Source organism: Adiantum capillus-veneris, chromosome 12, assembly GCF_014529385.1.
Source record: "Adiantum capillus-veneris isolate H3 chromosome 12, ASM1452938v2, whole genome shotgun sequence".
NCBI classification, from domain to species: domain Eukaryota; kingdom Viridiplantae; phylum Streptophyta; class Polypodiopsida; order Polypodiales; family Pteridaceae; genus Adiantum; species Adiantum capillus-veneris.
In genome coordinates this window covers 20,278,878-20,350,966 of record NC_140942.1, presented here as the reverse complement: position 1 = coordinate 20,350,966, position 72,089 = coordinate 20,278,878, and the positions used below count along the sequence as shown (strand labels likewise).

General features: G+C 41.9%; 1 protein-coding gene across 3 annotated transcripts; it reads left to right on the top strand.

Annotated features, from left to right (window-relative positions):
• Window positions 1-31,636: 31,636 nt before the first annotated feature.
• Window positions 31,637-54,908, top strand: LOC147445423 (uncharacterized). Of its 3 annotated transcripts, none has more exons than XM_086524941.1 (5): window positions 31,637-31,738; window positions 31,830-31,940; window positions 52,529-52,995; window positions 53,140-53,713; window positions 54,330-54,908. In XM_086524941.1, exons 3-5 carry the CDS (start codon window positions 52,693-52,695, stop codon window positions 54,653-54,655), a joined length of 1,203 nt encoding a protein of 400 aa, XP_086381067.1. In that variant the 5' UTR covers window positions 31,637-31,738; window positions 31,830-31,940; window positions 52,529-52,692; the 3' UTR covers window positions 54,656-54,908. The 3 variants fall into 3 exon arrangements, with proteins under 3 accessions (XP_086381067.1, XP_086381068.1, XP_086381069.1); XM_086524943.1 differs by having other exon boundaries at window positions 31,720-31,738; window positions 31,833-31,940; XM_086524942.1 differs by lacking the exon at window positions 31,830-31,940.
• The last annotated feature ends 17,181 nt before the right edge of the window (window positions 54,909-72,089 follow it).

The window sequence follows — 72,089 nt, the reverse complement described above, 5'->3', positions numbered from 1 at the left end:
ACATGCTTTCTTTCAATGATTGGATCAAGATATTGGCTACCTTGGACAAGGACTCCAAAGATGCATATAGTTTCTTTACAATACCAGCAAGAGCTAGCCATGTTCTCTTCTTCTGGAGCTGAACTATCTAACGTTCTCAAAAAATTACGTGGCCTCAATCCATCTTTGAGCAATACCCCTACTACTCCAACTATCCCTCAAACAAGTGGCATCTTTTGCAAAGATAGTGTTGCGCTTGAAGTTGTCAAGGAGTTTCAAAACAATCTTTGCTCTCTTATTGACTCTAATCTTTTGGAAATGGTACCCAAAGTGGCCAAAACTTTTCCTTCTTACCTGTCAGATAATTTGAAATTGAGTTTTTTGGAGTGGATCATCAGCTCTGGGTTTTACCTAACAAGCCTCTCTAATTCTTAGTAAAACCTGGGTATATTTGGCTAATCTACCTGCCTCCACAATTGAGGATTGCAGACTCAAGATTTGCAAGTTTCTTGACCCCAAAGCCTAATGTCAATCTAGCATTATGTGGTTTGACCATGCTATGTGGTATATCCTCAACCATCTTGACCAACTTTTCCCCGAGAAGCCGGTGGACTTTCATTTATCCCTTATCTGCTCTTAGTTAGGAGGCCAAGCCAAACAATTAGTGGTTGCTCAAATTGCTTTTAATATTTTTTGTGCGCTTATGCTAGATATTCTTAAAGAACTCAAATATGATGAACCAAGGATTTATCTAACCACTTATGCCAACTATAAAGGTGTTAATATAATCACCAGTCTACTTAAGCCTTGTATTGAAGATGATGACTCCCCCTTGTTGAAAGACCTAACTCTTTAACCACCCCCAATAATTCATTCACATCTTTTTTGAAACCCGGTTCTTCCTCCAATTTTAACAGAGGAAAGTCTCGTATAGCTATCCTAGGGGAAGAGGAAGAAACACTCCCATCTGGCACCTCCGATTTATGATCATCAATACTGTGTAGGTTGCTTTTGGCCCGTGTGAAAGGATGCATCTTACTAAGAAGACCTCTTCCAAGGAGTTTATCTACGTACATTGTCTTTTCCAAAGTGAACTTCTAGATTGGGTTCACCCAAAAACAATATTCTGTGAGTGCTTTAATTTACTTTTTGGCAATCATGAAATACTTGATAATGTGTTCATTGGTTGGAATTATCAAAAATCCATCAAGAATCTTGTCTACAATAATGATTTTTTACGACACAACACTATTCTAGAGTGTGCTTGTGATAAATATGACTCTTTTTGTAAAGGTTTTGATATTTATGGCAAACATGTATGCACTTGTGATCTTAATTTAGTTAAGAATACCACAATCCAGAAAATTTTAGCAAAAGGAATGAATCACATACCCAATTTTCCAAGAAACCCATGTCTTGCTCTATCAGCTTTACTTAGCTGCTTAACTGACCTTGTCAGTACTCTCCAACTGGAGAAGACAATGCTATTGAACTTAGCTAGATTAGTTGAACAATGTTTTTTTCAAAACATCTCCCTCGTACCATACAAATGGTTGTCTAGTGAGAGTTCCTAGATCACACCACATCTCAAAGTTGAATTTAAGAAACGTTCACAAGATCGAAAAAGCTTCAACTGTCCTACTCTTATGTGCAAAGCTCCAACTGTCCTACTCTTATGTGCAAAAACTTGGCTTGGAAAGCAGCTCTCTCTCAATTATGTGGGAAGGAATTCACACCGCTAAACTTGTCTCCTAGTTTGGTTACTGATAAGATCTCCATGCATCTTTTAAATCTTAGTTATTCTCTTCAGGGTACCAAGTTTCCAATGCTTTTTCCCACGTATAAACATCATAAGAATAATTTCAGATTGATATTAGATGGTTCGAATAGTATTTTTACTGACATTACTAAGGATATCACCCTTTGCCTTGACCTTGTACTCTCAAAATATGAATATGTTTGTGCAACTAAACAAAAAATCTGTTCTAACTTCCTCCAAATACACTATAACCCCTTTTGGCTAGTAAAAAACTATATTGAAGTTACTCTTAGCCTCCCCAAACATATATTCCATTGCTTCACAATAGATATCACTCAATGCTACGAGAATATACCTCTAGATGGAGAAATAGGGCAGAAGAATATTCTACTACAAATGATTGGGTTGGAATAAAACATGCTAGGAAGAAAGTTCTCTTCTACATTTCTCTCTCTAATAAATCAAGAGGGATTTAAAAACCCCACTCTTCTCACCCCTTACACTCCAATGAGGAAAAACTATTTAGTAACATTTCTTGGGTTCTCGATAACTGCACTATTCTCTTTGGAGGCCAGTGCTTTAACCAAAGCCTTGGCATCCCTATGGGAATTTCCTGCTCACCCATTATATGTAATTTATATTTAGCCTTCTTTGAATACAAATGGTTTCTCATCACCATGGGTGATAAAATTGATTGCCATAAAATCTCCTTATTTAAGTACAGTTACAGGTATATGGATGACATATTAAACCTCAACAATAGAACTTTTTTTCGGAGGAAATTAACCTTATTTACCCTAACTGCCTCAAAATTGAACCAGCTTATTGTCAAGGTTTTACTACAACCTATGGCTTCTTTTCTACCTTTGTACAATTCCTTAACTTCACATTTACACTTCATAACCCCTATAATGGTAGCTATGACTACTGTTTCACTTGGAAGAGAGACCTATTGAATAACCAACCTCATAAAGCTTCTCTTAGTACATGCATCAGTCTTCTATACTTGATCTTATATTCTTCCTCTAACTGCCTCTTAGCATGGGAAGACATCAAGTTGCTTATTCACAAGTTTTGCCTTAATGGATTCAAGAGGAGCGACCTAGTGAGCAAAATCACCAAAATTATCTCTTGGAAGCTTACAATTCAGCCATGCCAACCTCATCTCTCTAATTAGGTAGTAGGCCCATACACAATGGGCCTACTACCGACCCATTGTGTATGGATCCTGGATAGGGTGAGTACACACACACACACACACACACACACACACACACACACACACACACACACACACATGTACAAGTACCATTGCATGGTATTGGTCAAGATTCTCCCCAGAGACATTAAAAGGCGAGGAACCTCCCCATCCTTCGTTGGATGCCCTCCCTAAATTGGTAGTTGCCCTTGGGATTTAGGCCTCATAAAAATCTCCTCCTCTAAGGGGGGCGTGAGTCTTTTCCTCCTTTGGAAGAAGGCTGTGCAATAAATCTCTTCCCCCCACTCTCTGCATAGTGCCTACTACTCCTACTTTTATGTGTCGATGCACTCTGCTCTCGCTCACTCCTAACACACAAACAAACTCCTTCCCCCCCCCCCCCCCCCCCCCCCCCCCCCCCCCCCACAATTGGATTAAGGTTGGCGGTTGCCGCTGAATTGTACTCTCCTTGTCATGATAACAGATCATTTATGATTCACCTGAATATGGCTTCTCAAAACATGTACCAAATTGGGTATTTATAACCAGGTGAGGGATAATATTTACCCCTCACTTAGCCTTGGCTCTTGCGTCTTTTGTGTGCGTCCATGAAAAGTGAGCTTTTGAGGGCCTGAACACTCGCTTATTGTGTTGAAATGGAGATGGTGGAACACAAGGAGGCATCTCAACTTGGTTATATATAATTTATTTTTCTGTTTGTAGTACTTTGCACCACTTCAAATCATGCTAAGTTGTTGAGATATCTTGGATTTGATAGCTAATGGTAATTACATTTGTATGTTTTAGATTAACAGTTTTTTGTAATAGAGTATGTGTGCATCGTTTCTCCTCTGGCGTAGGTTGCACTATTGATTATTTACTGGCTCTTGCAGACTTGATTACTATGTTAAATTGTTTCACTAGCAACTTTTGGGTAAAACCGTATTACACATGTTAGTAGCTAGCTAACTCGGATACCATTTTTTGGAGCTCTCAGTGTAAAAACAATTATTGTTTTGATGAATCGGGAATATTGTAACTCTTATTTTCCAGATAAGCTTTGTAATCAATGAGCCAGGGCTACAAACTTCCAGATTGTATCAACCTGTCTTTAGTTAGAGCTCCCAAATTATTAGTTTTGACCACCAAAAACCTTGGCTAAGGTATAAAAGCTAGTTTTTGTAAGTTATTATTAAGTTTTTTGGATAATGAAATACACAGCGTTGTCGAAAAAATTTGCGGTCTTGCCAGGAAAGCACCAGGCTTTTGGCTATGAGAGTTTGTGAGAGAACTCCAAAAACTATATAAAGGAGTTTAACCATAGATGCCATGAAGTCTAGGGTTTGGAAGGAAGTGCAATCAAAGAGGCCCCACTCTTTCTCTCTTGCACTCACACACACCCAAAGAAAGAACACAAAAGAGAATATCAAAACAACACAAAGATGAAAACATCAAGGCTATGGTCATATCGTATCATGGGTAATATGAAAGGGTTAATGGCTAAGTTGATGGCGTTCAATCTTTGCCGACCAAACAGGCTATGAATTGTTCTTTGGAATTGTAGTTTTGTGCTTACCATAATATATATGTTTTGTATAGTGATTGGGATTAATTGTGTGTACAAATCCTCTTGGTTCATAGCAAGATAACTACAATTATGTCAAAAGAAAAGTTATAGTATATAAGGGGTAGTATGATGGGATCCGATGAAAGAAGTATTTCATTGAGCCTTTCTCGGCCAATGAGAAACACTATGTGTTGTAGAAAGTGTATTTTACAGCTAATCCATACATTAATTCTAATAGATCGCACAGAGTGGAAGTGATAGTTATTCATCTAGGATAACTCTAATATGTGAAACATGTAGATATGAGAGAAGGGAAGAGAAGAGAAGAGAAGAGAAATTTTCTCCCAAGCCCTATTCTTGCCTATAGGCAATAAGGATATTGCGGGGAGAGATGTACCTATAGCAAGGAGAACCTAGAATTTGTAAAGAGAATGAATTTCTAAGAGTGCCCCCTTGGAGAGACTCAAGGACACACCCCTATATTTTCAACTTTATGTTGTTCTTGATCAATAGTAGAGAAAACCCCAACTCTCCCTCTTTCACATCCTCCCTCCTAACCCTCCTCTTTGGAGGAAGTGCAACTCTATCCTCCACTCTTTATATTCTACAATCTCTTACTCCATCAACCCAATAAATCATTTGTAGAACCTCAATAACTTGTAAATACATCATGATCTCTCTCATGGTTATGTTAATGATCATTAAATCATCTTCAAAACATTCAAGTGTTGCAATTCGTGATGGTTAGCCAGCGTCTGTCCTCCCCTTAAAAGGTGTGCGAGAAATCAAGTAAGTGTTCTATTCTCAATTTACCATTGGTTTGTTTCTCCACACTTATTTAATTGGTCTAAAGAAATTTCTCACTCCAACTCTCTTTTTCTTCATTACATATGCATGTGGCTACCTCTCATGGTGATTTTATTTGTGTCACGGCATTGCATAGATGGAGATGAGCTCTCTATGCAAAGTGTGTTAGTTCGATGTAGGTGATTCTCTTGTGTGTTTGAGAGGCAAGTCTTGTGCGCATGATTTTTTGATGGGTGCTTGAGAGAAGAGGAGTTTGGATGTATCATGGGTATTCTTATGGGGAAAAGGTGAATGCTATTCCACAAATTGCATATTTCATTTTGATGCACGGCATTGGGTTGCATAATCGTTGATGGTGTCAAGTGTCCAAAGTGTATATAGAGTAAGGGGGTTTTCAAAGTATGTTGCTTGAGTGGGTGAGTGTAAGTGTTATTTTGATTGTTTTCCTTCTCCACTCCCAAAAGAAGGTGGTGCCCCAAGTAGTGTGTGTACCTCTTTACGAACATTTTGTGAGGGTAGGCCCATTGGTTTGGGTTTAGAGGCCCCATTTTCAAAAAGCTCGCTCTCAGTAGTTGCCTCAACTGAAGAGGTGGCATGGTTAGTTGCCAAATCTTCAACTAAGGTTTGCATTCCCCCCTTCCCAAAGTTAGTTCTCAATGGTAGACCTTTCTCTCTTAAGTGGATTTTACCATCCTTAAAAAAGACAACATCTTTTGTCAAAGCATCACTAAAACTATCACAATCCCTTCTTACATGGTGTGTACTATCACATCAAATACATCTATTAACAAACCCTTCTTTGGGTTGTTGTCTTTGCCTAGGAAGTGGCCCTGATGGTTGGCCTTTTTTTTCAAGGTATGCAAGCTTCACCTTCAAGTCACGCATGCCCTTCACAAGCTCATCTAGCATAGACTCATCAAACTTAGGAGCTATAAAATTAGGCTTTACCATTTTGTCAGAAGTTGAGGTGGAAGGACTTGTAGTGTTTACTACCATCTTGTCCCTTCTTCTTTGTCGTTTGGCAAGCAGTGAGACAACACCTTCAACTTCATTCTAGTCAGTCTTTAGTCCTTGCTCAACATCTTTATCTTCAAAAAGAAGTTTTCCAAATTTTCTTGAAACTCTTTACCTGTAGCTTGTAAGAAAAGATCTGTCTTCTCTGCATCTAGTATGTGCGTTGTGCATAGCGCCACTCAAATTCCCTAAGTAGCTCTGTTATTGATAGTCCTTGCTTTGACTTGACTACCCATTCTAAGAATGTCCTTTTGGTCACTCTCTCAGAGTCCTCCATGAAATATTCCTCCTTTAAAGCTACTTTGAGTTCTTCCCAGTTTCTCCCATGTCCATCTTTAATTCCCCTAACATGTTCCCTAATTTTTGGAGCAACAACTAGCTCAAAGCTTTGAATCATCTCACCTTCTGACACGCGATGCAGCTCCATCTCCTTCACATACTTGCGTAAGTAATTGGTTAAATCTTTTCCATTGAACTGATCCATTCTGTTGACAACCGCTTGTATGGCCTTGGTTGCTGAAATCTCCCTTCTTTCAGTGGCATGTTGTTGTTGCATGAACATTGCAAATGCTTGAAACATTTGCATTGTTGCTGGGTCAAAATGCGTACCATGTTGCTCAACATGATCACCCATGGTTATCCAAAAAACTCTCACCTTGGCAGATTCGCGTCGGGTTCACAAAAAATATGTCAAGAAATTTGCGGTCTTGCCAGGGAAAGCACCGGGCTTTTGGCTGTGAGAGTTTGTGAGAGAACTCCAAAAAGTATATGAAGGAGTTAAACTATAGATGCCATGAAGTCTAGGGTTTGGAAGGAAGTGCAATCAAAGAAGCCCCAGTCTTTCTCTCTTGCACTCACACACACACACACAAAGAAAGAACACAAAAGAGAATATCAAAACAACACAAAGATGAAAACATCAAGGCTATGGTCATATCGTATCATGGATAATATGAAAGGGTTAATAAATGAGTTGATGGCGTTCAATATTTGTAGACGAAACAAGCTACAAATTGTTCTTTGAAATTGTAGTTTTGTGCTTACCATAATATATATGTTTTGTCTAGTGATTGGGATTAATTGTGTGCTTGGTTCATAGCAAGATAACTACACTTACGTCAAAAGAAAAGTTATAGTCTATAAGGGGTAGTATGATGGGATCCGGTGAAAGAAGTATTTTATTGGGCCTTTTTGGGTCAAAGAGAAACACTATACGTTAATTCTAATAGATCGCACAGAGTGGAAGCGATAGAAATTCTCATTATGTGGATTATTCATCTAGGATAACTCTTGTATGTGCAAAATGTAGATATGAGAGAAGAGGAGAGAAGAGAATTTCTCTCCCAAGCTCTATCCTTACCCATAGGCAATAAGGATACTGCGGGGAGAGATGTACCTGTAGCAAGGAGAACCTAGAATTTGTAAAGAGAATGAATTTCTAAGAGTGAGAGAAATAAGTTTGGTTAGAGAGAGAGATGAGATTAGAGATATATGTTGGATTAGAGGTGAAAAAGAAAACAACAAGAAATCAACAAAATATCGAAGTAGAACACATCTTACTTGAGAAACCCTTCGGGAGTTATTCACCATTTTTGATGGAGAGAGAAGAAGAGGGAAGACTTCAAGCTTTGATTGATGCACCAAGTTTAAGTCCTATTTTCCAAGGATAACTTACAAGAATGGCTAGTCTTCCTCTAAGAGTAAGTGTAGGCTTAGGCTTATGTTTATGGCTAAGTACAAATAGGCATTACTACTCTCACTCCCTCATGAATTCCTCTCATCAATGACTTGAATGGTTTTCAAGGAAGAAGAGGTCCCCTTTTATAGGTGAAGGGAACCCCCAAGGGTTTACACAAAAAGAGAAGAGCCAGTGTGAACAAAAGCTAGCAAGTTTGAAATGAGTTGTCCCTGTATGATGTGGGTAGACTGGGGTCCTGGGGTCCAGTATTTTGATCATATCTCCTCAACCGTGACTCCAAATAAAAAAGAAAAAATAGGGGCAAAAAATTCACCTCATTAGCTACGATCCCATTTTATATACTTTTCCAATTCGAATTGGAACCTTGTGCAAAAAAATCATCAAAATAGGGTCCATTTCTGGCAGAAATGTCTTCCTGTGGTCCCCTTAGCCTAGACTTTCATTTGATTCCAAAGGACACCTCATGCAATACAAAAGCATGACATTGATCCTTGACAAAGGTTTGTAATCATCCTTGCAATAATGCATTAAAATAGGTGTATCTTTGAAAATCATGACACCTAGTGTCCCACTAGGATATGATCCCTTCCTAATAGCTATTAAAAATAAATATATGAAAACTACATAGAATATATATATATATTGGAAGTTACCCTAGATATAGGATCTAGCTAGACTGTAAGATGATAATGACATACTAGAAAGAAATAACCAATGCTTTTTGCCCCTGTGCGCTCCTTGCCGCACTGTCGAAGCAAGGGACTTGCCAATACACCGTATGCGAGCCACAAACGGCTCCAAGCACACAACAAGCCTAAACTAGCAAGCTCAAGAAAACAAAGGGTGTGTCACTCACCGCTCTACGCTCGCCTTCGTGGTGGATTCCTCGCCGCGATGAAGAAGAAGCTGCAGTCGTGCCGCGCTCAACCGCTTCGCCGCCGTCGTGCCTTCGTAATGCTCGATCGCACACACACTCTCCCTCTCTCTCTCTCTCTCACACACACACACACACAAGGAGGTGAAGAAGAAGAAGATGGAGATGGAGCAAGAGCACTCTTCAATTGCACAAATGAGAGAATGAGTAAAAATTAGGTTTAGTTGGCTTTTATAGGAGCTCACCCCATTCACACTTGGGCGCCCATGCTTAACCAACTAATCCCTTGAATGTCCAAGTTAAAGTGCGCCTCTCATCGGCGATCACTCTACCTTTCCCTATTGGTCCGACAAGCCCGGTACCTGACTCTACCAAATACATAATACGCGTCCATCGTAGGTGATGGGTTTCCGTGTGCCGTGAGGGTTAACATGCCCCCCTTCCTGATGTAGATTCCGTCCTCGGAAGCTATTGAGTTGAAGCTGGTTCGTCGAGGTGGAAGAGCATTTGAGATGAATGTCCTTAGCCTTCTTCAGTCACTGCAAAATCAAACAACATTGGCACAGTAATTGCATTCTCTTAAAAAGCATATGCAGTTTTAGATAGAAAAATTGATTGGTAAAAGAATTTCAAACAATTTGTTAGCAATGAACATTAAATTGCAATGTAATCAAATGCATAAACAGATGTAAAGGTAAAAAATTAAACAAGTCTGGGGTCGCTAATTTGACGGTCGAAAAGCACTAGAGATCGAATATTAATACCATGGGTAAGCTTCTTAATTTTCTGTGGTCAATTAAGTTGTTTAATCGCGAGAGCCAAGTATTCATGTTTGAGGGCTGACTAGAGGCTATATCTAGAAAACCTTGTAGTTAAGCTACCATAAAAGGAATTTCTCATGAAATCATCGCCTGACTGATTACTTTTTCTTTGACCCCCCAAGGTCTTTTCACAGTGATTCAATTATGATGTGTGTGCTTATTTTGTATGCCTTGGGTTTTTTGCTTTTCAAGGAAAAGCGCCCACACTGGGAACCTCTAGGGCTCTAGTACCATAGGCAAGACATGTGAGTGAAGTACCAAATCAAGCTGAGATTTCTCTTCCAGCTTAAAATTTTACATTGTGGCACTTTGATTTTTTGCTTGTTCATTTTCATCATTTAAATTTTGTAACTTTGGGGGGTCATATAACACTGTTACACTCCCCAGGCTCATCACATTAGTAAACTCCCTTTATAATACTTAAGCTAAAGGTCGATAGGGTTAAGCCCACTAGAAAGCCCTAGTACATTTCATACAATGCTGCCTAAATCGGATTAAGAACCTAAGTAACCATTGCTTATTAGGAAGGCATTCCCCATGGTATTAAGAGAAGATCTCTAACACCTAGCTTGGTCAAACTAGCTTAGTCGGACTGCTTGATTTTTAAACCTAGACAAGTGATTATGACAAAACATTACATTGAATTAAATGTTTGATACTAAGCCAATGCGCTGAATATTATGCTACCAATCACAATCAAAGCAGACAAACATGGATGCAAAAAAGATAAGGGCAATGCTAATGGACAAGAAACACCTGTTTGTGTTGATGGTCGCGCTTGATTTGAAGGTTCCATGAAGATCCAAACCCTATCAATAGCAACACGTTCCTGTACACACTAGGAAACAAAAGGAATACCTCCAAGAGGCACATTAGTGGGAAAAGAGATCTTTGCTAATCACTCAACTCTAAAACAGAAACACTCCTATCGTACTAATCTTACCTACCCTCCATCACTCAAGTGATGAGGATCAAAGGTGTTTTATGGCATAGGTTTCTGTTTCACTGTACCAAATGTGACATGTGTAGGTCTGAGTCAATGTTTTGACTTTTAATGTGCGTGCTCGTTTGCTAATTGCTCTTGCTCCTTTTTTTTTCTTTTTTTTTTGTGAGTATAAAGCTTTATATGTACATTCCCTAAGATTGGAGATTAAGAGGTCAGGGAAAAAGGTTGAGAGGGAAACAAATGAATGATGACTATCAGCAAACACTCCCCCCTTCCTTGGGTAGATCATACCGTTTGAAATGAGCTTGTCACCCTTTGAAACCAATTGTTCCAGTTGGTAATAGGTGAGGATTTTTGCCAGTAGTTTTCTATTACCCTAGATGCCTTGTCAAGTTGCAAGGTTGGTAAGGTACTCTCCCAGGATCGAAATTGAAGTGGTTCATTAGGTGATTCTTGAACACTGGGAGGTGTGGATTCTTTTGTAGCTTCATGGAGGTCCACTACTATAGATGGAGGTGGTGTAGAAGCTTTTACCTCTATGGATGTATTACATGATGAGCTAGAATCTTCATGGGACTCCCCCCTTCCTGAGCTAGGTGGAACAAATCGTTCTTTCTTTGGTACCCAAACTAGCTCGGGAGCAGGTGTGTAGCATTCTGTGATTTTTTTCTTTCCACGATCATTGATTCGTTTTGGAACTACGGGATTGGGCTCACTTGGGTCAGGTGATAGGTAAGAGCACAATCTACGTTTTGGCACCCAGATTTGATCATTTCCTTGATAGTAGCCTTGGGCTTTCAATAGTCGTTTAGGGATCCATCGCAAAATTTTCTTACTTTTCTTGGAGTGAGTGGTACGGTTCTTACTAGGTTTCTGTTTTTTAGCACTAGTTATGGTAACTAAAGAAGCTTTAGGGACCCACCTGTATGTTTTCTTCGTTACATTAGGATGAGTCTTGTCGGAAGCGATATGCATTGCTTGTAGCATATTTAAGGGTATAGGCATTTCATTCCCCTCAGGTGTTACCCAAGTCGTCCCTCTATTTCCCCAAGTGTCTATGGTTGATGCTAGGTGGACCCAGTCCACATTGTCTGATTCCGTCATACCCGGTAACACATCCATGTAAGGAGAATCTTGGCCAATGTCTGTATCCTTCTTACAAGTGTAACAATATTGTAGTGGGGCCGAGTGAACTGTGGTGTCAGAGCGATGATCAATAATGGTTTTACTCCCTAAGGGGTGTACCTTACCAGTCACCAAATCCACTCTAAGGACAGAGTCTTGGAATTGCAAATAGACATGATTTTTAGACCAATCGTGAACCATTTGTACTTCCCTCATGAATGGTCGTCCTAAAATCATTTCATATGACATAAGGTGTTTAGAGAAATCCATTACAATGAACGTATGTCGTACCTTGTGTCCTAGAACTTTGATCTTAAGATCCTTGAGCATCCCCATAGGTTTGGCTATGGTACCATTTGCCATCTTTACCACAATGTTAGTAACACTGAGGCGGGGTTTTCTCATGGATTCCCAACAATCTTTTGTAACGATGCTAACTCCCGCACCACCATCAAGAATTCCCTTTATAGTTAATCCCTTGGTAGTGATGGGTAGGGTCGCATTAGACTCGTCGCCTTCAAAATACTGCCCTAATTCGTTAATGGGTACCTCGATCACAGACTCGTGTCCATCTAAGTCAAGTGATTGCACATGATTTTCCTCATCAATCATAATCGAGTCAGGCCTATTTGGTTGCGCAAACTGCGGTAATCCCGTTCGTAGCTCTCCGTTAAGGAATGCTCGAAGTGCAAGGAATAACTCAGGATCTCCATACAGCTTTGCTATGATCGTGGTTCGGACCTCAGAAGACATGAAGTCCACTAGTTTGGCAACATTCATTGGCGTTTTGCAGGGTGTAGGTCCTTGACTAGGAACTGGTGAGGATGGAATCTCATATTCCTCAATGGGATCAGGTATTCCTTCGTTAAACATCCTTTCCAACAAGAAGGGTGTATGCTCACTTTCTGATGTCCTGTCCTCACTCCCTTCTTGGATGATACTAGATATGGCTAATGGTCTATGGTTCATGTGGGGTGGATGAACTTGCGTGGGAAACACTGTGTCATGAATTTTTACATGCATGGGTTCTGGTTCTAGTTTCCTTTGAGTCTCCTCCACTAAACCTCTTAGATGTTTCACCTGCTCAATCTCATCTACTGGGTTTGGGTACGTCCCAATCTTCTTTTTACGATTCTTCCCTTTTTGCCCCTGCGGTTTATCTTGGGGGTCTTGGATTGGATTTGGAAACACTTGTGGTGTTTTCAGAGGCTCTTTATGGTTTTCTCTCATTCGGTTTTCATTTGGTTCCATGTTACGGTTTTCTTTGTCGGTCTTTCCCTTTGTGGTATTGGTTCTAGTCTCCATTGTCTCGACTGAATCTGAATCATCCTCGAGGTCATTCATATACACGGGGTCATCTCCTGTTCCTATGTTTGTTTTGGAACTTGGCTTTGAATTTTCCGTATTCTGCGACTTCTTCCTTCGTGTCTTCTTTTTCTTTGCTTGGATAACTGACGCGGTATCTCTCTCTTCGAGGATATGTCCTGGCCCTTGAAGCATGGACCGTGTAATCGCATAAGCAGGTGCGACGGGTGGCATTGGCGATGTCACACTAGCAATTTCGACCAAATTCAGGGGTGTGATTTTAGGCGCATTTGGGTTATAGGGGCATTGGGCAATCAAGTGATCTATGCCACAACGATTACATGTGAGTATTGGCATTGCAGACGTGCTCCCTTGATTCATTTGCATCTGTGCAGCATTCTTTTGCAGCCTAATAGGGCACTCCGCTACTCGATGTGGTCCACCACACTCATAGCATTGAAGAGGTGGCCTCTTAGCCTGGGTGTTGATATTTTGACCTCTGGATGCGAGAGCACCAGCTTGATAAACCGGCTTGACTTGTCCCCAACAATCTTCCATGTAGTATATAGGACACTCTTCCAATGTATCAAGTCCGTAGGCAATACTAGTGTCTATTTCCTCCTCACAACCATCTGCATAAGCATTTGATGGCTCGCAACCCACTTGGTTCATAGGGGCGACTCTTGGATGCGGGGGCTGCGGTCCTAGCACAGGAGGTAGTAACGGTGTAGCTTGTACAACATTTTGAGGTCTAGGGACCATGTGTTGCGGTAGTTGCTCAACAGGTGGAGTAGGCATCAATACAGGAGCTCGAGGTGCATCCGTCCAAGCTACAGGTGGTCTATTTGCCATCATACGTTTGATCATTAAACAATCCTTAGCTTGGTGACCATACCTACCACATGCGTTGCAAGTTCCATTAAATTTTACTCTAAACGTAGGGCACTCACTAGTGCTATGTGGACCTAAGCAAATGGAACACCATTGTTGCTCCCTTCTTGGATACATGTGACTATTTTGAGGGGGTCGATTATCCTTAAGAGACTCTTGGATTGCCTTGGTGAGGTCTGTCAAGAATGTCTCAAATACCTTTGGCTCATTGGCAATGGGCTTTGCAGTCATGGGTTCATACTCAATGGCTTGTGAGCTAGTGGATCTCGTGTCAGTAGACACCCTCATGCCTGCTATCATCAAGTTGTCCTCTAATTGGATTGCATTGGCAGTGACATCTTCCCAGGTTGTGATACCTCTAATCACTAGTCCATTATAGATTCCTTCATTCCTCAACCCTCGAATGAATCGATCAAGCAGTTGGTTATTGTTGAAGCGCTCATTTACAGGGCAGCGAGAGTTTAAGTGCTTTAGACGACTAATGAAGTCCCTTACTGACTCTCCTTCCTTACGTTCGGCCTTCTGTAGCTGAGATGCTACACCCCAAAGCACACCTTCTCGTATGTACTCCTTTAGAAACAACCTTCGAAGGGTAGGGTAGATTGTTTTCTCGTCCACCCTTAGGGTCCTATACCAATCTCCAGCCTTCCCACTTAATGTCAAGCTTAAGGCATTGCACTTATGTAGTTCGTTGCGTTCCCCTAAGGAATCACATACTTGTTCAAACACTTCAATGTGTTTCCTAGCATCTTCGTCCCCATTGAATTTTTGCGTGAGTTTGGCAATTTGTACTGCCTTACTTCTAGGCTCTCTATCAGATGCATGATGCATATTTTCCGCAATAGATCGACCTATGGTTTGAGCAAACGCTGCCAAGTCACCTATGTGAGGAGGCAGGGCCGGTGGAGGTACTCTTGGAATCATATGTGGGAGAGGAACGGGTACCGGTCTTGGCATATGTGTGGATGATGCAGGATATGGAACATAACCGGGCATAGGTCCACTCGGATAAGAGCTAGGGAGCGGCACTCGAGGAGCATAAGCAAGTGGTACAATTGGAGGTGTGGGGGCCATGTGTGCATAAGGGGCTAGAGGCACATATGGTCGAGGCCCCATATTAGGTACTACAACACTAGGTAGTGGCACTGCGCTAACCGTAGATGTCATCGGTACATTCTCTGTCAGGCTTATCCCTGGAGTGAGCACTGTGTTTTCCTTGATAGAGGGTTGAGCCAAGTTAGGGAAGCTAAAGTTTTCGCTCGGAGGCTCAGATTGCATAGAGACCCCAGGTGAAATGACGTAAGATGGGTCCATGGGGCTCATTAGAGGAGTCTCCATTTGTGATAGAGTAGGCTGTTGAGCCTTGCTCGTATCCAGAAATCTCATGGGGCCAGTTGAGAGTATATTTACCCCTCGGTTTTGCCTTTCTGATTGAATAATGCCATGGATAACATTACAGATCATTTTCTGTTGATCTTCGATGCTCGTGGCACTAGAGGTGGATTGTACAATCTCTATCCATCCTACATGGTAGGCGTGGCCAGAGTGTAGATCCGTCAACACCTCAGTGTGGAGGTCGTATGTCCAATGATCATTAATGAACAATCCTTCTAGAGTCGACGTGTTAACGGTTTCTTGTGAGGTAGAAGCAATGTTGCTCCCCGTGGTTTTACTTGTCACCAACGGTACTCTAGAGGGAACTTCTAAAGGAGGCAGCTCAACAGGGCCTTCTTGGTAAGAAGTTGGTAGGATATCCACATGGACACTCTTTGGGGGTGTGGGGTCCACGTGCGATGTGAAAGGAGAGTCCACTTCCCCACCCCCTTCGTGTGCTTCATTTGCATCAGGTTCCGAGCGAGTAGCTCTACCTAATGTTTCCATGAAACGGCTAAACATACTACTACTAGGCTGTGGAGCTTCGGGAGGTGCATGGCCTTCTCTCTCAGTGTTTTGGGTAGGGTATGCTTCCATGATTTCTGAGTCGGAGGAGGAATCACTACCGACTATTTTAGGGTCTTGGGTGGTGCTACCTTGTGTCCCCGCTGAGGGTCTAGAGCTTATCGTGGATGGGTAATGGGTGTCCGTATGAACAGAGGCACCCTCAATATGCTCGTGTTCTAGCACCCGCCCAGAGCGTAAGTGCATGTGCTTTTGATACCCTAAGGTGTCAAAAAAGCTGCTCTAGGAGGCCTTGTGACTAGTTTTTAGCGTGTTTTTTGTTTGTTTTTTTGCTAGATTTTTTAGAGCGTGTCGTGGAATGGGCCGTGTGATAGCTCAAAACGAGCGTATCGGTCAGAGGGTCGTGCCGTGCTTTACAGCCCTCCGTTTGGTCACTCTATGCCCTCGGAATCCCTAAAACTGTCAATTTCCAGTAGGGAACTAGGCCCAAACTAGAAAGTCTAAGGGTGCAAGTGGGAAGAGAAAGGAGGAGAGTGGAGGACTTGTCCCACATGCTCTCATTCTCTCTTGAGGGAGTAGGGTATATATATAAGAGTGAGTTTAGTATATATCATAAGACTGAGGACTAAGGCCTGGGCTTGGGCTTGGGCTTGGGCTTGGGCTATCTTTTATACAAACCAACCCGTACGTTTTAAGAGTCACGTTTTTTTATTTTTGAAAAATATCGCCACCCACTCGCTCGCGTTTTTAATTTCCGAAATTTTTTTCCTTTTAATTTTTTTTTTTTTCAAAATATTTTTTTTTTCTCAAAAAACTTTTTTTTTTTTCAAATTTTTTTTTTTTTTTTTTTCCGGTTGATGCAGAAAAACGCAGAAATTGAAAAAAACGCAGAAAATGCAGAAATTGCAGAAAAAATGCAGAAAATGCAGAAAATGCAGAAAAAACGCAAAAATTGCAGAAAATGCAGAAAAAACGCAGAAATTGCAGAAAATTGACAGAAATGCGGAAAATTGCAGAAATTGAAAACGCCGAACTTGAAAACGCAGAAATTGCAGAAATTGAAAAAACGCAGACAATAGCAGAAATTGAAACTTGACAGCAATTGCAGAAAACGCAAAAAACAGAAACCTTCCACACACTCCTTCCCTGCTTTTCCTATGATACAAATTGCACCACAAGGAAGCGTAAAGTGCTAACCGAGCTTAGTGTAGGGCATATCCCCGGCAGCGGCGCCAAAAATGTGCGCTCCTTGCCGCACTGTCGAAGCAAGGGACTTGCCAATACACCGTATACGAGCCACAAACGGCTCCAAGCACACAACAAGCCTAAACTAGCAAGCTCAAGAAAACAAAGGGTGTGTCACTCACCGCTCTACGCTCGCCTTCGTGGTGGATTCCTCGCCGCGATGAAGAAGAAGCTGCAGTCGTACCGCGCTCAACCGCTTCGCCGCCGTCGTGCCTTCGTAATGCTCGATCGCACACACACTCTCCCTCTCTCTCTCTCTCACACACACACACACAAGGAGGTGAAGAAGAAGAAGATGGAGATGGAGCAAGAGCACTCTTCAATTGCACAAATGAGAGAATGAGTAAAAATTAGGTTTAGTTGGCTTTTATAGGAGCTCACCCCATTCACACTTGGGCGCCCATGCTTAACCAACTAATCCCTTAAATGTCCAAGTTAAAGTGCGCCTCTCATCGGCGATCACTCTACCTTTCCCTATTGGTCCGACAAGCCCGGTACCTGACTCTACCAAATACATAATACGCGTCCATCGTAGGTGATGGGTGTCCGTGTGCCGTGAGGGTTAACAGCCCCAAGTTAAAGAGGCGGAGCTATTGACGATTTTCCCATAGTACTTTTTGACGATAAAGTAAGAATACAAGAGATAAATAATAGGATGAGATAGAAATCTTATTATTATACTTAGATGTGCATCTGTAAATTATAGGAAATATACTTATGTATGTAAAATCACAAGATAGATCTTGTAGCATTCGTCCCCACTATGTACGTGTCACATCACACAATAGCGTGAGCTAAAGGCGCTCACTTCTCTCCTTCTCGGGCTTCCTACTCCCTCCCGGGTTGTCACATTGCAGTGCAGTCTGTTGCGTTGCAACTGCAGGTAAGAGCTCTACGCATTGACGTAAGCATTTCACAGTATTTTGTAGCTTTTGGTGTCATTGATTCGCGGCCTAATATCATCTCATAAGTAGGAATTTACACTTCAAAATAAAAAACTAAGCATAGGTGGGGTATTGGGGCATCATTGCTAAGCATTTAGATGCATTCTGGTTCAAAAATGATTAGGTCAAAAATCCATTGTGTTAATAATCGCGATTTGTGCACTTGACCTAAAGTGGGATTTGAGACCATAAGCATGTATACTTAGGTCTTATAAACATGTCCTAGAAGTTTCGTTACATTTAGATGTCATTCGATGCTGTAACATATGTGATTTGTTTGCTGATGAGAGATTGGCTTTTGGTGATGTCAGACACTTGAGTGTAGCCTGAGTTAGATGCGAGTTGTTTGTTGTTTTCTAAGAGATTGACAACCTCTTGTAGCCTCTATGCACTAGTCGAGTCAACTTCGTCCAATGGATTGGCAATTATATTTGTGGTTCTCTCTATGTCTGCCAATAAGATATGAGTGAGGTTAGACACCCGTCCCACATTTAGCGCTGCTGTCGGGGATCGCAGAGACCTAAACTAGGGAAAAACACAAGCATCTTGTGAAGTTATGCTTTAAGTTCCTCTAGGATCTCCTAGAGTAAAAACTTTCTTTGTAAAACCACATTGCTTGAGATTGTCGTCTTCTGTTGTGTAGAGGTAGCTTGGAAGTAATCGTACTTGCTGAGTACCTTTAGGATTCTAGGATTGTAGAATTAGATTAGGATTTTGAGAATGATTGGTAGATGAGACAAGTCTTAAGATCAATGCTCAAGAAACCATAAAAAACAAGAAAACGAGTGTTTGTGGACACTTTTCACAACCCCATTGTAGTAGAACCTAGGAGTAGGGTAAGTAGAATCCGAGGTGGGGGTTTTAGAATATTGCTCTCTCCGAAAGAATAGATTGTGAGTTGCTACATGAAGTTGCAGAATTTCAAGACTACGGCTACAAATAGTACGAAAGACTGTCAACCACTCAATCCGACTAGAGAGTATGCTTAAAAGTTGTATGAACGAGTGGGTAAGCTCAAGGACACCATGAGGTAAAAATTTCAAGAGTTTGCAAAAACTCAGATTATTTACTTTTTCTTGACATTTTAGGCCAAATTAAGTTTTGACTTGACTCAGAGGCTTAAAATAGCTCATGAAAAGACCGATTATTGAAAAAGTTTGAAGAAGTGTTCATTTTAGGCCTAAAGTAAATAATTACAATTATTTACTTTCAACTCAAAATTGACCAAGGTTGATACCAGAGACTCTGTGCATGTGTACAAACAACTTTTGTAAAGGACCATAGAATTTGGATCACCAAATTGACCAAAAACTGGGTAAAAACTAAAGTCTGTACTGACTTTCGGAAACTTGAGTGTAAATTGAGGAAATTTTTTTTCAGACTCAATGAAACTTGATTCATAGGCTTATATTGATGTGATAGACATGTGTACATAGTCAGTTGATAAAAAAGATACAGAAATTTACAAGAAGTAAATAATCGTGATTATTTACATCTGCTCCAATTTTTACCTTTTTTGACCAAGTCAGCATACCACTTGCTTTAGCATGTTATAATAAGCCCACAAATCAAATTTGGTAAGATTTGGATCATTGGATTGAAAATTGTGGCCAAATTTGCAAAGTCGGTCTGCAGATACAAAACTGATGATCATTTGAACAAAAATTGTCCAAACTTGATGAAACTTGGCTAGGGACCTTAACATGAGATGCTGAACAGACCTGTGTCAAGATTGGGACAAAAACTTGCAAAAAAAAAGCTGGAGTAAATAATCGCGATTATTTATATCTGCTACAAAAAATAATAATCTTGAACATTTGAGTATACCACAAGGTCAAGCACATCAAGTAGACCAGACAAATCAAATTTGGTGAAATTTGGACCACAAAAGTGAGACTTAAGCTAGATTCTTTAAAACTGAGTCTACGGATACGAAACAATTGCTAAACTTGAACAAATTTTGTCCAAACTTAGTGAAAATTATCCAAGGACCTTAACAGGGTGTATATTTGGCAAATCAAGCCAAAAAGTGTAAAATTTTGAGAAAAGTAAATAATTGCGATTATTTACTACTGCTACACAGAGAACCATTTTTGACTTTGAGCTTGTACAACGTTAGACCAACATAATACAAGGCCACCGGGAAAATTTGGGTTCAATCGGATCCAAATTGGTACATGTTCACTCAGTTTTCAGGTTGCGGATTATTCCTTTGACTTTTTACAAAAGTGGAGTCTGAAAGTCTCAACTGCTGACTCACTCAACTCAATTTGAAGAGATACACACAGACCAATCACAATAGTTAGCAAGAATTGTACAGTCTTTGCTAAAGAATAGCTAACTTGATTAAAAATAATACAGGAATCAGGTTGCATACAAGGAATTGACAGCTTGACAGAAGTTGCAATAAAGTCAAGGGGAAGAAATTGACAACAAGTCAATCCGACGGTAAGTACTCTATCTAGGGCTTCACAAGTCTTGTACATAGCGCTTGCTAGCTTCGGTTTTGTGTAACGGTCAAGCACTCAAGTAGGGTATGAAGCTAAGCCTACTAAAATACCAAAGGGTATAGTGTACATGCAACAATGTAGAACACTTCCCAAATGTCCCAATACCATGTTTCATATCAAAGGGAGTGGGAGCTTAGTTGGATCAGTGCTTAGGTGCAAAGTGCGAATGAGAAGGTAGGCTCAAGAATTTAAAAGCGAGTTCAGTAGATCATCTCTCAGAGACTAACATGCTTTAGCAATTGATGGACATGTGGCAATTTGGATTGTTATAAGTTGTTACAATTTCACTATTTAAGGTTATCATGATTCAATGCCACTCTCTCATATCATCATTCACCATCAAAGCATTAGTAAGGGTATGGTCATGATGATGAAGGGTGGGTATTACTTTTAAAGAATGATTTCTTGGTATCAAATTTCATGCTCCAAAGACATTGCTCTCCTACTTCATTTTACTGTGTTGGGACGATGAGATAATGATGAAAGCACTCCACTTTTTTTCTTATGAGTACATTTAGCTCTAAATTTTGTGAAATTTGATTTGGTTTGGTTCCACCCACCAAGTTATAACACTACCTCTCATCACACAAGGTCTACAAGTTTGCACTTTCTTGCCCTTCTTTCTCTCTCTCTCTCTCTCTCTCTCTCTCACACACACACACACACAGACACACACACTCACTCACTCACTCACTCACTCACTTAGAGATGGAGAAAGAGTGTGTGGAGAGTCAATGAGAACGTTGGTTAGTTGAAACCCATTGATACTTGCTTTTCCTCACTCTCAATCTCATGTTCACCTAGCTACATTAGTAGACCTATAGTCTTTTATATGTGGTTAACCCCATGGTTTTTGGGATCCTCAAACATAGAGTTTTGAAAGGGTTTAGATCATTTCATAATAGATCTTGGAAAGAACGAGTGGGCTAGCATAACAATGGGGAGAGTTGTGAGCATTATGTTAGGCTATGTTGATATGTTGATACGGTTAAACAAAGTTTGAGTGTAATAATGACTTGGGGTTGCATTTTGTGTAAGTTCAAGCTATAATTACATAAAAATTATGGAAACACTCTTTTATTTTTGTTAATACAAAGCGATTAAGAGAGAAAGAATGTCTCTTTTCTTTTTCAAACAATGATAGGTAGATAAATAAGGCCAGAGAGCCTATCCATGCATAAACAAAGCCTCCTACGACGCACACACACATGGTGCATCAAATATGTCCCATGACCTAGCACATCACCTAGTTGAACAAAGAGTTAGGTAAGCATGCATCTTCCAAGCTAACTACTTCAAAGTATTGTCAGGGAAAGTTCTCGATGGCACTTTATATAGCTTTGTGTATTCCTTTGCAATGAACAATGTAGTATTTTGAAGATCCCCTTTTGTTGAGAGAGAGAGAGAGAGAGAGAGAGAGAGAGAGAGAGATACACTCATGCATTAGCCTCTTGATAATAGTAAAGGCATTTTCTTGGCTAATTAGATAACAAAATCTTATAAATTATGATTGGAATATTATATGATATATAAATCTACAAATCCTCATAAATTATAGACCATGTATACCAGGTTTATACATCCTATCTATAGATCCTAAAACAATTGGCCATGCTATGAGCAAACAAATGTATCACCTCTAAGTAGTTTGCCAACCAATGAACATCAAAGAATAACCAATCCAATGAAACAATACAACTACTTAAAGTATCCAAAAATTACTTCATGTTTCAAAAAAGTTATAAGGATAAACATGTTGATGTGGGTGGATTTTCATCAGATTGTCTTTTGAGAGGTTTATATGTCATCTCCTCCATTTTTCTATATAGGATGTCACTATTGATAGTTAGTTATATTTGGCTTGTCATAGCTTTGAAGGACGAGCTTATTTAATATATGAAGCATCCAAGAATATATTTAGCAATAACTTTCAATGCATAGAGAATGCTTGCAAATGTTTCCACCTTGAGTGGAAGGTGAGGGAGGAGAATGTCACAAGTTAAGCCTTGCTTCTAATTAGCCGTAACACCGCGCATGTCACATAGTAGCATATCTAATTAAATTCAAAGGGAGAATGTGCCAGGGTTTCACCTAATAAAACAAGTGCCCCACAATTGTTCCACATTGTGAGATTTACTTTACAATCTAGGGTACGATAGCAATGTTAGACTTAAAGGAAATTATAAAGTTGTATTCTGATGAGTCAGGTCAATACACCCATATAATTAACAATACAAAAGATACAACTTTCTCTAATAATGTAAATCTCTCGTTCATTTTGAAGTTTCATGAGAATTGTCTACAAAAGATACAATTTTCTATAATAATGTAAATCTCTCTTTCATTTTGAAGTGTCATGAGTTGATTTGTGAAGCTTTACTATATATTGCGACTATTATATATTATGACTGTGTGGCCTATTCTATGGACAAGCTGAGTGCAAAAGAGAGAGAGAGAGAGAGAGAGCCCTTTTTCTTGGCATCCAATCCACCCGACTCCCCACGCCAAGGTCTCCCTTTCTTTCTTTCTTTACCTTGGCCTTCACTCCTCCTTCCCATCCCTCTCATTATGCCACATGGCAAGAGCTTTCACGGAGCATTAAATATAGTTTAAATATAGTGAAGCTTGAGAAGTCATCAAATTTCATTTCATTGAATAGAATCTACTGAGATTATTTTTCTAGCCACGCAATCTTAAGCAATATCCTCACCAAAATTGTAATGCACTCAAGCAGACTCGAACACGGCACCTCCAAACTAATAAGAAACGTTTTTCCTAAGCTATGTGGGCAAACACAAATGTTATCTACAACTTGCATCCAACATTTAAAAAAAAAATGGAAGCCCCCCCCTCGCCCTCCCCTTCTCCTTCTCTATTGCGCGCTTGGATCCTAGCTTGTTGCTTGTGGTAACCCCTTCTCTTATCAAGTGCTCACGACGAGCAGTGCCAACAATCTCTGCGCCATGCCTTGTCACACCAGCACCTGCCGCATCCCTCGTTTGAAGTCACTCTCTAAAATTTGGACCTGGCATGAACCTTATCATGGCCTATATTCGAACATAGAAAGTTTCGGCCTACTTTCTTAGATTCATGATATAGACGAGTCCGTAGTACTTAGCTCAACGCAAACCATTGCTTGAAGAAAATTACGAGACCAAGCCCTCCCCCTGCTCTTGCCTGCTTCATCAACACACTCCCTTCTTGCCGTGCTGCCTGTTGCCACTAACTCAGCTCGTCCTCTCCCATCCATCCATGCACGCGCCCTACCCTGGTCTGCTCCCACATGCACAGTTCTATGCTTCCCTACTTTCCTTCCCTTTCCAACACAGCACCTTGGTGGGGTATCTCTGGTAGATACCCCTTACCAAAGCACCTCAAAAAACTTTTTCCACACCTATTTTTGGCTCCTTTCTCGTGCTATTACATAGAATCTCGCTAGAATCTATTTTTCTCAAGTCGTTGAGTGGTAGTTTGCCTTGTAAAATGGGAGCAATTGAATGGAGAGGTTGCGCCCACATCATTTGGCATCGAACAACTCGAGAAACGCTAGCCTAGGCCATCCCGGCAAACGCCATCACTACTAGTAAGAGAACCTATTAACAAAAAAAAAAGATCAAGGTAGGATACCCCTTGTGTGCAGATTTACAACCTTCTCTGCACCTATTGTTGATGTGCATCCTTGTTGCTGCTTGCTTCCACGTGCAAATTTCGTGGTCCTGCAAGCTGCCACCTTTTCCCTTTCTTACTCTTCATCGTTTCATTTCCCTCAAGATTCCACTTATTTAGCCAAACTTTTTAAAATTGTGGCGACATCTGGGAAAAGATCTAGAAGTGTACCCTTTTATGCCTTTTTTTTATAAAAAAAAGTACCTCCACTAACTAGTGGAGGTTGGGAATAGATCACCAAAAGAACTTACATAAACATCTCGTGTAGAAACACCACCATGAGAGACAAGTGAACAAAATAGTGAACAAGGTGTCATCTTAAGAGAAGGCCAAAGGAAAGTGTGAAAGTCTTGGGCGTTCCTTCTTTGATGGATCTAGGGCAATGTCATTGGCCCTTGAGATACTCTTCTTCGCTTTTTTTTGCCATGCTCATAAGATGTTACTTCATTTGCAATAAAAGTAATAGGATGACTTGGGGATCAAATTATAAAGTCTTGCTTGAATATGAAATCAAAGTTGAAAATTTTGAACTTGCTAAGAAAGAAGAAAGAAAAACAATCTCACAAGGTAATCTCGTGAGATTTTGGTTAATGAAAGAAAGCACTTGGAGGTGAATGAAATCGTGTTACTTTTATTGCAGATGGAGGAGCATCTACGGCAACTCCCACACGCTAGGGGTAATTGTTATGTGTTAACCCCCTCCCCCTAATAACTTGACCTCAAAAGGCTTAAGGCAAATCTACTAATAGCATAGACAATGGCATTGCACGTGCACACACACATACATGTGCACAAAGAAAGAGAGAGAGAGAGAGAGAGAGAGAGATATATATTGATTTTTGGCTTTCTAAAGAAAGCCTTAAAAAAGAGTTGGGTTAGGTATACTTTCAATATTTTCAATGATGATTGGAACTTATCTTCAATGTTATTTTATTTTTTAAATAGTAAATGGATTTTTTATTTCACCTTTCATTTCACATTCTGACATGTCTTGATTTTTCTCGCATTTTATCGTTTTAAAATGTTAAAGTGAAGCTTCACCGTGCATCATTCTATAGATACTAGTACAACCAACGGCCTTCGACCGTCTCGCCCCCCCCCCCCCCCCCCCCCTCTCTCTCTCTCTCTCTCTCTCCCTCTCTCTCTCTCTCTCTCTCTCTCTCTCTCTCTCTCGTTGCATCGTTGTATAGCCGAAGCTGCATGGCACACATGCCAGATCAAGGAGGTGCATCCACATGTTAAGGGGGCGGAATCTGTCTCCCTTTTATAATAGTATAGATATACATATACACACACATACATATATATATTTATATTTATGTTTACACACACATATATATATTGATGAGTTCCTTTTATTTCACATTCATTCCACAACCTCACATGGCTTGATTTTTCTTGTATTCTATAACTTAATTCTAGTCAATATTTGAAAAAGTCTTTTTTATTAAGCGACCGTTGGCCGAGTTTTCTCTCACAAAGAAGCAAACCTGAAATAGTAGCATAATTTTTTTTTTTAATGGTTTTTTGAACTATTTTCTCACATATTTTACCAATTTTTCTTCCCTTTACCATGGTTTACAACCGGCTAATCTCGATTTTCAATCAGCTCAAGGCTAAGCTGAGGCAATTCTTTCTCAAACACGGTTGCCATTTAAACTCAACCTAATGATTTTATCACTTTCTTATTGTTTTAAAAAGCCATCGTGATCCTTTGACTTGTTTTTCTTTGAAGGGTACCACTTTACTTCTAGCTCGCTCTTCTACAATAACAATTACGAAAGAAATGAATCAAGGCAACAACCTTTCCAAAACAAAAGCAACCCAAAAGAAATGACACTTCTTTTTAAACTATCATTTTACAAAGGTGCATAATGCAACTCCCATGAGGTTTGTACAGTGCCTCAAGGATCTAAATAGTAGATCCTTAAAGAGATGCTCCCTAGAGACCATCTTCTCTATTGCGTAGCATCCAGTCACATATAAAAAGAGCAGAGCCTAAAGCAAAAAAATAGCGAGAGGCCAAAAACAAAGAGGTGAAAGACAAAGTGGAAGAACTCTCAAAAAGAAAGCAAGAAGGTAGAGCTTCTGAGGAGGAGCACAGGATGTGGCTTGAGGCCAAGGTGCATTTGCTGATTTGCAACCTAACAAGATTAGAAAGATCTGGGTGTTGGCGAGAGCGCCTGTCTTAAAACCCAAGACTCTCAATCAAGCTCATTTTTCTAGAGCTCTTAGTGTAAAAGAAGAAGGGAGTCAATTACAACAATCATGGAGGGGAGCGGAAACATGATCTGCGACTCGAATGAGATGGCCAAACTCATGCTTAGCCATCTTATTCAAACTATTGGTCAGCTAGAAGACAACTCACAGTTGGTCAAGGATGCAAGAACACACCTGCTTGGTAATGTGAAGCGCATTGTGGGACTCGTTGAAGCAAAAGCATTGGAGAGGCCCATTTTAGACAATGAAGGTCGGATGGCCTTAAAGGTAATGGGGAAGGAGACATCCCCTTGGGTGCGATGGAATGACAATTGAATTCTTCAAAGAATTTTGGGAGGATCTTAAAACCCCGCTCACATAGTTAGAAAATAGGGCTCTACTAGAGGGGGAAATGGATGCCAACTTAAAAAAAGGACTAATCAAACCTATTCCCAAACTTGTTTGATCCTCCGGTCTCTTAAAACCTTGGCGACCTATTTCTATGATGACGATAGCTTACAAGGTCATTGCTAAGGTTATAGCAGTAAGGCTTGCTCCAATTTTGGACAAAGCGATCACCCCCCATCAACATGGATTCATCAAAGGACAATCTATTTATGACAACATTCTAGTAGTGTTGGTTGGCATTGAGTATGCTAATTTCACCAAGCAAGAATGTATCCTCCTTCAACTAGACCTGGACAAGGCTTATGATAGAATCTCATAGTCGTACATTGCTGATGTCATGAAGGCGTTATGCTATGGACCCAAAATGTGCACGATAGTTCACATGGGGGAGAGTAGTTGCTTTGGGCTCCTTTTCAACAATAAGATTGTGGGAATGCTTGAAGTCAAAAGATCTATCAAGCAAGGTTGCCCCACTACTCTTTGAAATTGGCTCACACCCATTGGTAACCTCGCTTGAGGACAGCGCGACTGAAGCGGAAATTCAAGGTCTCTCACTATTAGGGGGAAAACAATTGCTTTCAAAACTATTTGCACATGACTCACTACTCTTTATAAAAGCCAACTTTCAAATGCTAAGAAGAGCTCTCAAAATCGTCCAATTATTTTCTACTGCTTCCATCTCAAAGTGCAATATTGAAAAAAAGAGATTGATTTCACTCTCTGAAGGTGACTCATTTGACCCCACCAAATGGTCAGGGAAAGTTATTGGAATGGGCATTGTATTCACTTGGGCGCTTCACTTGGGGTGGATATTTTGAATAAGCAAAGATTTGATTGGGTCTTGAGCAAGATCAATAGTAAAATGAGAAGATGGGAGCATGTGCTCCTCCCATTCCACAATAGAGTCATTGTGATTAACACCTTCATCATCCCTTACATCTCATTCGTGTCTCTAATGCTCAAAATGGGCAAATGCAATTGGAAAGAATTTTTGAAACCTATCAAAGGTTCTTGTGTAAGAGCAACACAAAAGACATGACCCCTTGGCAATCTGCACTATTATAATAGGGGAGGGATTCCGGCCCCCTTCCCCAATCACATGGCGGCAGCTCCTTGCTTCGACAGTGTAGCTTGCAACCCATGGCAATCAACGCGCTCAGAGAGGAAGAAACAGAATGCACAAGAGAGAGGAAGCTGAAGGCCGCTGACAGTACTATGGGAAAAATGGGGCTGGGTGGAGAGACCCAAGAACAAAAGGGGCAATGTTGGGATCCTTGACCCTATGCGCTACTAGTAAAAGCCATGTTCGTTGACTTGTCAAAGGCAATAGTGGTTGGTCATGGCATGGGACATGATCAAGAAAACAAATCTTTTCTCTCAAGGAGGCACATGGAAGGAGGCTAAAGTACAAAATAAAATTTTGGCACTGTTCTTCTGGACTTTCCATGAGATTGGGGTATGCATAGGGGAAATAGAAAGAAAGTGCAACAAAGCAACATCAACTCTGGAATGGAGGGAGACTTTTAGATACTTTAGGTGCTCCATTTTGCAATGTTCCCCCCGGCTTTCCAAACTTGGACGGGAACCTTGAATCCTTTTCAGAGGGAAGTTACACAAAAGGTGAGTAACAAAGGGATCTCCAAAATTTCACATTTTTGGGATGACAAAAACCTCTGTTGGAAGGAAGTGGAGCAATTAGTTAGTCAACACAATTTGAGTTTCTTTGAGAGGCTTTTGTTTAGTAGAGTCTTGGAAGTTTTGTCCTATTGTGCTACACACTTGACTGAGTCAGAGATAGATTGGAAAGCCCGGCACTAGTCAAAAGATAGAGTGTTTGCTCTCCCCAAGACCCAAGCTACCTATAACAACCATGTATACAAAGCAGACTCGTTCACTCCACTCGTCAAGATATGGAAGGTAAATTGGTCAGAAGAGTGATGGTGAAAGAGCATTAATGCCATCTCGTAGATCAAATGGCCGAACTTTATGAAGATGTTGACATGGAAGGTGCTATGGGGAGCCATTCCAATTGGGAACAAGATTTTCACTAAAGGGACTTCAGACAATCCACGACATCGGTTCAAAAAATGCCCTCCCACATAGGGTCTGGCCGCAAAAATCCGCAAATGGTTGTGGAAGACTTGCAAGATTATCTTCTATACAAACGACTTGATCCCAAGAGGAAGTAAATTGCAAAACCACGCCATTCTAGTTTGCACCCAAATCACCAGATATCATTATTCAAAACATATTTGGAAAGCAAGGAACCTTTGTGTCTTTGGGGGAAAATTATGTTGCGGCTCAATTCAATGCTATTATGAGTGAGAGCACTGAGCTTAGTTGGTGATGCCAAAGAATGGAAACATGCACTTAGTTGCATCGACTACTCAGGTGCTAAAGCAACTTTGGGTTTGTATCTTGCTACGCATTTGTACAAGTCTCCTTTTGAAAAGTTTGCCCTCTCAAGGCATACGTAGTGCTTGAGGTTGATAGCATATTCTTTTTAGGCTTAATATGACATTTCCACTCACAATTGGTAGTATGGCAACAAAAAAAGGGCAACTCCCATGAGGGCTACCAGGATTGTTGTTAGGGGGACTTCCAAAATGAAAGGGTGGCCCATATGCCCTTTTGAAAGATAGTTGTGGTTTGTGGAGGTGCCTTATCCACTTGTCAAAGATTTTCTTGGAGGTGTTTTGGGTCTTACTTCAAGCACCCCCCAAAGTGATGGTATTGCTTGGTGACCAGCAATAGTCGGCACAAAAAGAAGGGAATTATACTTTAAAGGGTTGGTGGGAGGGTTGCAAGCTATGTGTGCATCCTACACCTGCTCTTGAGGGTTCCCCTACTTGACCTCCTACTTGTTGGTGGTCACTAGGCAACATATGTGTGCATCCATCTTCTTAGAGGATCCCCCTTACTACTTGGCCTCCTACTGCTCGTCACCATGCAACCTATGTGTGCATTCACCTTCTTAGAGGATCCCCCTCCTACTTGGCCTCCTATTGCTCGTCACTAGGCAACTTATGTGTGCATCCATACCTTCTTAGATGATTCTTTAAAAAATAGAGTTGTTTTAAGCAAATTTGGATGGAGGCGGGGTTCTCCAAGACCAAATCAATGGTTGGGAAGGCAATGCTAATGAGCGTTTCTCTGTGGCAATTCAAATTGCACTAGAAAATGCAGGAAGCTTTAAAGAGGTCTCCCATTCACACAAGGTAGTGTTTGACAAAAAGGGCAAGTTGATGCAATGTTCTCCAAACTTTTGGTTGATTCATTCGCAATTCCAAGTGGGGGCCAAAGATCAGCACATTGGTCCGTTGTTCTGTTGAGGCACACTCTCATATTTGCAAGTTGAGGAACACTCTCATATTTGCAGGGATTGGGGTACCCAAAATCTTTGGTTAGTTCAAAAAACAATTTGTTTTCTCTTCCACCAACCAATGCATGCGATAGGGGGTGCATGCCCCTCCACATTCCTTTTGTCTGTACAAACTTATGCAACTATGGGTAGGTTCAGATGGTGAGGTGGCAAGGAAGAAGAAGTCCCCCCATTCTCCATGCTTTGCTCAGAGAGAGTGGAGGCATGAGTTTCTTGTAATGAGAGGAAGGTGGTAGGTGGCGATATCATACGTTCGATGTCTATTCGTTGTGTGCGTCATTTCCTTTACGTTCTTTTGTGAACTAGGGTGCGTTCTTTCGTGAACTAGGGTGCATAACAATGGGAGGGTGGCCCTCCACACTATCTCGCACGGGCATGCTCAAATGGGATTGACGGCTGAGGTGATCTGGGCCGTCGGATGCTCACTTGGTAAATTCGGGCAGGCTTGTAAATTTGGGTCGATCCGCACCCCATGTCTCGAACCCCAACCTCCCCACCACGAGCCATGTACACTAACCACTACGCCCTCATGCGTACGTTGAAATATAGGCGATTCGAGTATGTCATATTGTAAATGTGGGCCGATTAGAATTCAGGGCAAATTTGTGAATTCAGGGCAACCTTAGATCTGACGATCCATAATTGACGCGCGTGTCGCCTTTTCCTCCTCCACCATTGATCCCATTTGACCATGCCCGTGTGATATAGTGATGAGGAATGGTGGCTCTGAAACGCTTCACCCTTTTTCACAACCAATCATATTCTCCCATATCATTCGCAACTTCTCTACTGTCTTGCTTTCCATGAATTTTATTTTATTTTATTTTTTGCAATCTGATACTAGCCTAGTGTCCTGGATTGTTTTTTACCCACCTTTGCTTCACCACACCGTTGGTAATTTTGAAAGATTCCCTTCGTCATGCCTAAATGAAAGCCCAATTTGTGCGGAGTACTACTACAAGACGGGAGGTCCAGCCTGCATTCTGTTTTTGAGCATTCGCGGGAGCTCCTCATTCGACCTGCGCACGTCCTGGTACGCCTCGACGTTCTCACGCACACACACAGTGGAGAGAGAGCTTCTCTCTCTCTCTCTCTACTCACACACACACTCTCTCTCTCTCTCTCTCACACACACACACACACACACACACACACACACACACACACACACATATCAAGCTGTCTTTTTGCTGAGTAATACTTCTTCATTGTTTTTATCTTTCCTTTCCAGTTTGCTTCCAATTTATGCTACCGATTTCATGTGTGCATAAGTGTACTTAGTGGCACATGTGGTCGCTTATGTATTTATGGCCTGTCATTTGAGCCTGTAATACGCGTGCCTTTGGGCAGAACATGTGCCAATGATGATATTGTTGTCTTTCAAATCTATCAACTGCAGGTAATTTTGTAGGCGCTTGTGGGAAAAAAAGTTATGTGAATTGAGTAGGGTGAGACACAAAAGGGCCGCCTCTGCCTCACACAATTATCTCTTATACCCTTGTATGGTCTTTCTTTCTTTGGCTTGTTATAGTGAACATATGGACATGTTACTTTGTAAAGTTTGTTTCAATTGTGTTATCCATTTATGCAGAAGGTCACTGTACATTCGGGAGTCCCCACTTGTATTATTTGCTTTCTTGTATGTCAATTTGTGTCAATCCTGTTATCCGTATTTGCAAATTGGGATTGCATCTCACTTCAGGTACATTGCATCCTTTTCCGAGTCCACGTAACTATTATTTTCCTTTGTTCATCTTTAGAAAAGGAAAATATGGATTAATAAGGCCTACTAAGAGTCATCTCTTTTGAGTGGAGTAGCTGGTTGGTCTTTTAAGAGGCCGGCTCCTCATGGAAAGGACTTTGTATTAGAGCTTGTGTACAATCTGATTTAAGCTCTCGTTAGCTAGTATGGATGGTTAAGGCTAAGATCTTTACAAACTGTATGCTAATCAGCTCTTTGTAGGATGAACTTGTGAGTGAATTGTAACAAGATAAGTAGGGCCTTACTAATCTGTCTTGTAATCTTTATGGATGATTGCAAATCACCATGATTACTCTTTAATGAAGATGCGGTGGATAATTGCTTTGTATGAGAGAGAGAGAGAGAGAGAGAGAGAGAGAGAGAGAGAGAGAGAGAGAGAGAGAGAGAGAGGAATGAAATGAAATGAAATCTATAAAAACGTCTTCTAGAGGTCAAAATGACCTATGAGATCGAAGAGTTACATCATGTTGAATCTGATACAAAGTCATGATGAAGGAAAGAAACTAAACTAAACAAGAACACTCTACTCACTCTCTGGATGAAAGAACGTCTTTGGTGTGTCTCTTGGTCTCTAGGTCTCTCTCTCTCTCTCTCTCTCTCTCTCTCTCTCTCTCTCTCTCTCTCTCTCTCTCTCATTCAGTAACCTTGCTCGATGCCGTTGAGTCTCCGGTAGGTAGAGTCCTAGATATCTGTGTATCTCATAACTCTTGATAGAGGCCCAAAACACGCTCTAAGTAGGCAGTGAAAGTGGCCATGTATCTCGTAGTGCATATATAGTGGAGCTCTGTCTCTGGCTCTCTCTGACAAAACTGACACAACCTGGCCTCGACTGAGATCACTTGAAATCGACCAATTTCAATCTCCAACTAATGTCAAGATGTGTAAATTTGTCGAATAGCACATCGTAAGCCATGGGACAAGTGAGTGTCAATGTAGGCAAGCCTAGATAAGAACCCATCCTCTGTGCTTTGGAGAAAATGTTACTGGCTTGGACACTCCAAGCGAGAAATCAATGGCAACACACGAACAAAAATTGCAAAATCATTGAACTTGACGAGAGAGAGAGAGAGAGAGAGAGAGAGAGAGAGAGAGAGAGAGAGAGAGAGAGAGAGAGAGAGAGAGAGAGAGAGAGAGAGAGAGAGAGAGAGAGAGAGTGAGAGTGGAGCTCCGAGCCAAGATGCACTGGCCCCAAATATTGGCACCCCTTTTGGTATTTCTTTATCATTTCACTTCGCAAAGTACAACTCTCGAGGGTCCAACTCTCTCCGAGACTGTGCGTCCAGAAGCTCACTGGAAGAGTGGTCCTCTGGTCAGTTATAAACGTACAAGGGATACCCAAAAGCAAGCCCCAAAAATCATATGATCCAAAAGTATTGCACTCCAAAAGCTTTTTTTCACAAAAGCCCGCGTAAAACTGCCAAAAACAGCAGCGCGCCAAAAGCGGAAAATTGTACGGCTGTGCCATGTCAGTAGGTTAGCGCAAATCAAGGAATTTTGTATAACCATACGTCAAGCTTTTGTATTTTTAGGGTTAGGCCCCTTGGCCGGTGCTCTTCAAGTTCTTTAAGTTGGTAGGGGTTGGGTGTTTACTTCCTAACCCTCTTTAGGCCTCTCGCCTAAATCTTCAGGGTTCAGTTCTTCAAGATTCAGTTCCTCTTGTCCACTCGGTCCATTTCTCTTCCAGTTGGGCATGCCACGTCATCACTTTGTGGCATTCCCCCCTTTTCAAAGAATTGTAATCGCCCTCGATTACGCCTACAAAACAACCAAAGGACAAACTTTTTTCAGTAGACACTGACTCTATATACCCATGCACCATACTCCACCAATACTTCTACAAGGACATAAGTCACTGATCATTCACATTTTTGTCAATAGACACTGACTCTATATACCCATGCACCATACTCCACCAATACTTCTACAAGGACATAAGTCACTGATCATTCACATTTTTGTCGAGGGTCTCAAATACAAATCATGATCATTGTAACCTATTTAGCAATCACATCTAGACCGTGCTTATCTTTTCGCGGATGGCTTGATCTACTAAATCTTGTTACTATTAGATTCATATCCTTTCTTTTTATATTTCAATCAAGCAAACCATGCCCATGACCATCTCCACAAGACAATACAATGTATATCCACATAGCATGCAATTCACAAAATCACACACTTAGTTCTCATCGAGCACTGTGTTTCAATCAGTTAATGTAGCCATCTCATTCTGTCTAGTACTCTTGATGCACCTAGATCGCCATGCAACCATCTCATCCTTCCAAAACTCTTGATGCACTCACAACAGTATCTAATCTCTCATCCAGATAGACATCTTGATGCACTAGAATCTCATTCAGTTCAAATTCACTTAGCCATCACATCCATATCTCATTGATCTCTAATAGTGTCTAGATGCACTAAGCTTAAATCATTCATTAGATAAAATGTTGTAGACATTTCATCTTTCTCTATATGTCCCTAACAATACACACATGCAAGAGCACACGTCTTCAATTCAATTAAGGAAATTTCCAGTTCAGTGTATTGTTGTTTATAAAGTCATACTGTAAAATACAGTCAGCCTGTTAGTATTCCTAAAATCTCAAAGGAGAAATTAGTGACTTCATTCAATCTAGGCAATTTGTGACAAAGGAGTGGAGTGGCTCTCTCTTGTGGAGTCCGCACCGCACCAAATTTAGCCTGTCGATTCATGGGTAACTTTTGGGATAGACACTGCTAATAATCCAAAAGCTTCCAAGGTACAACTCAGATTGAAGAGAATTTTCGATGTTCTCCTCTTGCATCCACTTTGCATCGAGGGCCAAAATAGTACCCTTGATGTCACAAATTGATGACGTGGCAGTGCCCGGATGTCACAAGACGGGTACCACGTATCAATAGAAAAGAACAGATTGAACAACTTTAAACACTTTAAATAACAACTGAACTGAGAGAGAGAGAGAGAGAGAGAGAGAGAGAGAGAGAGAGAGAGAGAGAGAGAGAGAGAGACAGAGAGAGAGAGAGAGAGAGAGAGAGAGAGAGAGAGAGAGAGAGAGAGAGAACACGCGGCACGGAGTGGCGGAATTCCACCACAGAGAGTGTTGGCCCCAAACCTTGGCGCCGCCGGTACTCCAGACTCTGCACCTTCTCCAGGATGCATGCCAGATAATGAGCCCTAGCCTCATATTTAAAGGCCCTTGGCCTGAAAAGCAGTTACAATAAAAAGCCTGTAAAACTCAAAAGCTTCTGGTCCAAAAAGCAATGCCAAAAGATGCCAGCGTAATTTATGGAAATCCGTACAGCCTGCCACATCATCAGCCAGCGCAAAACGCGAAAATCTGTACAACCTGCCACGTCATCATGCCAACGCAATTTTCGGAAATCTGCCACGTCATCAGTTTTTGCGTGTGTCCGGATCCTGCTTTATTTTCTTCCTTTATGTCACTTTGGGCCCCATCGAACGGGGTCCCATAAGTTGGTAGGACTTCTTCTGTTACTTGTTCTTCTTAGGGTTTAGGCCCCTCGGCCACATTTGTAAGTTGGCTCCATTCTTTAGGCTTTGACACGTCAGCAGTTTGTTACATCTCCCCTTCTTGAAAGAGAGTAATTGTCCGCGATTACAGCAAATTTGCAAAACAGCTCAAGTTAGCTCCAAAATTTCCGAGGGTCATTCCGAGGGACAATTAATTTGCTCTCTTTATTAAGGAGTTAGCTTCTCCTTTCTACTCTTTTGATCAAGGAGTTAGCTTCTCCTTTCGGCTGTTTTGATCAAGAAGTTAGCTTCTCCTTTCTGCTCTTTTGATCAAGGAGTTAGCTTCTCCTTACGGCTGTTTTGATCAAGGAGTTAGCTTCTCCTTTTGTCCAGATCGGAACTCTTGATATTCCGGCGTAGTAAAATTAGCCATCACAACCAGACCGTACTGATCTTCCACGGGTGTTTTGATGCACTAAAATTACATACCCAAGCAATCTCATCCAATTAGGAATATTCAGAAATTGGCACATCACAATGCAACACAAATGCTTACATATGCATGTTACAAGACACAACAAACAGCGCCGCTGAGCACTCCCCCAGACAAACGGTCTGCGGTATGAAGCTACTCAACGACTACCTCGTCGCTCCCCCCGCAAATAACCTAAAAAGGTCCGGGCCATGTGTCACATGACACATCCAACCCTATGTGTCCGTGGACAAGCTACATCATGACAAGGGTTCAGTTCAGTCAAGTTAGTCTAGAATAGGAAGTGATATGGCACTTTTGTGAGTCTGTTCGCAGACCGTGCATGTCCAGGCACTTAGTGTAGATGCATATCCTCTGGTTGCACACAACATGATCATAAGCATTCCCATCAGAATCCATCAGAATCCTTCAGGGGAATTTTCCAGTGCATCTAGCCTATTTTACCTATTTTTGACATTTTTCACTTATTATTTTTAAGTGACTTTTGTTGGAAAGTAGGTAGGGCAAATTGAGTAAGTTTGTATATAAGCGAACCTAGGCTAGCACTAATTGGTAGAAGAGGTAGCAGGAGCACTCGCGCAACATGCAACTTCTCAGCAGAACCCCAAGCCCTAGCGTTTTTGCTCCACAGCAACCACCCAGCGTTTTTGGACCAGATCAACCAGCGTTTTTGCTTTTGCAGATCCTTGGCGACAGAAGACACAACAAGCGACCTAGCATTTTGCAATTGCAGGCCATCCGGCTATAGCAGAGCCATTTTCAGCCCTGGCGTTTTTGATTTGCAGATCAGTCCCAGCGTTTTGCAGATTTACCGCGACGGAACACCAAGAAGCATCAACGTTTTCAGTTTTCAGCCCTTAGACACAGCAGGTCAAGTCCCGAACCTCGCAGATCTCACCTTCTTGCAGCAATTCCTCGCCGCACGGTGGGATCCATCGAAGTTTACAGATTCAGCCCGGAAAACACAGATTTCAGCATCTGCATTTTCAGCGTGTCGTCATCACATCGTCGCCATCGACATCGTCATCGACATAGAGTCAGAATTCAGCAGATAAAGATTTGCAGATTTCAACCATTAGAGTTTTCAGATTTCAGCCCGTCTCGTCGTCGTCCTCATCGTCGTCGACATTGTCGGCAAGTCCAAGCATTGTAGAGATTTGTGCAATCATAAGTAGACCGCTCTTGCCATAGAGAGTGGGGCCTTCGGAGGAGGGTTTTACAACGTCTTTGGTGTCATATTCTCTTCTCTATCTCTTAGTCTCATGCACTTCCATTCACAGTGTCCATTCACTTTGTTTGTGTCCATTGCACTCTTTCACTAAAGGAACGGAAGGCTCTCCCTTCGTAAGTAAAAGGAACCCTTGAGCTCAGTTCGGAGCACTCCTCTTCAGCAAAGTTCAAACATTCATTCCGCTGCACCTTACATTGGTATCAGAGCTTTGACAATGTTCTGTATCACTCAAGGAAAGAACCACAAGAATCACATAATTTTTTTTTTCTTGTTGAGGTCGCACGAACCCAAGTTCACTTAGGCGTGTTGATTCCTAATCGTGTTTTTGAAGAGTGACAGGAAACCCAAGAAAGAAGGGCTTGTCCAGTCTCCCCTTGTGCCTCTTTTCACTCATTGAGAGCGGACCGTGCACTTAGTGGCAATCGACGTGAGGTGGGAAAAAGCAACCTTGGTGTGAGCGCAAGGCTGCCAAGGGATGCGCCCGCAGAAAAGAGCATAACTTGGGTGAAGAGAAGATCCTTCTCAAACACAGATTGCAAGTGAAAGAAAACCTCAAGCACCTCAAGACCCTCAAGAACCCCAAGAACCAAGACACCCAAGAATCCAAGAATCCCAAGACCCAAGACCCACAAGAACCCAAGTTCCTCGTGAACTTAAGAACCCAAAACCACAAGAATCCACAAGAACTTAAGACTTCAGTGGATGGTCATCACTCGAAGCGGAATGGATACTTCTCTTGGAGGTGATGAGCATGAGAGTGGCGAAAAAGAATTTTCTCCACCAAGAGGTTTTTCCGACCCTCCCCCTTCCCCATCTACGCCAAGGATTGCACTAACTCCTATGGAGGAGTTGGAGCAGATGTTTATGGAAAGGAAGTTAGAACGTGAAGCAAGAAGAGTAGAAAGAATGACAGAAATGGATCGCAGTCACGCAGAAAGAAAAGCAGAAAGAAAGGAAGCCATAGAGCGTGAGCATGAGCAAGCGCGACACATGCAAGAGTTGTTGCGACTCTTTTCTTAAGTGCAGGCACAGATGCAAGAGATTCGGGAAAAGGAGACTCTCTCAGTCTCTTCTTCTCCAAAGCATGACACACATGATTTGCATGATGATGATTTGGATGATAATGACAAGCATGATGATTTGCATGACAATGACAAGCATGATGATTTGCATGATCAAGATGTGATTTCTCACAAGCATGATGATGAGCATGATGATTTCCATGATGATCAAGATGTGATTTCTCACAAACATGAGGATTTTCATGAAGATGATGTGATTGTTCACAAGGATGATGTGTTAGTTGATGCTTTTTCTAGCGAAGCTAACCTCGTTGCAGATTCGATCAATCACGAAGGATCGATCTTGGTTCTCGAGCCTAGGTCCAAAGAACCCCCTCAGGAAGAACTGATCGTGGCTCTCGAGCCTAGGTCCAAAGAACCCTCACAGGAAGTATTATGTGTTCGCATGATTGATACGCACGCATTGTTCGAGTGTTTCATTCGTGATCGTTTCCTGTATTTTAGTCACCGTCTTTATGTGATCCCTTTTCCTAGGCATGACATATTGTACGTTGAGCATGTTTCACTCATGAATGAGCACGAATGTATGCGGATTGTTCATGAAAAGCTGAAAAGTATGTATGTAAGGAAGTCACATTCCATGTCTCTTTCTTGGCATGACACATTCGTAGAACGAGCACAAGGAAGTATGAGCACCAAGCATGGGCATTTCCGTTGTGAATTGCCACAGTTGATTGCTTTAGATCAGAAGAGAGAGATTCGATCTCATTGTTTGCGTGTGTGTGATGAACGGTTAGGCACTCCATCTCTTTGTTTATCTACATTACATGCACAGTCTTTGAGGAAGAAAAGTCACTTTACATAGAATAGGTATGTTCATGGTTTTGTTATGGAAATGGTTCAAGAATTTTCAGCCATGGAGATTCTTGAAGAAGAAAGAAGCATGACTCTCGACGAAGTTGAAGCATTGAAGGAGCCACAGAAGACTTTGTGTCGCTTTTGGCGCGGCCCAAAGAAGCAAGCGTTGCAGACCTTTATGAAGTTCAAGTACCGCACGACCCACACATCAGAGTGGGCCGACGAAGAGTCCCTTCCAGGATTCCGGATGCTATTGGCGATCTCCCTCGACGCCATACAGCTCGGTACCAGTACCTCACTTTGAAAAGGAGGAGATGTCACGTGACATATCCAACCCTATGTGTCCGTGGACAAGCTACAACATGACAAGGGTTCAGTTCAAGTCAAGTCAGTCTAGAATAGGAAGTGATTTGGCACTTTTGTGAGTCTGTTCACAGACTGTGCATGTCCAGGCACTTAGTGTAGATGCATATCCTCTGGTTGCACATAGCATGATCATAAGCATTCCCATCAGAATCCATCAGAATCCTTCAGGAGAATTTTTCAGTGCATTTAGCCTATTTTACCTATTTTGACATTTTTCACTTATTATTTTAAGTGACTTTTGTTGGAAAGTAGGTAGGGCAAATTGAGTAAGTTTGTATATAAGCAAACCTAAGCTAGCACAAATTGGCATAAGAGGCAGTAGGAGCACTCGCGCAACAGGCAACTTCTCAGCAGAACCCCAAGCCCTAGCGTTTTTGCTCCACAGCAACCACCTAGCGTTTTTGGACCAGATCAGCCAGCGTTTTTGCTTTTGCTGATCCCTGGCGACAGAAGACTCAACAAGAGACCTAGCGTTTTGCAATTGCAGGCCATCCGGCGACAGCAGAGCCATTTTCAGCCCTGGCGTTTTTGATTTGCAGATCAGCCCCAACGTTTTGCAGATTTACCGCGACGGAACACCAAGAAGCATCAGCGTTTTCAGTTTTCAGCCCTTAGACACCGCAGATCAAGTCCCGAACCTCGCAAATCTCACCTTCCTGCAGCAGTTACTCGCCGCACAGTGGGATCCATCAAAGTTTACAGATTCAGCCTTGAAAACGCAGATTTCAGCATCTGCGTTTTCAGCGCGTCGTCGTCGCATCGTCGCCATCGACATCGTCGTCGACATAGAGTCAGAATTCAGCAGATACAGATTTGCAGATTTCAGCCATTAGAGTTTTCAGATTTCAGCCCGTCTCGTCGTCCTCCTCATCGTCGTTCAAGTCGAAGCATTGTAGAGATTTGTGCAATCATAAGTAGACCGCTCTCGCCATAGAGAGTGGGGCCTTCGGAGGAGGGTTTTACAACCTCTTTGGTGACATATTCTCTTGTGATTTTAGCTATCCCGGCTAGCTGATTAGTTCACACCTTGGAGTTTAGGATTCCATAGTAGTCATTTAGTTATTTTGTCATTCTCATTTCATTTTGTTACTTTTATTACTCGGACTTTGTATCAGATCCACCACATTGTAACTTTTAGGTCTCATAGGTCACTTTGGCCTTTTGAAGATGTTAATATAACATTTCATTTCATTTCTTCTCTATCTCTCAGTCTCATGCACTTCCATTCACAGTGTCCATTCACTTTGTTTGTGTCCATTGCACTCTCTCACTAAACGAACGGAAGGCTCTCCCTTCCGTAAGTAAAAGGAACGCTTGAGCACAGTTCGGAGCACTCATCTTGAGCAAATTTCAAACATTCATTCCGCTGCACCTTACACCATGAGCTCAGAGGACTGTACAACCAAACGCTCCCCAGACCGTAGTCTGCGTCGCTTGGAGGTTCAAGCATACAACCAAATGCTCCCTAGGCATCGGCCTGCGTCGCTTGGAGGTTTTCTAGCATACAATGGAATGCTCCCCAGGCATCGGCCTGCGTCGTTCGGAGGTTTTCTAGCATACAACGGAACGCTCCCCAGGCATCGGCCTACGTCGTTCGGAGGTTCAAACAGTACCAAAACAGTATTTCTCACTTCTCTACCTGGGAGTAAAATCACCAATCATTGAAACCAGTATCAAACCAAAGTCAAACAATTCAAATCGGCACCAAAACAGGTTCAAAACAGATACCATCCATTTCAAACAAATTCCAAACAGGATCACCAAAGAAGATCAAACAGAACTCAAACTTAAAAAGCAATCTTGACATCAGTCGAGCTCGAACAGTCGAGCTCGAAAAGTCGACTGACTTTTCATCTTGAAACCTGCACCAAAAATTAGGGTTAGGTTCCTTCCATAAGGTCGTAGCCGAGCATAGCATGGTCCATCAACTCTTGGACAGAAAGTGTTTCTTTGGCGGCGATGGTAGTCCCAAGAGATAGCAATCACACTGGACCTCCAAGGTCATCTGCTCATGAAGAGACATCTACTGAGAGACGTCGAGAAATTTCAAGTTATAATCTGCTAGGGTTTCCATGGCAAGCATTTCAGGATACCCTACTTTGCCAGAAGTTGCACTGCGAAGGAAGATGTCAGAAACCATATAACTTCGGACAATTTTTTTTCTTGAAAGCTTGCCAAGTACTTGGAGTGTGCGGCTTGGTAGTTATAGACATCAACATTTGTATGGCACTGCTTTTGAGAAAAACAGTGACTCGAAACAAATATCGGATCCTTCTTTGCAAGTGATCTTAATGGCTTATGCCCTGTAAGACATGAGCGGTGAAGACGGGAGCGCGCCCGATGCGCGATGAAGTAAGGGTGGGAGTGGCTAATAAGCCCGGTGTGGAGGGCGAAGATATCTCAAATAAAATTCCAATAGCTTTGTCTGCTTTGTTGTAGGACCGGTATGCTTTCAAAAAAGCACACGCCTGATGCTCTGATACCATTGTCACAAGACGGGCACCACGTGCCAATATAAAAGAATAGACTGAACAACTTTAAACACTTCAAATAACAACTGAACTGAGAGAGAGAGAGACAACACGCGACACGGAGTGGCGGAATTCTACTACAGAGAGTATTGGCCCCAAACCTTGGCGCCCCTTTCGGTATTTCTTTATATTGCATCAACACAGTACAAGCCGGTACTCCAGACTCTGCACCTTCTCCAGGAAGCAGGCCAGAGAATGAGCCCTAGCCTCATATTTAAAGGCCCTTGGCCTGAAAAGCAGTTACAGTAAAAAGCCTTTAAAACTCAAAAGCTTCTGGTCCAAAAAGCAATGTCAAAAGCTGCCAGCGTAATTTACGGAAATCCATACAGCCTACCACATCATCAGCCAGTGCAAAACGCGGAAATCTGTGCAGCCTGCCACGTCATCATGTCATCGCAATTTTCGGAAATCTGCCACGTCATCAGTTTTTGCGTGTGTGTGGATCCTGCTTTATTTTCTTCCTTTATGTCACTTGGGGCCCTATCGAACGGGGTCCCTAGAAGTTGGTAGGACTTCTTCTGTTACTTGTTCTTCTTAGGGTTTGGGCTCCTCGGCCACATCTGTAAGTTAGCTCCATTCTTTAGGCTTTGATACATCAGCAGTTTGTTACACCGGATACTCACACACGTAGATGACGAGGCAGACAATACACATTCTGGCAAAGTAGGCTGACTGGCTAACGTGGCAGCTGTATGGAAACCCATAATTTACGTTGGCTTGCTGACGTGGCAGAACGTACGGATTTCCGTAATTTACACTGACTTGCTGGCGTGGCAGAGCGTACGGATTTCCACAAATTATGCTGACAGCTTTTTTGGCAGATTTTAGACCAATTGCTTTTGAGTTTGAAGCTTTTGGGACTTTTCTTTTAGCATCCCTTGTGAATCTTTATAAGTGACCCAAGGGGAACTACGTCGGGCCGTGTCGATTCTCTTTTTATCTGTGAAGTATTTTTGAAGTGAATCTCTGCTGTGTCGCGGTAGAATCTTGACTTGGGTGCCCCAGTTTGTTACACTTGACCAAATTATCCGATGGACCTAGCTTACCTTTTTGTTCTTTTCTTGTGCCCTGTGACTTGTTGGTAGCCCCATTGGTCTCCCTTGCCCAACATCACAGTCTGAATCGTCGGAATTCTCTGATGAACCATCGGTTGATTCCCTTGCTTCGTTAGAACCCTCGGATGCACTATCATCTGATTCCCTTACTTCGCCGGAATCCTCTGATGAACTTTCTTCTGGTTCCCTTGGTTCTTTCTCTTCACTGGAAGACTCTTGCCCTGTTGAGGTGGACGCAGGCTTGTCCATAGGATAGGTCAATGAGCCGGTATGCATACGTTGCTTGGCATGTCCCATAAGTCTTTGAATAGAGTCGGACTTTTGTTGCAGACAATATCGCCAAATCTCTTTTGGAAATCCACTACAAAACCACTTAATCTGGTCCCTCAAAGTGACCCTCCGAAACGAGGACATTGGCAAACAGGTATCCCAAAACCTCTTGCAGTTGTCATCCAACGTGTCTTTCTTACTCATTCTCAGATAATGCCAACCGTGATGACATCTTCCTCATATTCTTCTCTTATCCCAACAAAATTGAAAATTTTCTTGACTTTTACCCACTTCTTAGGTGCTTCTTTGCATAACAACAGGCCGAATCGCTATCTTTGAGGCTGGTTTGGATGGGGAGTAATCCGCATCTGAACGACCTCTAGACAAGCGCGAAAGGAGTGACTGTCCCGCCCAGGCCCAAGCCGAGCGTGCAGCCCGAAGGGCTACACCCTCTGTCCAAGAATCCTCATGTACAAATACATAACAAGGAGGGCTTTGGATGTCAGCAAACAAATGCATCACTATGTGTCTGCAACCTTCTGCATCCGGAGGCATCGCGCTGAACTTGGCAAGAGGCCAAAGTGTTTGCACCAAATCTGTCACCCCTAAGTCCCCTGTGTGGTGTGAAAACTCAGTAGCCTGAATCTAGAGCCAGTCAAGAGATGTGTGCTGGGTCCACTCTGTGGAATCCCTACCGCACAGCGGGAAGGAGAAACCCACCATTGTGTCCAAAGCCTCACTGCCTCTAGCTGCAAGAAAGAGGACGCGGACTCACAAGCAAGCCTCCTCCAGGTCAGGAGAAGAGTCACCCAGGAACCGTGTGAAGCTATAGTCGACGAAGAAGTCCTAGTGTCTGTGAATGTCAAAGCTAGTCAAACCTCTAGGGACTGCTGCAAAAGGAGAAGTTTGCACCCAAAAAGGTGGCCTCAAGTGGGGCTATCCCTCTCCAACCACACGGCTCGTAGCGAAAGCACTACCAAGAGATGGCCTCGCGGCAGACGCGTGTCCAGTTCCCTGCGTCTGAGGAGGAGTGGAGGAGGGGTTGGGAGATGAGGCTGTGGGTCCCACCGGGGAGAGAGGAGGGACAAAAGATGGAGGTGGAGGTGGGGGAGGGGGAGGAGGCGGAGTGGCAGCATCAGCCTCTGAGGGAGGAGGAGGTGGAGGTCGAGGAACTAAAGTGGACGGGGCCTCTTCAGGCGGGTCCTGCTGAAGGGGGTCAAAACGGTTCCCAGTCGGAACCAGTGCTGTCGAGCTGCAGAAGGTCGGCCACCAAGGGGAGCGTGGACCCGCCCTCGTCGGCGGCAGCCTGGCTCCTGCTGCCAACCGTCAGTTGTCTGATTGCTGGTCTCAGTTGAGGTACCAACCCGTGCGTCCTGTGTGTTTGGCTGCTGGGCATGCTCAGCCTTGGGAGGCTGCGCATGCGCTATGGGTCGAGGTCTCCTGCGAGGACAAAAGGCCTTTGCCAAATGGCCCATCTGGCTGCAATGGAAACATTGATTCGGGAGGCCCGAATACTCCACGCTCTGACGAAACCAACCTTCACTCACCCGAGGTAGTAGGATGACCTTCGGGAGAGTGGGTGTTCCGAACCAGAACACGTACTGTGGGGATGCTGGCCGCCTTGGCAGCTACAGAGGCTGCCGTACGAGGTGTCTCAAGGACAGTCCCAATCTCTGAGTCTATCCTGGACAAGAGTGGCAGGTACTCCCTCCTCAAACTGGGAAAGCAGACGGAGATGGAAAGGTCTGCCTCCTCTACTAGAACATCTGTAGTTGAATCGAAACCATGCCTCCATTGTCGAAAGTGGGCTCAAACTGCTCGGATGGCCAAGGGGCTCATCACGATGACCTTGGACGCCATCTCAGAGGTCTCGAACTCTATCTGATAGTAGCCGCGTCCGAGGAACTGAACATCCAAGATCTTGCCTACCTCTGCGAGAAGGCGGTGCCCATAGAAAAGAACAGATTGAACAGACTTTTAGCACTTCAATAACAACTGAACTGAGAGAGAGAGAGAGAGAGAGAGAGAGAGAGAGAGAGAGAGAGAGAGAGAGAGAGAGAGAGAGAGAGAGAGAGAGAGAGAGAGAGAGAGAGAGAGAGAGAGAGAGAGAGAGAGAGAGAGAGAGAGAGAGAGAGAGAGAGAGAGAGAGAGAGAGAGAGAGCGAGAGCACACGCGACACAAAGTGATGGGATTCCACCCCAGAGAGTATTGGCCCCAAACCTTGGTGCCCCTTTCGGTATTTTTTTATATTGTATCAACACAGTACAAGCCGGCACTCCAGACTCTGCACCTTCTCTAAGAAGCATGCCAGAGAATGAGCCCTTAGCACATATTTAAAGGCCCTTGGCCTATGAAAAGCAGTTTACATGAAAAGCTTTCAAACTCAAAAGCTTATGGTCCCAAAAGCAATGCCAAAAGCTGTCAGCGTAATTTACGGAAATCCGTACAGCTTGCCACGTCATCAGCCAACGTAATTTTTGGAAATCTACCACGTCATCAGCAGCTACGCAATTTCTTGCTTTATTTCCTTTATGTCACTTGGGGCCCCATCGAACGGGGTCCCGATAAGTTGGTAGGACTTCTTCTTCTGTTACTTGTTCTTCTTAGGGTTTAGGCCCCTCGGCCGACATCTGCAAGTTGGCTTTATTCTTGAGGGCTTTGACACGTCAGCAGTTTGTTACATCTCCTCTGCTGGGTCTGGTCTTGCAGATGACGGAAGTCACTTGAAGGCGTTCCACCTCTGTTGCGAGGCTCGCTTGCTTTGTCGGCGAAAGAGCAAGTCGGATGGTGGGCTCTGCAGGGTCGGGCGAGGGGGCTTCTTGAGAGTCCCTCTGAGGTGGAGCATGAGCCTCCATCAGTGTCTGCTGCTGTGGAGAAGGGCATGACGTCGACGAACGATGGCCCTCTACTGGACCGAGCACTTCGAAGGTGCTGACGAAATCAGCCGAGCAGCACCCGGGGGGGAGGGGGTAGAGGATAACGGTCGCGGGAGTGGGCAGGGGGGAAGGCGGGAGGAGGGAAATGCGATGGCGAGCAGGGAGACGGAGGGGGGGAGCAGCAGCAGCAAGTCTACATCTAAAATTTCAGTAATTTATGTTAGGGAATAAAGGCCTAAGTGCCTTGTACTTATTAACTTATAAGTTAAAAAGACTTATAAGTGAGGGGGCCCAAGTGTGAATGGCCCCCTAGTCACTTACTCATATACTCAAATGTGAAGCCCAAAAGAAAATAGCGTGACTTCTCCCAATTTTTTTGACGAGCTCCCTCTCTCTCTCTCTCTCTCTCACGTTCTTCTCTGCGTGTGCTTCTACAGCGCCTCTCTCCTCTTCTCCTTCACTCTCATTGCATAGGACAGCAAGTGGGCTCTCTCTCCTGCTCCCCCACACATGGTATCAGAGCTTTAGGGTTTCCAAGAGAGCCATCTTCGCAACACAGATCAGAATTCTGTTCTTGCTCGCTGCGGGAAGGATATTCAACCGTTTTCGATCAACTCTGTCGCGAAGGGATCCTCTCACCGTGTAGAATCGACCTCCGGTGACAGTTTCCCCAAAATTAGGGTTTCAAAAACTGGCGAACAGCAGCCTATTTCTGCTGAAATTGACCAATTTCGGGGTCAATTTGATGCAATTTCATTAGGGCAAGTCTCACAGGTCAATCTTACAGGTGTTTCCACCAACGAGGTTCTGAAAATTCAGCAAAACAGGTGTTTACAGGTCTGATTTTTGCCCCAAAACAAGGAATTTCAGCAAGCAAATGATGTATACACCTTGTGGAAACCTTTGGTAAGGGTTTGGCAGTGAATGTACGCCGTTTTGGGGTGATTTCGCGTGAAATTTGCTCACTGTTTTTCTGTAACAGCAAGCTGTTTTTTGCCCGATTGCGCACATTTGGGCGTGTTTAGGTTGGCAAAACAGGGTTTCAGTGTTTGCAATCACTCAGAATGGCTTCTAGCAGTGAAAGTGGCAATTTCTTGCACATTCGCAAGCTTGAAGGTGCCCATAACTTTGCTATATGGAAGAAGCAATGTTATAATGTGATGTTGCAGAAGAAACAGGCGAAACCTATTAAGTTACAGGGTGTGAAACCGGTTGATATGGAGGTTGAAGAATGGGAAGAAGTGGACGAGTTGGCTCGCTCCACGATCATGCTTTCGGTGTCTGACAATTTACTCTTCAATGTAGAGAATGAGCAGACAGCATGGGGCATGTGGAAGCGTTTAGACGAGTTGTATGCACAGCAGAGTGCTGCCAGTAAAGTGTATTGGCTTAAGAAGCTTATGGATCTCCGCATGAAGGAGGGCACGCACATGTCAGTGCACCTCAATGAATTCAATTCTATTTTCAGCCAACTGACAGAGCTGAAATTCACGATTGATGAGGAGTTCAAAGCTACTTTTCTGCTATGCACATTGCCCGAGAGTTGGGATGTATTCCGGACAGCTCTTAGTAACTCAAGTGCGTCACTTAAGTATGCAGATGTAGAGAGTTCTCTCTTGATGGAAGAGATGAACAGGAAGAACACCACAGGTGGGTCTTCTAATGCATTGCACTTGAGAGGCAGGTCTCAACAGAGGGAGAAATCTGACAGTAAGGACAGGGCACGCAGCAAATCTCGTAGGAAAGATGTTGTGTGTCATCATTGTGGAAAGAAAGGGCATTATAAACGGGAATGCTATGAGTGGAAGAAAGAGAAGAACAAGGGAAATGCCAAGAAGAGCACTGTGTTGATTGAGGAAATCAATGTTGCTAGTAGTTGTGACAGTGACAGCAGCACTGATGTACTCAATGCCTCTTCTGTGGATGCACATACCCTTGCTATGGGTTCTGATGTGGACATGCATACTTGGATTCTTGATTCAGATGCCTCCTTTCATGTAACACCTCATAGGGATTGGTTTACACAGTACTCAGGTGAGGTGCAGGGCACTGTTTATTTGGGAGATAACTATGCATGTGACATTGCAGGTATTGGCAGTGTCCAGTTTTCCTTTGCTGATGGTATGACTTTTGTTTTGCACAAAGTGCGCCATGTGCCACAACTCAAGAAGAGTTTGATTAGTACAGGGCAGCTAGATGATGCAGGCTATCACACCACTTTTGGTGATAGCAAGTGGAAAATTTGTAAAGGGGCCCGGATTGTAGCCAAGGGTTGTAAATCGGACACTTTGTATCCTTTGCATGTATCTAGTGTGCGTGACCATGTTGTCGCCGTAACCGAGCAGCCAAGTGTTTCTTTGTGGCATGGCCGGTTGGGACACATGAGTAAAAGAGGAATGGAAACTCTGTCTCGTTGTGGTTATTTACCGTGTTTGAGGTATGCTGATTTTTCTCACTGTGAGCACTGTATTTATGGTAAGCACAGTCAAACACCGCACAAAAGGTCTCTTTCTTTGAAGTCTGACAGGTTAGACTTAGTGCATTCCGATGTATGTGAAATGCCACAGTTGTCCTTAGGGGGAAAGAAATATTTTGTCTCGTTTATCGATGATGCTACACGTAAGGTGTGGGTGTATCCAATACGTGCTAAAAGCGATGTTTTGGATACTTTCAAGAAGTTTCTTGCGTTTGTTGAGAATCAAACTGACAAGAAGCTTAGGTCTTTGCGCTCAGACAATGGGGGGGAGTATGTATCAAAAGCATTTATTGACTTTTGTGCTACTAAAGGTATTAAAAGAGAGCTCACGGCTCCTTTTAATCCCTCTCAGAATGGAGTTGCAGAGAGATTGAACCGGACTATCCAAGAGAAAGTTCGGAGTATGCTGTCACATGCTGCATTACCTCATGGTTTTTGGGCAGAAGCTGTGCAAACAGCTATTCACTTGATTAATCGCTCACCTAGCAAGGCTTTGGGTGGAAAGGTGCCTGAGGAGGTGTGGTCTGGCAAGCCACCCTCATATGCACATTTAAGAGTGTTTGGTTGTGAGGCTTATGTTCACATCCGGAGTGAACTGCGCACCAAACTAGAACCAAAGTCTCATAAATGCATTTTCCTAAGATATGGTGAGGATGGTGAAATGGGATATAGATTATGGGATCCCGCATTACGGAAAATCATACGCAGCAATGATGTCATCTTCAATGAGAATTGCATGCACAAACAGCCCACAAAGGTCGAGGAAGTGCGCCGGGTTGTTTTTCGTGAAGATGTTACATATGGACAGCCAAGAAGGCCCAATGTTCAGCAGCCTTTACATGCTGAAAATGGTGCTGAAAATCAGCCATTAGCTGCTGAAAATCAGCCCCAACAAGTTGCCATTGATGCACCACAGGTAGGGGAACAGGTTGATGCTCCTAGACCGCCCGTTGCTGCGATGCAACCGGTTGAACAGCCTGCTGTTTTTGATGGTTTACAGGCTGAAAATCCACCTGTTATGGATCATTGGGTGCGTAGATCTACTCGGGTGACAAGGCCCCCCGATAGATATGAACCGTCTTTGGACTATGTCATGCTTACTGATTGTGGTGAGCCGTCTTGCTATAAAGAGGCTATGCAACGGGAAGACAGTAAGAAATGGTTCAAAGCAATGGTTTCGGAAATGCAGTCTTTGGAGAAAAACCATACATGGGACTTGATTGATTTGCCTAAAGGGCATAAGGCTCTGCCATGTAAATGGGTTTACAAGACCAAGGTCACATCTGATGCTTCTTCTAAGTACAAGGCACGTTTGGTTGCTAAAGGGTACAAGCAAAAGCATGGTGTGGATTTTGATGAGATTTTTTCTCCTGTTGTAAAGCTTGCCACATTACGTCTTGTTTTAGGCCTGGTTGCTTCTGAAGATATGGAGTTAAAGCAAATGGATGTCAAAACAGCGTTTTTGCATGGCGATTTGCTTGAGATGCTCTATATGATGCAGCCAGAAGGTTTTGTGTCAAAGGGGCAAGAGAAGAAAGTATGTAGACTCTTGAAGAGCTTGTATGGTTTGAAACAGTCTCCCCGTGCATGGTATCACAAGTTTGATACATTCATGAGGTCTCAAGGATACAAAAGAAGTAATTCTGATCACTGTTTGTATATCAAAACGGCAAGTGATGGATCTCTTCTATTGCTGATTTTGTATGTTGATGACATGCTTATTGCGGGAAAAAATGTCACGGAGTTGGATGCATTACAGCAAAGCTTAAAGAATCGCTTTGACATGAAGGATCTTGGTGATGCTAATCATATTTTGGGCATGCGTATCTCTCGAGATAGACCCAACAGGCGTCTGTATCTATCTCAACGAGATTATGTTAATAAGGTGCTACATCGTTTTCATATGGATGGGGGAAAGGCACTTGGTACTCCGTTACCTCCATACGTAAAACTGACTGCACATGACTGCCCAAACACAAATGATATGCGGGCTGAAATGGCCAAGATTCCTTATGCATCAGCCGTTGGCAATTTGATGTATGCTATGGTTGCTACACGTCCGGACATTGCATTTGCGGTGGGAGTGGTAAGCAGGTACATAAGCAATCCTGGCAAAAAGCATTGGGAAGCAGTGAAGTGTATCTTGAGATACTTGAAAGGCACTAAAGACTTGTGCATTTGTTTTGGGAAGAGTGAGACATCTGTGCATGGCTTTACAGATGCAGATTTTGCTGGACATCCAGATTGCAGGAAGTCTACCTCTGGATATGTGTTTACATTCACAGGAGGTGCAGTTTCTTGGATTTCTAGACTGCAAAAATGTGTTGCTTTGTCTACCACTGAGGCTGAGTATGTGGCTGCCACTGAGGCATGCAAAGAAGCTTTGTGGCTCATGCGTTTGGTAGAAGAACTTGGCATTAAGTCACCGGTTCCTGTGCTACACTGTGATAGTCAGAGTGCTATTATGCTTGCAAGGAATCCTGTTTTTCATGCCAAGACAAAGCACATAGAGGTGAAGTATCATTTTATCAGGAGTGTGCTTGATGACAAGTGCATTACACTTGTCAAGGTGCACACAGATGACAATCCTGCAGATCTTTTGACCAAGAGTCTTCCAGCAGAGCGGTTTGCATATTGCCGACAGATGATGGGTGTTGGATGAGTAAGTGCATGATCAGCTGATGTATCATAGTTAGTTGATTCTTTGATCTCCAAAGGTACATTGCCTTTAGGTGGGAGGTTGTTAGGGAATAAAGGCCTAAGTGCTTTGTACTTATTAACTTATAAGTTAAAAAGACTTATAAGTGAGGGGGCCCAAGTGTGAATGGCCCCCTAGTCACTTACTCATATACTCAAATGTGAAGCCCAAAAGAAAATAGCGTGACTTCTCCCAATTTTTTTGACGAGCTCTCTCTCTCTCTCTCTCACGTTCTTCTCTGCGTGTGCTTCTACAGCGCCTCTCTCCTCTTCTCCTTCACTCTCATTGCATAGGACAGCAAGTGGGCTCTCTCTCCTGCTCCCCCACAATTTATAGAAATAAATATTACTTAGAACTAGACTGGAGAGAGGAGGAGAAAGAGAGTATCAACATCAGACTGGGACCAAAATGGCCTGTTGCGCCCCCCCCCCCCCCAACACACACACAGACCCCGCTAAGAGTGTATTGATGGGGAAAAAGATAGTACAAGTACATTAGGAAGATGGGCTCAATACCTAGATCCTGTCCTCGATGGCACTATGGCACTCGAGACCCTAATCTTAATCTCAAGAGCGAAACTACTTATGTATGACAGCGGTATTAATTTACTACATTTAGATGAAGAAAGCTCAAGTCTCCCTTCTCAGATTCCGATGATGGAATCCCTCAAGCAGAGGCCAAAGCCTTCTCCTACTACCGCTCTCAAACAACAGAGAATCTGCAAAAAACCACGTCTGAAGCAAATCACACAAGAGAACAGCTTTTGTCATGAATGTTGATGTAGAACCAACTTGGGTGCAAGCTCATCTCGTGAACTCCAAACCTCGTCACGGATCTTTTTTATGGAAATTGTAATAGTTTCATTTAAGAAACGTTTTGTCCCCAATGCACACTGCAAAGAAAGGATAAATTGGTCAAAAGTTGAAGACACAAACATTCTAAATTGCCAACTCAGACATTCTCAGCAAAGAAATTTTTTCGTCGGACTGCTCATTCTAGTCAAACACCTGGGGTTTACTACCGTTTTTCTACTGGGTGTGGTTTTAAACGCATCTCTATCAATCTAGACCTTGTGTTTTATCCCAATTTCCATCGTGCTTGTATCTCACTTTATGTCATCTTGTATGTTTTGCAGAGGGAATCTTATGCCACCTACTTTGTGTCTTTCTTCCTGCAGGCAAAATCTGAGATTTCTCTTACTTTGAAAGGCTTTAAACAGAGGACAGGTTTCATAAAAATAGGATTTTTAATGGATGATAACAGCTTTGCCTGAAGGGCTTTAGTGTGCTACAAAGAAAGGTCTTCATTAACACGTTTCCAGCATCATAAGGAGTTTACTCAATGGCAAAGCAAGTGATCCCCCTGTATAAATCTTTAGAGGATGGAAGCTTCATTTTATTTCCGTTGGTGTCTTGCATCAATGCCTTGACATTCATAACAAACCTAAACAAGACGGGCCAGGAAAAATTTGCAGCTTTGGGAGGAATGATCTTATCCATTTTAAAATTTTTCATTTGGGCAGCCCATTTGCTGATTGAACATTTTTTGAACCAAGTGTTAGTTAAGCCAGAGACAGAAAGCGGAACTCTCATTTTTTCTTCTCCATCATCTGAAAGTGGTGTCATGAGGAGAGCCCTTTTTCAGGTAAGCTATATAATCAATGGTTGGTGCTCTTGTTCTATCTGTGTAACATTCCTCAATGTTGATTATATGCTGTGTGTAAGTTTTGCATCAACGTAGTAAGCCATCATGACAGAGTTCAGGTCCTTTTGGGTATGCACTCCTCAGGTCCTAGGTTTGGTGAATGATACCCCGGCCTCTTCTGACAAGTACCAATTTGCACGGGCACTGGCTGAGAGGCTGATTTCTAAGAACAGAGTGAAAGGGGATGACATCTTATGGGAGACTAACAAAGCAGCTCTTGAAGCTGCCTTTTCAAGAACCGTTGATTTGCTAACCCTATCACTCGAAGAACTTCACCATCAGCAAGAATTGAAGGAGGGTAGCTGGTTCTGGGCTCTCATTCACTCAGTTTTTCTCAAGAATGTTGGTCTCTTTCAACAGAGGCTATCCTTGGAATTTATTGGCACTTGCATACACAATGTTCTATATCGAGCGGCGAAGCCTATTAAGGCCACAGCAGAGCTACCGCCTGTGCAATCATCAACTTCAAGTGTGAGAAGGTCTAATGTGAGTGCAACGGCAGAAAAGCTTGCACAGGAACTACTTTGGGTAACCGAGAAGCTGAAGGACTGTTCGTCCCTCAGCGAACCTATCAGAAGGTGGGGTGCTATGCACTGTCTAGCAAAGCTATCCCTCTCTGCAGATCCTCGCATACAAGCTTGTCTTCTGAGAGTTTCTGGTAAGTTATGGTTTTCTTTAATCTCATAGAATTTTATTTAGTGATGTCATTGTATGTATATATGTATGTGTGTATAGATAACATTCTACATATACAGATAACATACATATACGCTGAACTTCGTGTTGATGTATATTGTGTGTGTGTATATGTGTGTGTGCGGTGTGTTTTGTGTTTGGGAGCATATGTTAGTACCTAGTTCTACACCCACTATTGGGCACTGACGATGTTAGTGGGGATGTCGTGGTTTTTAGTCAATACTATGCATGATGGAGCTGATGGTTATGTTGTTTTGCGGGTGACTGCCATGTGGGTGAATCTGGGGTTATCTTGGATTCATCTTGGTATATACATACATACACACATATACATATGTACACACATACATTTTTCTTTAATCTATTTATAACAATGAAGTTCTGTCATGTTTGGTTTTCTTAGAAGGCATCTAGTGAAGGAAAATTTTTACTGTTAATGTTTTTCTTGAAATGATTGAAAATACTTCAATAGGTGCCCTTTTTCGAGGTGCCAATTTTCATTGAAGAATATGTCGATAAGCTGTACCACTTAGGTTTTGTACTGCCATTTTCATCTAATACGAAGTCTCTGCCTACAGTGATGCTGCTGAACGAATTGGCTGTTTCTGAGCCAAGCACATGCAGCAGCAGTTTGAAAGTTAATGTGTTGCTGTTGTGGCTTCCTTTGTTTTGCCATGCGAAGTTCGGTTTCGAATATCCATGTCTGATGCCTTCTGAGAAGACGGAGTTTTCGAAGAACCTTGAACAGAATATCCTCTCTCTCTCAGTACTGGATCAAGAGAGGGTCCTTGCATGCTGGTTAAGAGAGTACATCTCCTCGACTTCCGAATGGCCTAATCTTCAGGAGTGCTTCGAGAACTGGTATTTCTCTATAAGGAACTCAGCAGACTTATCGTCTTTCTGAGCCTTCTATTTAAGAAACTTTCTTCTTCAGTTCCGCTTGCAGTTGAACCTCTCATTGATTAATTTGAGCACTGTGAGCTAGCCTTAAGCTAGATAAGATGTTCATAGAGGACTATTGATGTAGATTAGTAGGGCTGCTTGAGCTTCCTTTTGGAGCCCAAACATATTCTAGGTGGTGTAAAACAGCCGCACAATTGTAATTGAATTTCATGCCCATTTTTTGGGATGTTTAATCTTGGTCTATCTGTTGGTAATCTGAGTACTAAAATGCATGCAACTTGTCTATGTCTACATTATGGCTAAAAAGTATATTTGAAGGTAAGCAAATTTGGAAGTCTCCTCGTGTAGCTTGCGGGCTTTCCTTTTGTCTTGAAAATTTGCGAAAAGTTACTTTTTTAAAAGCTTGAAGTAAGTTTTTTTGTTTATTTGCTGTTGAGATTAGCTTTGAAGTGTCTTTGTAGACAGGCCAAAAAAGACCTTGCCAATGTCTTGTTCCATTTCTTCATATACTGCCGAACTGCAGTTTTTGTTACTATGGTTGTAAGAGCTTGGTCAAGTAGGTTGAAGCTCATTCCTCGTGCAATGTGTACATTCAATGTTCTAACAGCTACCATGTGTGCCTTATCCTTTTGTTTTTTAGCATACATAACATTGTCCATAACATCTTAGATCTAGCTGGACAGGCCTACATTTTTCTTTTTATCTACGTAGATTAACACACTTCACAATCGAAGTTAATGAGCTTGGAATTGTATGATAAGTCTTTGAGAGTTGGTCAAGTGATAAGTCTAGCTAGATCTGTCCAACAGCAACATCAGAAGAGAAAAAGAAAAAGAAGGCACAAGTGCCAGAATAGATGCATTATAAGCCATATTAACAAATTGATTTAAGCAAAATTGCTTTATTGTAAGAGGAAAAACCATGGGGCTTTAGGCATTGAAAGGTAGCTCATCTCACTTTCTAAGCTCACTTGAGCTTCATATTTGACCATCTTCATCTTGTGCTGTAATGTTGCGCAGAACTTAGAGTTTCGCACTTGGCTATGGGCAAAAGGTGGTCAACAATGAATTGCATGAGCTTCTTGCAAGATAGATTGAGCTCTTGGTAGTCAACTTCTTGAAATTTTTCCCTCCTCATTAGCTTTATTACTAGCCCTTTGCTTTGCTACGTATGCTTGTGCATTTGATTTATTATCTTGAGCTCTTTTTTGGCTTGCTTCCTTCTTCTCGTCTCAATTTTCTAGCCCAACTAAGACCATCATCGACCCTCTTCTGGGCTTCTTCATATCTTAGGCGAGTCTCAATTTAAGGTTAGTAGTAAAGGCAGTCTGATAAGATTTTGATGTAGAAATAGGGCAAACTTTTAAATGTGTCTTTACTACTTTTAGATGCCTACCTACTTATCTTATTAACAAATGCTTGAAGATTTTTCTTGTGCTTCTTCACCATGAAAAGTACTTGGATTCTTGCCGTCTGTGTCACCCTATGATTAAACATTTTCTACCTTGAGAGAGTCTTCAAGGCTTCCAATATTGTCTCCTAAGAGATGACACTTGCATTTACTAGCAATCTTTATCTGCAAGTGTTTCCACTCCATCTACCTTTCAGTATGGGGAAGAGGCAATCCATCATAGCCTCCATATGGAAACATACTCGAGATGAGTACCCAATTCAAATGAGGAAAGTGCTAAGATGTTCCAATGTTTCTTATGCATCCAATTTTGGTATCTTATCATAATTGCTAGTTGTTAGTGCTCATTATTTTTTCATGTATGGATTTTGTGGACCTGTAAAAGTATGTAATGGTGTCCATGGACAGGTGCTATGAAACATGTTGTCATGCTTTTCATATAAGGATAAATGATGTTTTTCATGCCATATACCAATTGATAGCTCTTTTAGAGTAAAATCTAATAGCATAATAGAAACTTTGCTTTGTTTGTCTATAGCTTGTTGTTGAGGGCCATGGAAGGTTTTTTGAAGCCTCATGTTGGGAGATTAATATCTTCATGAGGTGGATTAGATGTGGAGTTTGACCTCACATGATGAAATCTAGCACATAACCATGACAAAATACGTGTTTTTCCATGTTTACAATTGTCTATACATAATTTTTTAGTTGTTAAATGTGTAATTTGTGTGCATAACAAGTGGAGGGTAGTGCAAAAAGAATGTCCCTATTGAGATTCTGTTGTAACAAAAACTTGCTTTAGGTGTTTTCGTACTCAGTTTATAACCAAAACTACTAATGGAACTCTCTTAAAATTTTCCTATGACAATAGATTGATTTTTTGCCCCCGTTCATGGTTTTCTATCAATATAATGCCAAGGTATTATTATATAATATATTTACTTTTGTGATTGTCTAAGTTTCAAGTGCTTCTATTTGCCCACGTATTTGTTGCTATGGCATCTATGTCAAATAATGCTCTATAAACCAAGCACTTAGATGGCACTCATTTCTTGTATAACAAAAGAAATTGTGAGAGAGGAAATAGCACATGGAAGGAGGCTAAATTACATGATAAAATTATGAAACCTTTCTAGAATTTCCTTCAGCTTGGGGGATGCAAAGGGGAATAGCAAGAAAGTGCAGCAAAGCAACATCGGCTTTGGAATGGAGAGAGACTTTTAGATACTTCAAGTGCTCCATTTTGCAATGTTCTCCTTGGATTTCCAAACTTGGAAGGGTCATCCTTAAATCCTTTTTGGAGGGAAGTTGTGTGAAAGGTGAGTAACAAAGGGATCTCCAAATTTTCACATTTTTGGGATGACCGAAAACTCTATTGGAAGGAAGTGGAACAATTAATAAGTCAGTGCAATTTGAGTATTTTCGAGAGGCTTCTGATTAGTAGAGTCTTAGAAGTTGTTCCCTACTGTGCTACACCGTTGATTGAGTGAGAGATGGATTGGAAAGCCTGACATTGGCCAAAAGACACTTCCTCACGTTTGTCGTTCCGCTTGATCAAGGCTTGCCAACAAACATGATGTCATGTCCGCATTCATGAAAGTCAATGACTCATTCAAGCTCATGCGGTAAACTAGGAGGTTCTATGAAGTAGACTACAATGGCTCGATCAACAACAATCTCATCCTAATGCAAGCTTCCTTTTGGCAACTTATGGGAAATACAAGATGTACACATTAATAAATTCCGAAATGCAGGTTAGTTGTCCTACTTGTTTAAGTAGTTTGAATGGATCCCAACCCTCGAAGACAACTTAGGGGTTGGTCCAATCCTCAAAACTCTCAGAATTCTTTTGAGTCTCAAGAAAAATCTTACAATCTTCCTTGAAAGTGACTTGACGATGCCTCTGATTAGCATACTTCTCGTATCTATCTAGTGCTTCTCAAACATTTCGTCAAGCTATTCTGTAGCATATCCACATGATCTTGGATGAAGGCCTTAACTTGTTGAATCTTTTCCTGGCAAACACATTGCAACCAGTAACCTAGGTCAATTATCTTACATAAGCATGATTGGCATAAATCAAATAGTCTCGTGCCACGTGCTTGGGACTGTTGAAAACAAATTTCAAAATGATGAACAATCTTCATGATTAGTTTGCTTCTTGGTCACATATGTTTCTAGGATATCCTCGAGCATTTGGTCAATCCTTTCAGTTGACCATCTATCTTGTAACGATCGGATGTACATACATTGGGTTGCATGCCCAATCTCTTTAAAAAAGGCCCTCTACAAGTGATCTTTGAACTTTAAATCACTTATTACGTGGCAAAATATACAACTTGCAAATAGTATCCACGAATGGCTGTCAATTTTTGGGTCTTAATATTTGACTTTGTAGGTATAACTTTACACATTTTAACCCAAAAAATTTGAGTCACCTCTGACCGGGTGTTTTCATCATGAAGTTTATGTTTCAAGAAACTAACCACAACCTTGGCACACTTCATGTGCCATGCATCAGGTTTCAATTGCTCATGTGTCACGGCCTTTTTGACAATTGCACCGGCCCCATCATACTCTCCTTTGCCATGACTCGATGCAAAGAAACTCCATAGTATCTCAATGCCAGTCAAAGAGTAGTACCTAGATCAATGACACGTCTCAAAGGCTAAGAGAAAACAGGAAACTGGATATCATGTTCAAGAGATCAAAGAAGCTAGAATACCTTGACACAAAGAAAAATGGCATGGATGCCTTGAATTGAGCCACACACCCGTCTAACCAGGCCCAATGCCACTTCAAGGAGTTGAATCCTTGCTCTTGTAGCCACACACTATGCAACTGCATGCAATGCTGTTGCACAAACCATTAGGAAGAGACTGGAGTATAAGAGGGCCTCTTTATTTGGCAGTTTAAGGGATTCAAACCTTTAGTATTAAGAAAGCAATCAAAGGACAATTTTTGAATTTAAACAGGTAAAACAACTAGTTTATTTAAATTCAAAATTTCCCCCCAAAATGATTTAAAATCTAGTAGGCAAAAGTATATCATGTAACATATCTATGGAAAGAGCTCGGCGTGTAGATCTATAATCTCCGCTCAAATAAGAGAAAATATGTACGAGTTATGGAAGGCCAAAAATTGTAAATTTATCCTCTCTTTTTGGGGGAAAAGTGCATCCTTTGCCCACTCTTACACCTCTCTTACACACCCACCATTCTTGCACACATGGCCATGTATCTATTCGTCCAAATGTTAATCACCTCCATAATCTCATGGCAAATAAAGAGGCCTCCTAGACCCCATCCTCTTCCTAATGAATGTGTCATGCTCTCCTATATTTTGGTAAGTCAATTGACTGTTTTTGCATTGTTCATACATAAGTTGACCTTAGTATAAGAGAAGCCTAGGATTGTGAAAGAATGGATCGTAGGCGTGTGTGTGTGCAGTGAAGATGGAGAGAATGCAAGAGAGAGAGAGAAAGAGAGGGGGGGAGAGAGAGAGCACAACACAAGGATGTAAGATGAAGATCCAAAATCTCACTATATGAGAATTGGTGAGAATGAGTGAGAGCTCCTTATTCTTTGTATGTACAAAGAATAAGGAGATAAATGTGGGCGGTTGGACACTGGCTGGTGGACACAGACAAAGAACGGTGAGGCACACCGCCTTTACCTAGCATTCTCCCACTAAAGGCTGTGTGCCGATAAGTGGCTAGAAGACTAGCCTACAACTAGTATATACAAGAGGTGAGAGAAGACGACTCTCAACCTATGCCCACTGGCTCACTCCAAACACGTGAGTGCATCTATAACCGCTCTAGTGTAGATGTAGCATGCATACCACTAGGGGTAGAGCCATGATGAGATTGCTGATGCAGGTATCGAGTGACAACCTACATGGCCCCACAATGCACAATGCCAGTGTTAGTCATTGCACAATTGACAACTCCCATTGCAAATGCACCAACCGCATAAGCAAGATCAGGTCTTGAAACCAAAAGGTCAGACATGAGAGACCCAAAAGCCAACAAACCATGCACTATATGTGCCAACCTATCCTTGTCAGCAACCTCAGTGCCATATGCATCCTCATCAGGAACCACCTCACTATGCATCACCATGTTAGTATCGTCTGGCAAAGACATATCTACTGAGAATGACAACAAAACCAAAAAATCAGTAGCACTGCAATCACACACAACTATCTAAAGAACACCGTCGTCCTCAAATGAATCAGACGCATCATAGAACAATGCATCGATCTCTGGCTCAATTGATGTCACCTCAACTGATGACTGATCAAACTGTGCATCCCAGAGACATGACTGTCTGTGTGAACATCACCATAAGACAAATGCACAACTTTCTCTCCATGCAACACATCCGCAAAAGAGACACGCCTCATCTCTCGTTCCAAACATGGCTGCAAATACACAGAGACTACAGTGCCTCTTGTGTCAAAAATATGCAAATAGTATACGAGGCCGCTCCTAGCACCTCTGGCTATCACTAGTGATCCCCTATGCATATGAAATGATTGCTCTCCAAGCAGTACACACTGTCCACTACTCTGCAGTTGACACACTAAAATGGGACTCTGGCTGAGTCCTTGTACATAACGTACATCTCGTAGCGTAAGCAATGCACCTCTAGCTAAAGACATGCATACATCTCTAGCACCCTTTATGTCATATACTGAACCATCAGCAAATTATACACAACCATGTCTTCCACTCAAGAAAGAGAAAAACAAATCATGATGTCGTGTCACGTGAAAAACTACATGCTCGTCTAGTAGAAAACGCGTAGACAATGTGCTATCTTAAGACACAAAGTAGTATGAAGGAAAGCTAGACTCAAAAGTGACATGTCCGTCACATGCATACTCTCTAGCATCTGTCCTCATAGTAACACCATGCATCTGCCTCTTCCGCTGTCTCATACGCTTGAAGCGATGCCTAATATGCCCATCGTGGCCGCAATGCCAACATGTCAGTCGCGATCGTGGCGAGAACTGCCTCTAACCTGAAGCGTCTCCATATCCATGCCAAAACTATGGAAAACAATGCTTGAGATAACAAGACTCTCCCACCCAAGAGCAAATCACTGTCTCAAGCAAAGAAGGTGAGCAAATGATCAAGCTCAATAGCCTCTACAATAGGCATACATATCTAGAAAAATTTTGGTAGAGTCTCCTCTATAACTAGAACAAAAAACTCAGCAAATCGCAATGGAGACAACAACAAATGCCCAATCCGGGAATGTACTCGTTCGGAATTTTCATAATAATCAATATCTAATTCTCCTAAATGATTTTTTCATGTTAAACTGATCATTTAATATGGGGAAGTGCCGGGGGAGAAAAAGCTAGAATATTGGTTAAGCTAGTAGACCGGCCATAGTAGGGATCCAAAGGAGGGAAAATAAGGATCAAAAGGGGGGGGCCATCTGCAAAAGAGCCATGTGAAACAATGGGCTTAAAAGACCCTAAGGTTCAGCCCATTAAGAATTCCAAAATGCTAAGGTTCCAAAATTCAAAGGTTGTGTCCAAAGGTCAAGCATGGGGGGAATTGGATGCTTTGTGTGTGTCCCAAAAGTCTTTATCAATCCCTACATAGGAGGGGGCGAGCCTTGGGAGTAGGGGATGAGAGAGAAACTCACACACACACATAAGCTCCCTTTACACAAAGGGAATGAGGGACACATGTCAGCTCCCTAGCCCAGATGCCCACAAGATGTACCCAATTCCTATTGGATGGCCTTGGAGGTGGACCAATGATAATTAGGCTAGAGTAAATCTAGTTTAATTAATTTAAAAACACTTAATAAAAGAATCAATGAGAATTAAGCTCTCTAGAAGACTATTGGACTGTCTCCCAAGGGGTCCAGCAGCCCAATGGCTTGCCTGATTCCTATTGGCCAGGAGGCAAAGGGGTCCAATGAGAGTTTAGTTACATTTATTAATTACATAAATATCTCACAAAAGAGGAAACGGGGACACATGTCAGAAGGCTATCACTTATACTGATTAATTATCATTGGCTAGCCCTAGAGAGGTCCAATGAGACTGTAGCATGAGCAAATAGAAAGAGGGGTCGACCATGAGAGAGAGGGGTTGATTTTTGCAAGGCATTATCACACACACACTCACACAATCTCATGTGTGAAGTAAAGAAGACTCTCTCTCCTTCTCAAGCTTTAATGGAAAGCTTACCACCTACTCCAAGCTTGTGAGAAGGGAGGCCTACACCAACAACTCTTGGCTTTGTGATGCAAATCCAACCAAGAGCCAAGTTTCAATGCATGATCATCTCCTCTACCATGCTAATTACTAAGCTAAGCTATGCTAATATGAGTGATTATGTGAGGAGATGTACATCTTTCTCGTAAGAATACTCCTTCTTCCTCTCAATCTACTCTCATACCCCGCTAGCTCTCACCATCTTCGAAGGTGTGTGAGGTCTTGGGTCTGAGACCGGAGAGAATTGATGTTGTGTTTGATAAGTGTTTTGCTTAGTGCATGAAGCTTTCATCTTCATTGCACTAGCTAGTATTGAAGGAACACAAAGAATTGTATTGTACAATGTCTCTCTTGATGGGAGAAACCATAATACAAAGCCTTTTGGAGGGGGGACCGGGTCCATGTAAATCCGGTCCTCAACTGTTGTCAATAGCTTAATTTCTCTCTCTTTTGAAAGTATTGTTCATGCTATCTAACTAGGTGTTATGCTTTTTGTTGCTCTCTCCACCCAAGCACTCTTGTAATTCTCATTAGGAATCTATTCTAATGAAATGCCCACTATGTTCATATTAATTTCCGCTACACACAAGTTACTAGACCATTAAATGTTACACGAATCATCTCACAAAGTCATACACAAAGCCAAACCGCTGTAGCCAGAGTATCACTCAACGGCGCCACAAATGACATACATATGTGAGTGAAAAATGCTACCAAAATGTGTTAATGAATGAACAATGTGCCAGAAAACCGTAGCATACACAACCTGTGTAAAAGTGGGAGTCAAAACTCAACACTATCAAGAGTAAAAAGAATTGGACTTGTAGAGTAACACAAGCTCATGTATGGATGTAAAATAGGGCTGCAAATCAGCCCCAAATTCAGCTCTCAAATAGCTAAAGAAACATGTCACATTTGTGCCGCAAATTAGCTTACAATTGAGCTATACATAGGCACCTGCAAAGAGGGAATGATGGATAAAAAATTCAGCTCATAAATGACCCTCAAACGTGCCTGTAAGCCTGTCAATGTGAGAGCTAAGCTCGACCACAAACTATGGGGAGTAAACTCAAGCCACTATCCCACATAAGCATACACAAAGTAAAAGCTCAAGACACCTGTTGTGTCAAAAAGGATATTCAAGCTAAAACACTGTAGATAACTGCCAGAGTGGACGTAAACTTGACCACTAAACCATCAGAGAGTAAACTACAAATATGCATAAATCACGGCAAAAATATATGAAAAATCCGACAGAGCTTTCCCTAAAAACTGAGCAAAAACTCAAGTACAATCTCTACCATAAACCATAACACTACTTAATGCCAATGAGTAGAAATTAAAATGGCTCCATATTTTCACATACAATAGCCATCCCCCACTCACCGTAAATCAACAGAGTGACCGCGCATAAGCAAGCACCAAAAGAGTTGCAATCCAAAAACTTGCTCAAGGAGAAAATAATGCTCTCAAGAGAGCTCACTGGCACTTGAATGTGCTCGTCAAAATGCATGTACAATAGGCATAAACCATGTGCTATCACCATATGCAAACCATCCGCAAAGACCATGAATCCAAGCACAAAATCATTGCCAAAATATCTTGTGAGAATCTTTGAAATTCTAGATGTGTACTCCTAAATCCGTGTCTCTCAAGAGACCACTTCGATGGTGTGTAAACGCCTCCGTACTTCGTTGCCCAAATCTACCAAAAACCCTCAAACCACAAGCTCTACACAAGCTGAAATCACATCTTCAGCTCATCATTTATGCACCTAACTTTGAACAGCTGCCGTGCTTCCAAAAATGCATCAAACTCGCACACTATGAGAAAACAAAAAACCTGCAATTTCTGTATACAATCAGTCTGAGCTGAATATCAGCAAAACGATGATGAATTTGTAAAAAGTTTCTTCTACAAAGTTGTAGATCACGTTAAAAAGAATGGGCCTTGCAAGCAGAATATTCATATCTATCTTCTATAAGGAGAAAAACAAATCTAAAAACAATGCTGCTATGCACACAATTTTTAGGGCAACACCTTCACTTGCACACAATATTTCACACTGTCTTCTAAGCTTCCACAAGAGCATACATCACTCTCAACTGAGCTCACAAGCTCCCATTGCATTCTCACAAAGCTTCCAAGCTTTCTTGATCTCTCCACCGCCAAGAGCAAGCGAGCTATCGCCTCAAAGCTTTTGATATTGTCATGCTCTTTGCAATCACCAAGCCGTATCACTCATACCAATTGCTAGATCGAGTGCAAGAGTGGGAAAGGATCATAGACCTACATGTGTGCAACGAAGATGGAGAGAGAGAGAGAGAGAGAGAGAGAGAGAGAGAGAGAGAGAGAGAGAGAGAGAGAGAGAGAGAGAGAGAGAGAGAGAGAGAGAGAGCACGCCACAAGGATGTGGGGTGGAGCTCCCAAATCTCACTGTATGAGAACTGTGTGAGAATGAGTGAGAGCTCCTTATTCTTTGTATGTATAAAGAATAAGGAGATAAATGTGGGTAGCCACGGACACTGGCTAGTGGACACGGGCAAAGCACGGTGAGGCACACCGCCTTTACCTAGCAAGGATGTCCTAAATTGACTAAGAATGTGTTTATCATCACAAGTGACAAGCACATGTTTTCATAAATTAATTTGAAAGAATTGTTTGACAAAAGAATTGTTTGATCTAGGGTAAACTTGTTTGATCACTATGGAAGTTATCCCTATAAAAGGAAGTTATTGATAGGGCATGCTCTTGCCAAATGGATCTTGTGGTTAGTGAGGAAATACCATGGGGTGATAGCATGAAAAGGTGGTGCAAAAAGTAGTGTCCTTGCCACTTCTTTGTGAGGAATTTATGGATGGTGCTTTAGCACACTTTTGAAGATGTTCTTGTGAGACTATGCTTTATGTTAATTCTTCTGAAATGTTGGCTCCAACCACTTTAATGATTTCTTGAAATGTTTGTCCGTCTACCTTTCATGAGTGTTGCTATAGTTGAGTGCCTCTCTCTCTCTCTCTCTACTTGCATGATGTTCAGCGATCTACCCTCATCTCTCCTTCTCTTGAAGCAAGCAAGCATGGCTTGCACATCCATCTGCCTCAATGACGTCTACGTCCTAGCTTGATGTAAATGCGCTCAAAACCTATAACCAGTGCGCTCGAAGCTTCAAAAGCGCAAGGCTCTTGTCTACTCTTCCCCATGTTGGTGTGGCTCAGATGTGGTAGCAGGACATTCAACAACAACAACCTTCTCACTACTCTCAAGGTGGATGACTACCCATGGATGGAAGCATCAGTAGGTTGGGAGAGAAAATTTAGCATCAACATTTTTATGTGGGTGAGAGCACCTTGGAAGAGGGGGTTGTGCTTCACCAACAACATTGGCAGATCCTTCAGCTCTTGGATTGTAGCGCACGTCTGTGAAAGCAACAATTGGACACCAGAAAAATCCTCCAAATGATCGCCACATTATCGGGCAGCCAATAATTGCAGACAATGGTTTTGGTTACCATCAGCAAGCTTCAAATCCAATGGAGTGGTCTCACTTATCTCAAGATCATGTCAAGGACAATCCAAGACATGATGGATGTCCCCTCATGGCCGTACTAATTACTCAACCAATTTGCCAGGAAGCCATAGATAGGAAGCGATAGTATTGGGCCATGATGAAACAAGAGAGTCTTCAAAGAAAAGGAGAACGGGATGCATCATGAATCAACGACAGGTGGTGCTTTGCTGGCAAGAAGCTACAAAAGGCATGAATTGCGAAGCTAAGAAATCCACCTTTTGATTGCTTCTAAAGAAGCCAGCTTTTCGACGGCTACATTGTGGATTAGAGAAGCCTATACTCTCCAACATACAAGGCACAGTCACCAAAGTCACATCATCCTTGTCTGAGGAGGAGTTGAAGCTAAAAAGAGCTTATGCATGATGTGGTGAATTGCAAAGGGGATCTATCAAGGACTATAAGCAATTCGGAGACGGCGAGGTTCAGAGGGTTGCATTGACAAAATTTTGTAGCAGTTGATGCACGATCACAACAGGCTGAGGTAGGAGCATTTCCATTGCAATTATGCCGATGTCAACAGCCTCAAAGTCATTGCATCATGCAGGAGATAAGAGACATTGTGTTTGCTTTTTGGCAGACGGAGATGCGAGTGTCCCCAAACAAAAAGGATGTGTGTCAAAAGCGTCCGGGGAAAAAATATTACATAAAGCATCCAATACATATGCTTGACGAGTTCCAGGTATGCTTTAAAAGTGCTTGAATTATTTTGTTCTCTTGCATGCTCTAGTATAGGTACCATGCGTATAGGTAGTAACTGCATTTAGGTAGTATTACATCATGTATAATGTTGTCTGTGAAGCCCGAGAGGTGTGTACACTCCAAAAGGAAATCTTTTGGTACTCTTGGAGCACCAATATAAACTCAAATATATTTTACTATCAGCATAGCAAGCACCATAGGTATAGTATATACAAACTCTTCAACCACCAATATATACTCATGGATCTCCTAAAATACTTAGAACCATGAAGAATACCTTCACCTTGGGTAGAAGCTAGCATGAGGTCAAACAAGTACTTCAAAAAGTGCATTGGGCCAAAATGCATAGAACTAGGTACTTCAACACTACCAATTTTTCTACATGTACCTTGTAGAAATATATTACATTGAAAATTACCTAGAGTACCTACATATAGATGCTAGTAAAACTACCATGTCAAAGGGGTTGGTTCTCAAAAGCACCAATATAAACTCATAAGTTATGTTAGGGTCCTTCTAGACAACAAGTGTACATTTAATAGTAGTTTAAAACTTCCTTTGTAAACTCATAGGTCCTTTACAACTATGAAAATACATACCAATAGGCTCTATTGGGCTAGTTGGAAGCTTCAAAAGTACCTTGAGATTAGGTAGAACCCTTCATGCGACCACCAACATGTACTTTTGGAATACAAACTCTAGGTATATAGGTACTTTAAATGTACTCTCTGAGGTACTTATTAAACTCTAGGTATATAGGTACTTTAAACGTACTCTCTGAGGTACTTTTTAAATTATCAATTTCAAGGACTTAGGTACTTTGCAAAATTGGTACTTCATAAAGTACCATTTACAGTGGCTTAGGTACTTTAGTACCTAACAAAAGGTTTAAAAAGTACCAATGTTAGGTAGCATGTTCAAGTTTTGCAATGACTTTAACCTTCTCTTCAAAGCCTCAAAGTTTTGATGAGATTTTCCATTTTGCTATCTCATCTTTCCATTGGATAGGTGGAATTTTATAGAAGATTTCAAACGAAATATTCACACATCAAGATCTCTCTCAGATGCTTTGAGGGATTGAAGCCTTGGTTTGTTTGCAAGTTGACGGATAGGTACACTTGTTGTTGCATTGCTCACATAAATAGATATATCTCAAGGATGCATTCAACCAAATGAGACAAAGCAAGACATGAGTGCACAGTGAAGGGTGTGGCTGCAAGTGTCAAGTATGCTTCATAGAAGAGGATCTAGGAAAGTGTGGAGCTACTACGTACAAGAACAATAGTAGCAACAAAATGGCTGAGATGGTATTATGTCCGAAGCCAGATGAATCTACGTTTCATAATCTCTCTTGCTTGAAGGGAGAATGTGATCAATGTGGATCACAACGGTTAGTGCTCTGTCCAAAAGAAGAATTTGAAAATGTATTCTAGATTTCAGTAAAGGTGTTTGAAGACATTACATCAGCCCATCAAGAGGGCAAAAGCGCAAGGATATACTAGTCAAGGAAATGGGATGTGCATATTTTACATCCTTCCTTATCAAGCATCTAACCACCTACATCAGGCACATTTTTATTGCTAGGTGGCAAGCTCAACAATTCAAAGACTACATTCAAAGGTTTCCTGGAGACGTGGTAGTCTTTGTTATAGACTTTGATGATAATTACTCTTTCAAGGAGCAAAATGAAATACAATCAATGCATTGGTACTCTTCAGAAGTCACAATTTTGGTGCCCATCACCTATATTGGAGAGGAGACTGACAGGGTGTTGAAGTATATACATTTTTACATCTCTGATGACATACAAGAACAATGTCTAGTTGAGGATGGCCACCAACCTGTTGGAATTAGGGTCGCAGGAAAACACACATAGCTTGGAGAAGACAAAGGAAGCTCAAGGCACACAACAAAGAGTGTATTACTTAGTGTGCAATGGAAAGATGAGATAGCACTAGAGTGATGGGCATATATACAATGCACAGGGGAGAAAATCTCCTAGTGAGGGAAAAAATGCCCCGACTGTCCTAAGTGTGTTCACACACATCACTACCACATGTATATGGTAACAAATCCCCCCTAGGAGTGATGCGATGAGCGAGAGCTAGCACCTAGAGTATAGGGAAGTGTCATGTCCTAAGGATATTATAGGTGAAAAGCTTCAAACTTCTCATGAGAAAATGCCTTTGTGAAAAGATCTGCAAGGTTGTCCTGTGTTGGCACATAAGCCAAGTTGATCTCTCCTACTGAGAGCCTCTCCCTAACATAGTGGTAATGCACCTCAATGTGCTTTGTGTGAGCATGAACAAATGGGTCCGTAGCTGTGAAGACTACCCTCTACTCAACCTCACACCTAGAAGTGGCCACAGTAGGTTGCTTCTTGCTCAACCATGATATGCATGAGCTGTCGAGCATGAAACAAAAACCACTCGTGGACACTCACATGTCAAAACAACCCCAATTTGAGTCCAAGAAAGCATGTAAATCTGGCGGCAATGATCCCCCCTTGGGATAAAACAAGCCAAGATGTAAAGTGCCACTCAAGTAGCAAAAAATCATCTTGACAGCCTGCCAATGCTTAGAACCTGGGCTATACATAAATTTGTTGACCTGTGAGACTGCAAACTGAATATTTGGCCTCGTGTTGCATACATAAATGAGGCAGCCAACATCAATTTGGTAAAGAGTGACATCAACAAGCGAACTGTCAAGCATGAAACAAAACCACTCATGGAAACTTGTGTGTCAAAACAACTAGCCCAATATGAGTCCAAAAAAGCATGTAAATTTGGCGGCAATGATTCCCTCTTGGGATAAAACAAGCCAAGATGTAAAGTGCCACTCAAGTAGCAAAAAATCCTCTTGTCAATCTGTCAATGCTTAGACCCTGGGCTATGCATAAATCTGCCAACCTCCGAGACTACAAACTGAATATCTAGCCTTGTGTTGCATACATAAATGAGGTAGCCAACAACAATATGGTAAAGAGTGACATCGGCAGGATCACTAGCATCAGTAAGACTCAATTTCAAACATGTTCCCATGGGAGTGGCAATAGGTTTGCAATCCTTAAGTCCAAACTTACATAGCAATGTCTCCATGTAACTTTTCTGACACAAGGCAATACCACCATCACACTGCTTAAATTGTATACCTAAGTAATGATGCAATAGCCCCAAATATTTCATCTTGAAAGTAGCATTCACAGCCTTACATTTAGCAATATGTCTCTCATTTGGTCAAGTGATTAGCAGATCATCCACATAGAGAATGACAATGAGAAGTACATCACCCTAATGTTTTACATACAATTGGCTTTTTGCTGGACTATTACAAAAGCCTCGTTTGAACAAATCATAGTGCCAACCTTCTCATACCAAGTACAAGGAGAATGATTCAACCCATACAAAGCTTTCTTGCATCTGCACACTTTATCCTCTTGTCCTTTCTTGACAAAACCGCGAGGTTGCATTACATAAACTTCCTCAAATATTTCACCATTCAAGAAAGCAGTAACAATGTTTGACTAATGTACATCCAATCAAAATTGTTTGTTGCCAATGCACAATAGTCATACGACAAGTGGGAGCAAAATCTATGCCTCTCTGTTGTGCATAAGCTTTTGCAACAAGTTGAGCCTTATAACGATCACTCTCACCAGCCGGCTTGCATTTCAACTTGTAAACCCACTTCATTCCAATGGCCTTTTGGCCACGAGGCAAGTCACATAAAATCCATGTGCCATTTTCTATAAGTGCATCATATTCTGATTGCATGGCAGCCATGCAATTTTCTTAATTATGTGCTTCATAAAAAGACAGAGGTTCCTCAACATCATGTAAGCTAAACATAGCCAAAGCATGACAATCTGATTCATAAGATGCATGGCAAGAACCTGAACGAGTATGACTAGACAAAGGTGCATCCAATTTACTGTCACGCAAAGTATGCACTAGCCATTTTGGCATACCTCTAGCCTGATCATTCTCAGCCTTTTTCTTATCAAGTACATCATGTACATTTGCATCAATAATAGTATGATCTGTAACATTTTCAAAAACCCCCATAGGCTGTACATTTGCCTAATTGGAATTTATATTCGAACTTCCACCATTGAAAAGAGGCAACAAAGTATCATATGTACTGTGAGCTTACAATATTGTCTCTAGTACATGATAGCAAGGGCTGAACAGAATCTTCCACAAACACAACACCCCATGAGACCAAGATATGCTTTGTTTTTGGATGATACAACCTATAATCTTTGCTTTCAACATTATAACCAGCAAAAATACACTTGAAAGCCTTATCATCCAATTTTTTGCGCTATGTTTGTGGCACCAAAGAATATGCCAAACAAAGAAAAAAACGCATGTGCTCAATAGAATGATTTCTATCATGTCATAATTCATATAGAGTGATAGACTACAAAGATTTTTTAGGACATCTGTTTAGTACATAAGTGGCACACATGATGGACTCAAGCCAAAATGAATGCAACAAAGCTTGACTTTTGACCATACATCGTGCCATTTTCACAAGTGACCTATTTTTCCTCTTAGCGACACCATTTTGCTGAGGCATATAAGGCATTGTACATTGGTGTTTATCCCACAACTAGCCAGAAATACATCAAATTCATAAGACATATGCTCCCCCCTCGATTGGAACAGGGGGTGCCCATAGTACATTTTGAGACATTTTCATCCATAGCCAGAAATTATTTGAGGCACATAAATACTTCACACTTTTCTTTAAGCGAATACACCCATACATGCTTGGAGTAATCATCAATGAAAGTCACGAAATAAAGGTAATTGCCCAAGGATGGAGCTTGCATGGGTCCACAAACATCACTATGCACAAGCTGCAACCTACATGTGGCCCTAACTGAACCATTCTATGGAAACTTCAAGCGCTATATCTTACCCAAAATACAGCCTTCACAAACATGTTTGACAGGTGCTTCAAGAGGCGGCAAAGAAGCAACCATATTAGATTTCCACAAATGCAGCAAATTGGTAAAATTCAGATGTCCAAAAAGTGCATGCCAAAGTTTTGCATTTGAAATAGCCTCAGAATCCATAACTCCAATTGCAAAATTTTGCCCACGCTTGTCATACAATGTGATCTTATACAACCCACGACATAAAATGCTAGATGCAACAATTTCATCACCAAAACTGAGACCATGTACTATACATTTGTCATCCATAAATTTGACTACAAGTCCAAGTCTAGCAAGTGAAAATACATACAAAAGATTCTTCTTGATCTCAGGTACATAAAGTGCATCAACAAGTGTGAAAGAATTGCCATTTGTAGTAGTAAGCACAATCTTTCCAACTTCCTTAATAGGATAAGAGGCGTTGTTGGCACAAGTGACGGAATTCCCATGAGGGACATCCTCGAGAGAGGTAAAGAAGCCACGATGAGAGGTAATGTGCTTTGTAGCATCACTATCAAAGTACCACACTTGAGCATCTACATCAATTGACAAACATGCATCATGGACA

What these genes read in the sequence shown, in the direction of transcription:
- LOC147445423 (XM_086524942.1), top strand. Translation starts at nt 52,693, where the DNA reads ATGGCAAAGCAAGTGATCCCCCTGTATAAATCTTTAGAGGATGGAAGC. An exon ending in TGAGGAGAGCCCTTTTTCAG is followed by an intron (nt 52,996 to 53,139) that starts GTAAGCTATATA and finishes TGCACTCCTCAG; the next exon opens with GTCCTAGGTTTGGTGAATGA. An exon ending in TTGTCTTCTGAGAGTTTCTG is followed by an intron (nt 53,714 to 54,329) that starts GTAAGTTATGGT and finishes CTCTGCCTACAG; the next exon opens with TGATGCTGCTGAACGAATTG.